This window comes from Phascolarctos cinereus, unplaced genomic scaffold (genome assembly GCF_003287225.1).
Source record: "Phascolarctos cinereus isolate Bilbo 61053 unplaced genomic scaffold, phaCin_HiC Scaffold_4;HRSCAF=312, whole genome shotgun sequence".
NCBI lineage: Eukaryota > Metazoa > Chordata > Mammalia > Diprotodontia > Phascolarctidae > Phascolarctos > Phascolarctos cinereus.
Window position 1 is genome coordinate 268,036,088 of NW_027555847.1, and position 60,669 is coordinate 268,096,756.

The 60,669-nt window shown below is 39.2% G+C and overlaps 1 protein-coding gene across 1 annotated transcript; it reads left to right on the forward strand.

Annotated features, from left to right (window-relative positions):
* Positions 1–296: 296 nt before the first annotated feature.
* On the forward strand, positions 297–41,768 carry ANP32B (acidic nuclear phosphoprotein 32 family member B). Its single transcript, XM_021004470.2, has 7 exons — positions 297–637; positions 15,471–15,620; positions 18,347–18,469; positions 25,305–25,482; positions 34,150–34,253; positions 35,955–36,027; positions 41,315–41,768. Exons 1-7 carry the CDS (start codon positions 590–592, stop codon positions 41,383–41,385), a joined length of 747 nt encoding a protein of 248 aa, XP_020860129.1. The 5' UTR covers positions 297–589; the 3' UTR covers positions 41,386–41,768.
* The last annotated feature ends 18,901 nt before the right edge of the window (positions 41,769–60,669 follow it).

Sequence of the window (60,669 nt, forward strand, 5' to 3'; positions counted from 1 at the left end):
TGCTTTACGACTTTTAGGACAGGCTGCGTGTCTGTCTCTCTGTCCATCTATCCATCCGTCGCCCATCCCCCCGCCCCCCGGGATGCCCGAGCATCACCCCCGCCAGGGGCGGTCGGGCAGTGCCGGGAAGGAAGCGGAGCCGGCTGGCCGGCCGCCTTCGGCCGAGCCGCTAACGCTCCTCCTCCTCCTCCTCCCCGACCCCCCTCGCGTCTCGGGCGGCCTCGTCCTTGGGTGCCCCGGGCGCCTAGCTGCGCCTCCCGGCCGCCCGCCCGCCGCCCGCCCCGTGCTGCCGCGTCGCCTGTTTAAGCGCCGTGCCGCGCTCGGCCGGGGGCGGCGGTAGCGAGGCCACCCCAGCCGCTCTCCGTCCCCTTTCCCTCCATGGTTTCGCTTCGCTGCCGTGAGTAACTCGGCCTTCGGGGCTCCGCTCGCGCCTTCCTTCGGGGGGGAAGAGAAGCCGGCAGGGCCCTCCCTTCCCTCCGTCCAGGACTCGCCTTTGGACAGTTCTCTCTCCCGAGGACCGAGCCCCTCCTCTCCCCCCTCCTGCCCCCGGAAAGTTAGTTTGAAGAGGGGGGGGCCGAGAAACGTAGACATGAAGAGGAGGATCCACCTGGAGCTGAGGAACCGGACCCCGTCGGATGTAAGCGGATCCCCCGCCCCCGCCGCGCCCACCCCCGGACCTGCATGTAACGGGGACCACATGGGGGGCGGCTGGGCGGGGGCAGGCGCCCAGGACCCCGCCAGAGCCGGAGCCGGAGCGGGGCGCCGCGGGCGCTTCGCCCTCCTCCTCCTCCTCCTCCTCCTCCTCCGGGCGCCGGGTGCAGGCTCGCCCGGCCGTCCGCTCGGGCTGGGGACCCGACGAGTGATTAACTCTTTCGGCGCCGCTCGGGCCCCGCTGTCCGCCCGGCGTCGGAGCGAGAGGAGGAGGATGGGAAACAAACTTTTCCCAGCCCGCGTCGCCGGCCTCTTCCCGGCCGGCGGGGGTGCGAGTGCCCGGCCCGCGCCGCGCGGGGCTGGGCTGGGGGGATTGTGTAACGCTGGGAGCCATGTTGGTCGCCTCTCTCCAGGATGCGGGCAGCGGAAAGCTCCACTCGCCCCTGGGGCTCCTTGGGGAGGGGGGTCGGAGGAGCCCTGGATGGGGCGAGCCACGTTGGGGGGGATCGGGGGCAGGTTTTGGGGCAGGGCTGGGGAGCGAGGGTAACTGCCCCCACCCCATACACACACCCAATTAACCCGCTGCCTGGGAGCGATGGGGACCGAACCACAAGTGCCGAGGGAGGCGGGGACGGGGGAGGGGAAATCCCTCCTTCACCCCGGTGGGGGGGGCACCGGGAGGAGGGCGCGGCCCCGGGGCCAAGTTTTTAATAAGGGGTCTCGGTTCCCGCCATTTTTCAAGGCTAAAAATAAAACTTTTTTTTTCTTCCCCTTTCCCCTTCTCCCCTTTTTTTCTCCCTTTCTCCTCAGTTGGGCCAAAGGGGAGGGGTGAAGCTGGGGGACGTGGGGGGCGGGGAGGGAACACTCCTCACCCGCGGCGAAGCCCTGTTTCCTCCCCTGGGGGCTCGACCCCTCCGCGCGGGCGGCGGCCGGGGCTTTCTCGGTCTTAGGAGCGCCATAGCGCGAGTCGCCATGTTGTTCGCTTCCCGTCTCCCTCCGCGGAGGCGACTCCGCCGCGGAGCCGGCCGCCGCCCGCGCATCCTCGCGGCTCCGCGCGCCTCCCCACCCTACGCAGGGCCCGATCTCTCCCGGACGGGCCGCGGCTGGTGCAGCCCAGCCGGGTTAGAGGCATCCGTCGGCGGAGGCAGCGTTGGGTTCTCTGCCCTCCGCCGCCGGGCTCTGCCTCTGCTGCCGGCGGGTCCCAGCGCCGCCGCGGCCGGACTCTGCCTCCCCGCCCACCCCAACCGCCTCTTTTTTTAAAAGGGCGATGTCAGCTCCACGAGTTTTCCTGTGTGGAGCGCCTGGAGAGTCCGAGGGGCTTGGGGTTCCAGGGGGAGGGGAGGTGCCATTCTACTCTCGGAAAGAGAGAGGGCCACGTGGCTGTCACCTCACCGGGCCACCAAAATGGACTGAGGCCGATCCTAGCCTCGAGGGGCCCTGGTGTCGCCCTCCTTGGAGAGGGATGGGTGTGTTTCCCTGCTTTAATTGTGGACGGCGAAGCGGGATCTTCCTAGCTGTCCCCCGCCCCCATAATAAAAGGACCGTCCCCTCCGAGGCCCCGCCCTCGGTGCTCCTCCCCCGCCCCCTCCGCCCCTTCCTCCCCTCCCTCCCTTTCAGGGTCTCTCCTCCCGGACCCCCTTGCCTGGCTCCGGCCAAGGGGGGACCACGAGGTGTGAGCCCCTGCCTTTGGCTGAATCGACTTCTTGTTGGGGTGACTCTACACGAGACCCTTCAGAACTTGGGGGGGGAGTGGAGGAGCGAGAGATCTCGAAGCCAGTGAAGTTGGAAAATAATAATATATTCTGCCTGGGCTTTGGAGGCAGGCGACTCCCGGGATACACGAAGTGTGACCTCGAGTTAAAGGCCCTTAACTGGGGCTTAATCGAGTTTAAAAAAACAAAAACAAACAACTTTTTTTTAAAATTACATTTGGCCACCCTTCCCCTGTGGAAGTAATTAGCCTTTTTTGTCATGGACTTGATAGCCCGGTGTCGCTAATGATAATAACACCAGTTAAATAATGCTTCAAAGTTTGCTTTATGTATGTCACATATCGCTGACCTCCAACAACACGCTCCATGCTGGCATTGCAAGGGCTCCAGCCGTGCCGGGAACTGCCCCACCTCCGCCTCCTGGCATCCTTCCGAACCCAGCCGAGATCCCACCTTCTACAGGCCTTGCTCGGCCCCTAGTTCTAGTGCCTTGCCTCTACACCGTGCCTAGTACCCTGGTCTATAGTAAGGGCTTAATTAATCCTTTTATTGACTGACGTAAATTGTGTGTGTGTGTGTGCTCGCACCCATATATATGTATATATGTGTATGTATACATCTCTCATTACATGTCTTTATCTCCTTTGTCACAACCTGGGATGTGGTGTGTATGACTATTATGTATATATTCCCGGCCCCTCAGAATAATGATTTAAATGCATAAAATGAAGTACTTAGGATTACAAAGGAAACCAATGAAGAACCCATATAGACTATTAAAGAACTTCATTGCCATTTCAGACACCGCCATCTCCACAATTAAGTCACTTACTTAGGGGCCTTCTTTATTTTGCCTGCCAAGTTAGGTTCTTACCCTTTTTGTTTCCTGGATTCCTTTGGCACTCTGGGAGGTCTGTGGGCCACTTCTCAAAACAGTGATTTAAATGTATGAAATAAAATACACAGAATTACCTAGGAAACCAATGATATTAAATTAGTTACAAATTTCTTAAAATATACAATGTTTTAATAGATGTGCAGGGATCCTAAGTTAAGAACTCCTGACCTGGATCCTTAAAGACCTGCAGCTCCGTTTTCATACACCACTACCTGCACAGTTGAAAAAACAGTTTGGTTAGGTATATCTTTTCTCTCCATCTCTCATTGAGAGGTGGAAACTGAAGGGACCTCCAGATCTCACAAGACTTTTAAATCGTTTAAAATTACCTTTAACAATTTAGCAAATAATTAATAAATCCTTAAATGAGGGAGACTAGGTCTTAGCCTTATTGAAGATCAAAGTCTTCTGTAGGGAGGTAAGACCAACATACAAATAAGAATGATATGGACTTGAATGTGTGGTTGAGTGCTTTGGAAAGGTATAGATGTATTCAGTGCTCTCTAAAAGATCTCAGGGTTGACTTGAGAATTTCTTATTCCAGGAGTGTTGTCTAAGCAGTTATAGGCTGAGCACCTTCTGGTAAGCAGCAGGAGAGGTAGGTAGGTGGTGTAGTGAATAAAGTAAGTGGACTTTGAGTCAGAAAGACCTTAGTTCAAATCCTGCCTCAGACAGTGCTAGTTTCATGACCCCATGGGCAAGTCACTTAATGTCTCTTTGCCTCAATTTCCTCATCTGAGGGCTGGAGGTTAGAAATAAGAGAGAAGGGTTATAGAAAGGGGAATTTGTCTTGGTGGAGTGACTTGGCTTCTCTGAGTTTCAAATCACTGGCAAGAAGGTATAAAATAGAAATTATGCTAATTAGTTTAAACAAATTCTGCTCAAACAACATTCACCCTCATTTAAGAATCTTAGGTGTTGTGAAAATAGGGCTACTTCAGTGGGCAGATGTGGGAGGGATAGGCAAGAATTAATTAATTGCCGACTCCAGCTCATTTTCTTTTCCTGATGAAAAGCTCACTGACTGTTGTCAAATACTCCTTTAAAGTGGTGACTCAGGATCAATCATTAGCTTTTGGTCTGGACAGTAAATAAATATTAAATTACTCATAGTTATTTGAGTATAGTGTTACATCTACATAACTTGAAAAATATTCAGAGGATTTTGGCAATATTTATAAATGATGTAGGAGGAACATTTATGAATTAAGGAGAAACATCAGAACTTATGTTCAGATGAGTATTTTCATTCAAAAGCAGCTGTCTTAGAAAACTATAGACTTTAACCATGATGCAGATATTAAAAACTTTTTTTTTTGGCTAGGCAGTGGAGTTAAGTGACTTGCCCAGGGTCACAGAGCTAGTGTTACGTGTCTGAGGTCAAATTTGAACTCAGGTCCTTCTGAATCCAGGGCTGGTGCTGTATCCACTGTGCCACCTAGCTACCCCTAAAAACATTTTCTTAAGAATTCTTTTGGAATTTACCTTTGAACCTAGTTCAAGAGATACTGGAGAAAATCAGCCCCATTAGTTTATCGTCATGCCTTTTGTTTAAAAGATAGTAATTAATATAGCTTCACCCAATATATTCACCAGGCCTGACTGAATATCACTAGTACCGAAAATCAGATACTCTTACACTCCCCACCACCCCACCCTGCTGCTTCAAAGCCTCCTTTAAGGAGAAACCTGGTGCTGCAGTTAACTTAGAATGTTGCACCTGGAGTCAGACCTAAATTTGAGCTCCTGCTCTGCCATAACTGGGCAGCTAGGTGGCTCAGAAGATGGAGCTCCAGGCCTGGGCAAGTCATTTAACCCTGTTTGCCTCACTTTCCTCATCTGTAAAATGAGCTGGAGAAGGAAATGGCAAACCACTGCAGTATCTTTGTCAAGAAAGGCCCAAATCAGGTCCCAAAGAATCAGGCATGACTGAAAAACGACTGAACAACAATTGATCTTGATCGGGCAAGTCTGCCCTAATCTTTAGGCCTTAGTTTTTTTGTCTGAAAAAGGAGGGGGTTGGACTTGGTGACCTCTGAGGTCACTTTCATCTCCAAATCTGATCCTATGTGCTTCAGCCTTTGGAGGAAAGCCTGTAGATTGTATAAAGTGTTTACATTTTGACTGGAATATAATAGAAAAATCATGACAATTATCTGGTTAACTCAGATTTCAAAAGCAGCTTTTGTCTCAGTTTTTACAATGCTGACCTTCTTTTATATGAGGCCTTTCCTGATGCCTCATTTCCTTCTATTAATTATTTTCTGTTACTCTTTATACACTTTTTATTTCCTTTTATTGGTGTTTTAAACCACAGTAGAATGGAACCTCCTTGAAGGCAACACCTGTTGGTTCTCTCTTTGATTTCACAGGGCATTCCCATTGACATACCCATAGCACATACCTCAGAAATCTTTGTTGAATTAAATTTATTGAATTCATGCAGATACCCAGTGTCCACCTGAGCAAAATGCTATTCTAGTAGACTAGGCCTTAACTTAGGAGCTAAAGATTCTCTATCCAAAGAAACACGGGGAGGGCATTACCACCTAGGATAACCTTAGGATATTGCAGGAAGCCCTTTGGCTTATAATTAAATGCATATTTTGCATAATAGATGCCTGTACAATTAAATTCATATTAGTTATTTATGTGAAGTCTTGTCTTTACCTTTCTAAGGAACTGATAAGTAGGTGAGGCAATAGAATAATTAACTTATTAGGAAGGTTTTGTTAAAGAAGTATGATTTTTAGCGAGTTTAGGAGAGTCTTGCTAAAGCAGTTTAGGTATATTTTTTCATTTAAATTTTATTTTATTTTTAATTCATAAGAATTTTTTCTCACTCCTCCCTTACCACTGAATGAAAAAGAAAAACAGAACAGTCTCAACAAATATTCATAGATAAGTAAATCAAATCCTCCCATTGCCTCTGTCCAAAAATCTATTTCTCATTCTGCATTTTGAGTCCATCATCTCTCTGTCAGGAGACTAGAATTGTGCTTCATCTTGGGTCCTTTGGAATCATGATTGTCATTGTGGTGATCAAACTAACAAATACCCAGGTTCCAGTTTGGCCTCCGACACTGACACGTAATAGCTGTGTGACTCTGGGCAAGGTACTTAACTTCTGTTAGCTTCCGTTTTCTCAACTGTAAAATTGGGAATAACCTTGCAAGATTGTTATGATGATCAAATGGGATAACATATATATGTTTTTAATTGCTTACTTAGTACTGTGTCTAGTGATTAGTAGGCATTATAGAAATGCTTATTCTCTTTCCTTCACCATTCCAATGTCACGTGCCTCACGAGTGGCAGGAGCAAGATGCTAACCTCTCATTCATCGACTCCAAATCCAGCAGTTCTTTCCACTATGCCATATGCTATTCTAATAAAATGATAAAATCATAAATAAAATGGAATTTTAGAGTGAAAAGGCAATGAACTGAAACAAGCCTGCTGAATACCATCTGTTCTTCATAGTAGAAAGTGCACTGGATTTGGAGTGAGAAGACCTGCCTGCCCCTTACTAAGACCTTGGGCAACTCAATTAACCTTTGTAGCATTCCCTTTCTTTATCTATAAAAGGAGAGGGTAGTATTAGATGACTCTAAGATTCCTTCCAACTCTAAATCTCTAATCCTATAAATAAAAAACTGAAAATTGTTACGAGGTATCTTTAAATTTTAATTATTGTTCCAAGTTATGAAATGCTTTTTGATAGCAAAAACAGCAAACGAAAAGGCCTTGCTTCTCACCAAGTAAGTGGTTTATGATATTGGGAATAAAATTTATCTGAATATTTAAGGTTGATTTTCTTTCCAAATCACCCTTATGTTATTTGGTACTTACTAGTTTGTGAACCGCCTGTTTTCATATAACATTTCACATAAATATTTCAGTTACTGGCAGAGCCCATGTATCTGTCATTTTTAATGGCCTTGTGGTATGTCATAGGTTCATAAATCTCAAGTTAGAAGGGACCTTCTCAGATCAACAACCCTCTCATTTTACAGATGAGGAAACTGAGACCCAGGGAAGTTAAGTGATTTACAGAAGGTTACGAAGGTAGCCAGCATTAAAGGTAGAATTTGAACCCAGGTCCTCTGGCTCCCAAGCTAGTATTCTTTTGCTGTGTTATGTGGTAGTTAGATTAACTATTCATTCTCCTTTCTGGGGGCACCTAGGTTGTTTCCAGTTTCACTTTTGTAAACAATGTTACTAGAAACATCACTGTATAAATTGCTTTGCCTGCCCTTGGGTGTTATTTCCTTAGGATACGTTATGTCCAAAATGGCATTATTTAGAATCAAAAGATTTTTAGAGTTGCAAAAGACTTCAGCAGCCATCTAATTCAACTCCTGTGTAAAAGGACAGCAATATATTCCACCAGTGACTCTGGCTTGAAGGCCTTCCACTAGGGGGGACCCATCATCTCCCAGGGCATCCCATTTTGCTTCTGGACAGGTTTCGTTGTTAGAAACTTTCATGGCATCAAGCCTAAATGTATTCCTTCCACTCATTACTCTTGCTTTTGGCCTTTGAAGCCAAGTGAAACAAAATCCCTTTTTCCACAAGAGCCCTTGAAATACCTGAAGAGCAGATATTATTAGTTTTCTTTTCTCTAGGGTAAGCATATCTAGTTCTGCCTGTTATTTACTAGCGTATGACCCTGGACAATTTAACTTTATCAACCTGTTTCCTCATCTGTAAAATGGTAGCAAGTAAGGATTAAGTGACATAATGTATGTAAAGGGCTTTGCAAACTATAAATTAATAAATAAATGTACACACACACATGTAGACATATTATATACGTGTGTATATCTAAATAGCTATATCTGTATTTCTGTGTATAAGATGGCAGCTATTGTTATGTGACATGGACTCAGGAACCCTTAGCATTCTTGTTTGCCTTTCTTATATGCTATCCAGATGATCAGTGTCCTCCTTAAACTTGGAGAGTGCCCAGTCCTGAATATTCCAGTTTTGGTTCTACCAGGGCAGGCTACAAAAGGACCATCATCCCCTTTGTCCTGGAAGTGATGCAGCCCAAGGTCACATTAGCTTTTTTTGTAGCCACATCACACTGCCGACGTACATTGGGCTTGTATTGCAGTCCCCCAAAACCCTAGATTTTTTCGGACAAACTGCTTTGTAACCACACCTCCCCCAACTTGAATGGGTATAAAAACCTTTACTGCATATTATCAAATTACTCTCCAGAAAGGTTAAACAATTGAAGTGCTATCTGTACTATCTGCCTGTTTCTCCATAGGACTTGACATTGTGTTTTATCAGTTAGTTTAGTTGGTGTGATAGGAATCTGTCTATATGTGTGTGTGTGTGTGTGTGTGTGTGTGTAAATATAACTGTAAAGTTATTTTAATTAGCACTTCTAAAATTGATAATGAGACTGTACATTTTCATGTGATACTATAGTGTCACTTTCTTGGTATATAAACCATCTGTGACATATTTTTATCTCTGTTGTTTGCTTGTGCCTTTTCTTTTTTGTCTCTAATATGTAGTTACCAATGAATCTTTGTTCTTAGTTTGATGCTTTAATGAGTCCTTCATTTTGTTGGATTTCATCAATATCAATGCAGATGAAAATAGTTAGCATTTGTAGAGAATTTTAAGGTTTGTAGAGCACTTGACAAATATTAATATCTCATTTTATCTTCACAACAACCCTGGGAAGTAGATGCTATTGTTATCCTCATTTTATAGACAAGAAAACAAGGCAGACAAATTAAGTAGTTTACTTGCCCGGGGCCATACAGCTACTAAATGTCTGGGGCCTTATTTGAACTCAATTCTTTCTGCCTCCAACTCTATCCACTGGGCTACCTAGCTTCCTCTAAATTCTTCTGTGCTTTCTCATCCTGTCCAACTCTTGTTCAAATTCTTTAATGCTACATAGAGGCCTCCCTTTTTGTTTGTTTGTTTGTTTGTTTGTTTGTTTGTTTGTTTAACAAGGACTATATTGTTGCTTTTCATCCTTTGTTTTTCAAAGAGGACTTGCATGTGGATTGGATTTAAGTGAGTCAGAGTTGAGCAATGTCATCAGCCTCTCTCTCCCTGAGTCATCAAAGTCCTATGGCAGAACACAAGTCAAGACCATTGACAGTAGCCTGGGATGCAGTAGCTGACCTTGGCATCTTCAATATCTGACCAGGCTTTAAGCACTCCGAAGCACCTGCTTCAGCCGTCATCATGGCTGTTGGAACAAATTGCTCTCATCTGCTCATTTCAGGGGTGGAAGTCTTCACCCTCCCAACAGGTTTGAGGCCTGCCAGTTCCTCTCAACCTGGTTTAGCACCCCATACACCCCAACAGCTATAGTAATCTAGAGAGGTCGTGGGATGGGACATCTTGGCTTGTTCAATTTCTTAAGAGAAATGACTCTAGCATATACTTCACTAAATTTGGCTGGAGCATAAACTGTGTGGAGGGAATAGGTGAAATTAGTCTGGAAAAGCATACTGGAGCAAAATTTCAGAGGGCTTTGAATGCCAGACTCAGGAGTTTAAACCTTGTATAATATGTATTGAGAAACCATTAAAGGTATTAGAACAAGGAAATGATTTGATCAGATCCCTGCATCAGGAAATTATTTCTAATAGCAGTGTAGAGATCATTTAAGAGACTATGATGAGAACCTGAAAAGATGCAAAGGAACTATTACAGATTTTGGAGGAGCTATATTTGTTTGTACACAAATGTATATATGTATATACACACAAAGCAAGGAACTTTCATGTTTGTCTTTTTGTCACTAAATATGTTTCTATGTGTCTATGTCGCTATATGGGTGAGGATGTGTCAGCTGTAATTATGTCTTTGTGACTGAGTGTGGATATCTGCTTGCATCTGTATTTATGTGACCATTCTCTCTTTGTGTTGATCTATGGCCTTGTAACTCCGTACTCATTTGTGCCCCAGTGCACTAACAAAACTTCTCGGAAACAGGAAGTCTTTTGTAATCTCTTTAAGCAAAAAAAGGAAACAGCCATGGGGCCCTTCGCTGATTTTAGTACCTTCTTCTGAGTCTGTTCCTCCACTTTCCCTTAGTAGCTACAAAATCCTGAATAACTATAGTAATATTAATATGTGTTAAATAGGCATGGGACCACTTTGATCTTCCTGGTTATAAAAAGTTGAATACATCAGGGACTTTATAGCCCCCAAAGGAGCGAATTCTTATTTTTTTTTTTCGGTATCTTCCGCTTGGCCCTTCCCCCCAACTACACACACACACCTGCCTTGAGGTGAAAAGTGGTCTTTTCTGTTATGGTGTGTGAAACTTCTGGTTAGATTTCCCCCCACCCCCACCCCCAGCATAGATAACTGAAAATTTTAAAATGAATACTTAACACTTAAGGAGATTTTTTTCTACACCAAAAGATTATTTAAAGTAAAATTTAATTAAATAAAATCATTAATAATATCTAATGTCTACCTTTGCTTAACAATTTTAAGAAAAACAATAGAATGAAATTTAAAGAAATACAAGCAGATCCAAATGGAAACCTTGCTAAAAACCTTCAGCTATTGCCAGTCACTATGTAATTTAAATCTGGCCTAAGTAGATTGACTGTTGTTTGTTTTAGGGTCCTAGACTTTCTACCCTTCTCTTAATCTATATTTCTAACTTTATACTATAGTTGGTGTAGCACTCAGTGTGAAAACTTGTCACTTTGACCTGAACTTTGCTTGTTGTACCTGGCTGTTCAGCCTTTGGGCATTGGTCATTTTCAAAAGCTTTTCTAACAGTCTTCTGACTCTAATTATCTATCCAGTATCTGTAATGGGGAATGTGTACCATTTTGGGCTACATGGCTTTGCTACATGGCTTCAGCTTTTAACTCCCCCTGACAAAAAAAAAAGTCATTTTCTTTCATTCCCTTTCCCCAAACATATATTCTGTGGATTCAGGAGAGAGTTCAGGTACAGTTATCTAGCTAACTATCAAATAAATGATTTGTTGGCTTAGGAATGAAAGCAATTTTGCCATTTATAAAGGAGGGGGGAATAAGACAAAAACAAATGACTAATTGTGTTAGTGTTTTGTAGTAAATACCTTCAAATTCACTTAGGAAGACTGGAGCAAGTAGAGATGACTGTGAGTTGGAAATTAAGAAACCTAGACCAATAAAAGATGCCAATGAGTTGGGCAGATGTTGTCATGAAGACAGATCAGCTCTTAGTAAGAAGCCATGTTGCTTGATTGTTCTTTGATCATAGTTGGGGTACACAGGCAATACCTGCTCTTGTATCTGTAACCAGATAGCAGGGTCGTTTAACATGTGAAGGCAAGCCAACCTAGTGGTATAAGTGGTGAGGCAGTGTGGGGTGCTGGATAAAGAACTGACCTAGCAGTCAGGAAGACGTAGAGTCAGTTCTCTCAGAAAGTTGTGGGCCTGGGGGGATGAGGGGAGAGTGAGAGAAAGAGAAAACTAGTCTATATAAATGTATATTTATATGGATGTATATAAATCTATATATAAAATGTGTTACGTGGAAGGTATATAGTACACATATAAACATACACATGCAAGAGTATCATAAGCTTTACTGAAGTCTAGATACATATTTTCTGCAATAGTCACCTGAGATCAGTTGACTGTTATGGAAAGTATGTATCTAGACTTCAGTAAAGCTTTTGATACTCTCTCATAGCATCTTTATGAATTAGATGGTAAAATGCATGCTGAATGCCAGAATAGTTAGGTGGAGAGGAAGTACCCCCAAAGCATTCTTGACTTTGTGATCTTGTTGTGACGTTTTTAGTGGTGTACCCCCAAAGATCTGTCCTGGGACCTTATTGTTGAACATTTCTATCAATAACAGTTGAAATATAGATGTTATACTTATTAAAATTTAGATTACAGAATACTCTTAGGAATAATGATGAATATATTGTGTAAGAGAATCAGAATCCCAAATGCTTTTAACAGGCTGGAATAATGGGGCAAATCTAAACAAGATATTAAATTCAGTAGGGATAAGTAAACAGTCTAACAGAATAATAGACCTAGAAGAGACTTCATAGGCCAGCTAGTGTAACCTCCTTATTTTAAGGAAACTGAGACCCAGAGTGGGGGGGTTAAGTGACTTCCCCAGAGGCAGGGCCTCTGACTCCAGAGCTCTTTCCGCCACGCTTGTGTTGCCTCTTAAAAAAAAAAAATCAACTGCACATGTACAAGATTGGATGAGATGGCTAAACAGTTCTTATCAGTTCTGTGGGTGGAAAAAATCCAAGGCTTTTCAATTGAAGATTGAGTAAGAGTCAGTGATATAATGTACCTGAGCCACAGGCTGCACTGTTAGAAATGTAGGCGAACGAGTTGTCTTTGTATCAAGGTCTCCTGAAACAGAGGGGAAGAGGGTAGGATTCCAGCTGTGGGTAATATGGGATACAGATTCATTCATCACTTCCAAAAATTTTTTGGTGCCATATGTGTTTCAAACCTCAGTCAACATAACTGCATGTCCCAGCACCCATGCCACCCCTGGGAGAGCACATGTAGCACAGAGAGAGCAGAGACACACAGGGAAAGGCAACCTTGACCACACTGAACCTCTCAGCAGCATTTATTTGTTACAGCAAGGCTCCATCTGTCCCTTTGTTCTTCATTTACCACCATGAGATTTTGCATAAGCAGTATTGTGAAGGCTGGTCTCAAAACACAGGAGTGAACCTCTCCTTCCCCCAATTTTATGTGCCGGTTGCTAGCAGTACTAATGTGAGAGACAGGCTGTGCATCTTATTGGCCACAGCTATAGCCTTGCAGCCTGGCTTAGTGGCTGTGCCAACTCTTTTTAATGTTTGTAAGATTGACATCTGGAAGAGAGATAGTTGTTCCCCAAAAAATTTTTTGTGGCCTTAGAGAGGAGAATAAGGACCAGGAGGTATGTTAAACAGGACAACAGATCTCAGCTCAATAGAAAGGAGAATTTTTTCATAGTTAGAGCTGTCTGAAAATGAAATAGATTGACTAGAGTGAAATTCTTTGACTAGTGTAGCATATGTCAAAGTCTCTGAATTTATTGAAATATATAGTCATGACCCAAGTTATTACAGGCTATGAGTTGGATTTTGATAATTTGCCTATTTAGTTTACATTATTCATTAGATCTTGAAAATCCTTTATTTCGAGGAGCCATTCATGTAGGACCTAAACTATTCATTATAACAAGAGTAACTTGTATAGTGATCTGTAGCCTAAAAAGTATTTTCACATGTTTAATCTTAATAAATCCTTGAGGTAGACAGAATAGGTATTATCCCTGTTTGGGAGATGAGGAGGTGGAGGCTGAGATGATAGGGTCACACAGCTAATAACTTGGAATTGGGATTTGATTTTTCAGAGATTATGGTAGTCCATGATTCACAGCCTCATATCATCACTTGGAGAATATTGGTATTAGATGGATTTTTGTATCAGGGAGCCACTTGGGATTGTTGAAACCTCTGTACAATTTCCTAAATGCAGTCTTCCCTCTGCTCCTTTATTGTGGGCATATCTCATTATCCATGTGCAGTATCTGGCTACCTCTCTCTCACAGTCTAATCTATGAGTATTCTCAATTGACAGCCTATCATAACCCATGCAAAACACGTTCTTTATCTGTTTGGTTTTCCTTCACAGATTGCTAGATTTCTTTTTGAGTGGCTGTAAGTCTCATTGAGGAGCCTCTAATGTGTTCTGGTGTCTGCTACATTTAGCACAACGACATCACATCTATCAAGAAATCTTATATGACTGTAATACATGTGTGCAAGAGAAATACATTGTTGGAAGAGAATCCTTAAGATTCTCTTTTGTTTTACCAAGTTAAGCACTCCTTGTAATCAGCAAGTAATAAGTGTAGTGAAATCTTGTGATCTCTGCACCTTTTAGTCAGCCATGTAACTGAGAAGCTATGCCTTGCAGTAGAAAATCTACAAAAGCCGGACTCATCTGTTCTTCCTTTTTCATTGAGTGTAGAGCCAATTAATGTGTGGATCATTCTGGTGAAGAGTTCATAGAAATGAGAAGTAGACAGATAGGTCACTTTTGTTGAAGTCATCGAAGTCGTTCCTCTGATTTTAATAACATCACTTTTTCTATTTGGTTGATGTATTTCCCTCTTTGAGATATTCTGAAAATGGGTCACTCAGTGCTTTGAAAATTGTCTCTGTTTCTTCTATATGTATTGGGGCAGATCTTCAGCAATTCTTAACCGATTTTATCTTTTCTACATTTTTACTTTCTCATATGATACCTGGAATACTGAGATATTAGTGGTCCTATTATTGTCTTTGATGATGAGAATAAATCCCCATGGAAATGTCAGCTCATCTGTTCCTTTTTGCATCTATTTGTTGTCCTCCTTCCAGCTTATTCTTTGTTTTAAATGCTATTGAGATAATCTGGCATAATTGGATTTTATTCCTCTACTTTTTGCTGTTCTGTGAGGTGATGCTCATAATCTTTCAGTAATGTTTTATAAATGAATTTTGAACTAGTGTTGGGTTTGGCTGCCATATCTCTTTACTTGACAAGATCATATATTTGGCTAAAAGTTTCTAAGCTTTTGTGGCCTTATTTTTGTGATGAGTACTTTATATTACTTAAATGAAGGTAGAAATTAAGGCATATATTCTTCTTTTTTCAGTGATGAAAGAATTAAGAAACTGAAAATAGGGTTTATGTAATTACAAAACCCCCCTTTGGCCACAAACTTTAAAATTCTAAGCTTAGGCTTCATGATCTTGCTATTGAAGGGGAGGAAAAAAAAAAACAACACAACTTTTCTTTGTGTGGCCAGTCCCTCTGAAGTAATAACTTCCCTGTCAAGATGGATATTGGCATTTTTCCCTCTTCAGTATTGTCACTTCTAGGAGTGATTTTGGGAAAAAAATTTGAAAGGTTTGAGGAGATAACACTTTCCTTATTATTTTTACTGACTAAAAACTAAATTTTCTTCTTTGGAAAGTATAAAATGCATCGCTTTAGTTGTAGCTGAAACATTTTTTATAGAGTAACACCCCCATCTTGTGGTTTATTAGGATATTGTCACTAAAGACATTAAGTCCTGTTGCATTTACACAACAATTTACTTTGTGAAAAGATTTCTGGCAAGGCATTTTGGGGGAAAGTGGGATCTGGAACTGATTGTGTTTATTTTAAAATCACTTTTTTTCTTCTGTTCCATAGGTAAAAGAACTTGTCCTGGACAATTGTAGAACAGATGATGGGAAAATTGAGGGTTTAACTGCTGAATTTGTGAATTTAGAGTTCCTCAGCTTAATAAATGTTGGATTGTCTACAATTTCAAATCTCCCTGAACTACCTAAGCTGAAAAAGGTAAGCATTTATCCTTTTGTTCTAACAATAAAATAGAGATTTCCCGATGAGGATTTAGATGATCCTATGCATATGCAACAGATTATGTTCCAGTTATAGCATGACAGAATGTTAGAGTCAAAAATCTGAAGATTAATCTGCCCTCTCATTTTATAGATGAGGAAATAGAACCAGACAAAGTGAACAACTTGCCCAGTGGTTGAACTTTTAATACTTTCATACTGAGCTCATTTTTCTATGATTGCCAATATTTTGCTTTTTAGGTCATTTAATTTGATGTGGAATTTTTTTCCCCATTTCATTTTCTGCCAAGTTGATAATTGAAATTTTCTCTTTAAGAACACAGTTGGATAATCATGCTTTGAATCCTATATTTTACCCCAAATTTCCATCTAGGCTTAATTTAATTTAAAAATATATAAAATAGGTTCTTGTGTGGAAAGCAAATAATACCTGGGAAGAAAATATGGGAGGAGAATGTGCTATCAATTATGGCATTGGAAGGGCATACTACTTTAAGGTAAAGTACAGGGTTAAATAACGTGTCTTTAATTTCTCACAACTTCATCATAAAGTTACAGAGCATTGCTATTTAATGGAAACAGATAATTGCCTAGGATTACTTTATTTTTTTTTTTTGTGAATAGATAAGCAGTAAGTAAAATATTTTGGAATCTTCAGGATTTCTGGTGCAGTTGTTCTAATTCCTATAAGTTGATTTAAGTAAAAAGGTAAATTTTTATTGCAAAGGAAACAATATGAAAAATCTGTAAATTTTGTGTTTCAGCAGATGGCCCATAGTTAAAGGGTTTTGTTCATCTGGTTACGATAAATTCTCTATAATGAAAAATAATCTATATTACAACAAATGCTTTCCTGGGTTCTTGGAAAGGACTGTGGACCATATGTAGCTCTTTTCTGTTTGGGTACATCGTGTTTGGTTTCTTCCATCTCTGTCTTTCTCTAGCTAGGCAGCTAAGTGGCACAGTAGATAAGAGTGTTGGGTTTTGAGTCAGGAACACTCATCTTCCTGAGTTCAAATCTGGCTTCAAGATACTTACTAGCTGTGTAATCCTGGGCAAGTCACTTCACCCTGTTTGCCTCAGTTCCCTCTTCTATAAAATGAACTAGAGAAGGAAATGGCAAACCACTTCAGTATCTCTACCAAGAAAACCTCAACTCACATTGAGTTGGAGTGACTGAGCAAGTAGGGCAGCTAGGCAGTGTAGTGGATACAGCACCAGCCCTGGATTTAGGAGGACCCAAGTTCAAATATGGCCTCAGACACATAATGATTACTAGCTGTGTGACCCTGGGCAAGTCACTTAAACTCATTGCCAAACCAAAAAATAGATAAAAATCTAAAAAAAAAAAGAGACTTCTCTTGGGGCAGCTAGGTGGGGCAGCAGATGGAGCACCGGCCCTGAAGTCAGGAGGACCTGAGTTCAAATGCAGCCTCAGACCAAACACTTGACACTTACTAGCTATGTGACTCTGGGCAAGTCACTTAACCCCAATTGCATTAAAAAAAAAAGAAGAAGAAGAAGACCTGAGTTCACGTCCAGCCTCAGACAGTAATAGCTATATGACCTTGGGCAAGTCACTTAATTCTGTTTGTCTCAGTTTCCTCATCCATAAAATAAGCTGGAGAAGGAAATGGCAAACCACTCCAGTATCTTTGCCAAGAAAAACCCCTAAATGGGGTCACAAAGAGTTGGACACAATTGAAAATGACTGAATGAAAATCAATATGAAAATAATTTTATACCTTGTGCACCCCTTGAAAATGTCTCAGGGATCCACAGGTTTCCTTGAGCCATACTTTGAGAAACACTGGCATAGTGGATAGTTGGCCAAGGGTCTGGTCTTGGAGTTTGGAAATATCTGGGTTCCAGTCCTGCTTCTGATACATGCTGTGGGCAATTTGCCTAAACTCTCAGAACCCATGCAAATAACACAGGATCCTGTTCTACTTGGGTTCCATGAACTTTTAAAAATATATATATATTTTGATGACTATATTTCAATAGAATTGATTTCTTTTTAAACTCACATATTTATTTCATGTTTAAAAATATTATTCTGTAAGGGGGTCCATAGGCTTCACTAGACTATAGAAGTAGTCCATGACACAAAAAAAGGTTAAGAGGCCCAGTTAAGGGCCTGACTATAAGTTAATGGAGAAAGGACTGAGCTACATTGTTGTCCACCACCACCCACTCCAGCCCTCAAACAAACAAAACCAAAAAACTCAGTGACAGTAGAATTTTTGAAGGTCTGGATGTATTAGCAGAAATTGTTCACATGTTGAAATAATTTCATCACTGTTTTTAAAGAGATTGTTGCAAGTTGTGGTAAGGTTCAGAGTAAGGAGTTCTAGGAGCACTGACTATTCTCATGTGAAGTAGAAAAATATTAGAATGTACATTATAAATAATATAAAATAATTGCATGTAATTATAAATATTATAAATATTCTGAAGTATGTCATAATTAACATAATAACAAAAAAGAACTCATTTTTCTTCCTCCTTAAACTAAAAATGTGTATGCTGTCATCATGTTAGCCTTTATAGAGCAAAGCTTAGGGCATAGCTTTAGCTACATGTGTTGTGACTGTAGAAAAGCTTCATTTGTCTTTAACATATATTTAGGAACTATGACACATACATAAAGTGGCCATATTTCATTAGCGCTAATACCCAGCTACCTTCTTTCTTTTCCAGCTTGAACTCAGTGACAATAGAATTTTTGGAGGTTTGGATGTATTAGCAGAAAAACTTCCAAATCTCACACATCTAAATCTAAGTGGAAACAACCTGAAAGATATCAGCACCTTGGAACCTTTGGTAAGTAATGAACAATTTGGAAAGAAGGACTTGTTGACTGTTTAAATTCAGTTTTTATGACCTAACATTTTACTACCAGAGAAGCTTTTAGTAATCTTATTTTATTATCAAGAAATATACTACCACAATTTTTATTTATAAAATGTAAACATTTCATGTATTTAGACTATTTTTCAAGCTCAGAACTCTTTAATTTCTTTTAAGTCTGTTAATTACTGGTTTCAGACTTTGCTCTTCCTAAGCTTGAGACTATGCTGAGAAGTATCTGGTTTCCTATTTTGAAAGGAGTGGGTTTTGGGTGATTAACCTACATGGAACAATCCAAAGGTATAGGCAGAATTTATTTCAGTCTACTAAATCACAGTTTTATGCTGTTTGTATTACTGTATTTACCATGTTGAATAATAAACTGTTCTGTAATTTTACACTTTACTAATAGATGTTGCCATCTAACAGGAAAATCCCAAGTTTTATGTTACAAGGAACAATTTCTGACACTTCAAGAAAGATGGGGTTTTGAACACTTACACAAACTGATAAAAAGTGAAGTAAATAGAAGCAGAACAATTTATAAAATAACAACAACATTGTAAAAAGAGACAAGTTTGAAGATCTTAAGAACTCTGATAAACACAATGACCAATCACAATTCCAGAGGACCAGTGATGAAGGACCTCTTGACCAAGAGGTGATGGACCCAAGATGTAGAATGAGACATACAGTTTTGGATATGGCCAATGTGGGAATTCATTTTGCTTGACTACACTTATTTTTTACAAGGGTTTTTGTTTTTCTTTTTTTTCAGTGGAGGGAGGGGATAGAGGAGAAGTGAGTGGGAAAAAGAGAAAATAAATGCTTGTTGAAAAATACTTTCAAATTTGGAGCTAAAAATAAAAATTTAATTAAAAAAAGAATTTGGAACAAAATAAAGATAAAATTTTTTTAAATGCTTTAATTAAATATTTTAATTGACAAAAGAAAAACTCTCTTCACTTTCCTCAAGATGGCACAGTGAGAGGGCAGGCAGGTGGTACAGTGGATAGAGCACCGGCCCTGAAGTCAGGAGGACCTGAGTTCAAATCCGGCCTCAGACCAAACATTTGACACTTACTAGCTGTGTGACCCTGGGCAAGTCACTTAACCCCATTGCCTAAAAAAAAAAAAAGATGGCACAGTGAGTGATAGCAGAGCAGCCTGACTTTCACAACTACTTCAACAAAAATAAAAGGCCCCAGATCAGGAAATTATGAAGAAATATAAGGAGAAATTGCAGTAAGTATATTTTGCCAGCACAGGGATGCACAGAGACAACCAGAAGCCTGTGGTCATGAGGGAGGAGGTCAAAACAGAAAAGCACACCCTAGGAATGCAGCTCACAGAAGACTTCCAGCTTGGGGACTAGGGACAACCTAGGGAAGCCTATGACCTGAAGCTATGTGACTGTGACACTGAGTTGTATCTCTCAAGTCTGCAAGACTTGCAGTAGGAGGCCAATGATCAGCCTGCCTGTCAGGCTGCCTCAGTGCATAATGCCTTATAGACCATCCTGGCACAAGCCATTCCTCCTAGACTGACCTGGTGCAAATTTCCACATATACACCAGCTTGACATGAGGCTTGCGCCTAGCATGTACCTCTGAGCCAGGCCACCCTGTGTACACTGCACCTGATGACAAACTATTCTTGAAGAACTTTTAAAACATAGTGCTTGTTACTCAGACCTCAAATAATACAAATCAGTACTAAAGAAGGTTTGTCATTCTTCCCAGAATGGAGTCAGGGACACTCAAGACACAAACTTAGAAGACAGTAACCCTTCGTCATCTACAAAGAAAGGTTCAAAGAAATTCACAGACTTGCCATTAAGCTATACTGAAATTCCTGAAAGAAGTGAAGCAAGCTTTAAAATGATCCTACAAATGAAATGAGAGGAAAGAATGAGAAAGGAAATGAGACTCTATAAGACAAAATTAGGAGAATAAACAACATAGTACAAAAAGTACAAAACCTTACAGATATAACAGACTCCTTGAAAATTAAATAGGACTACACAGGGATCACTGACTCCATGAGGCAATAACAAATACTAGAAAAAACCCAAAAGACTGAAAAATACCAGAAAATGTAAGGCATTTCCTTCATCAGTTGGGGGAATGACTGAACAAGGTGTATTATTGTGCTATTAGAAATGATGAGGAGGATGGTTCCGGGAAAACCTAAGAAGACTTAAATAGGAATTGATGCAAAATGACATAAGCAGAACTAGGAGAACATTGTGCACAATAACAGCAATATCGTAAAGACGATCAACTGTGAAAGACTTAGCCACTCTGATCAAGACAGTGATCCAAGACAGTTCCAAAGGACTCATGATGAAAAGCGCCATCCACCTCCAGAAAGAAAACTGAACTCTGAGTACAGATTGAAGCATACACTTTTTACTTTCTTTATTTTTCTTGCTTTGAAGAACCTTGTATTTCAGCTTATCTTAGTTCTCTTCTACTCCCCTTTTTATTGAGTTTATTAAGAGTCTCTAGGGCAGCTAAGTGGCATAGTAGATGGAGAGCTGGGCCTGGAGTCAGGAAGACTTCTTCCTAAGTTCAAATCTGGCCTCAGACACTTACTAGCTGTGTGACCCTGGGCAAATCACTTAACCCTGATTGCCTCACCAAAAAAAAGAAAAAAAGAAAGTGTAGGCCAAGCCCATCATGGGGCAGCTAGGTGGTGTAGTGGATAGAGTACCAGCTCTGGAGTCAGGAGGACCTGAGTTCAAATCTGGCCTCAGACACATAACACTTATTAGCTATGTGACTCTGGGCAAGTCACTTAACCCCAATTGCCTCACACAAAAAAAAGAAAGAAAGGAAGGGAGGGAGGAAAGAAAGAAAGAAAGAAAGAGGGGAAAACAAATTACTAGTATCAGAAATGAAAAAAAAAGACAAATCAAACAGACAAAACAAAAGAAATTATTAGAAATTATTTTGCCATGTTGTTGCCAAAATCCTGACAATTGAAATGAAACTCCCAAATTAAAAGAAAAATCTCTAGGACCAAGTTGATTTACAAATGAATTATATCACACATTCAAAAGACAATTATTTCTAATACTACATAAACTCTTTGCAAAAATAGGAAGAGATCCTACCAAACTCTTATGATACAAATATGTCCTTTAGACCTAAATCAAGAAGAGATAAACCAGAGGAAAGACAACTATATAATACCACAGCAGCATATCATAAAAAATTCTACATTATGACCAGGTTAAATTTATACAGGAATGCAAGGTTGGTTCAGTATTAGGAAAACTATATAGTAGACTGTGCTAGTAACAAAATAATCAAATTATATAATTTAATCAATAGATGCAGAAAAGCTTTTTATACAACACCCATTTCTATTTTTAAAAAAATGAAAAAGTATAGGAATAGTGTACCTTTCTTTGACATGGCAGAGTATCTATCTCTAATGCTGAGCCAGAATTATGCCTAATGGAAATAAATTAGAGGCTTTTCCAATAGGCCAGGGGTAAAACAAGGATGTACATTATTACCACTGTTGTTTACATAGTGTTAGAAATGATATCTATAACAACAAAACAAGAAAAAGAAATCGAGGGCATGAGTATAGGCAAAGGAGAAATAAATTAACAATTAGATAATACAGTGGTCTGCCTGGAATAACCGTAGTGAATCAACGAAGCAATTTAAACACTCAGCAAAGTTGCAGGATATAAAATTAAATTCATATAAATTCATTAACTTTTCTATATACTACTAACAGAACCCAGCAGGAATAGAAAGAAAGACAAATTCCATTTACAATGACTATAGAATATATAAAATATTTAGGAGTACAGCTAGGAAGACATTCAGGAACTATATGACTACAATTACAAAATATTCTTTATAGAAATAGATATAAATAATAATTGCTCATTGTTGGGCCACACTAATAAAATAAAAATATACACAAAATTAATGACTTATTTAGTTCCATACCAGTTAGACCTCCAAACAGTTACTCCATGTGTATGTGTGTGTGTGTGTGTGTGTGTGTGTGTGTGTGTGTGTGTGTGTAATTAATCTGGGGGAAAATAAGGTTATGATTCTCAAGGGAAATAATGAAGAAAGTAAAGGTATTAGCCATACCAGATCTCAACTGTTTGGTACTGGCTAAAAAAAATAGAAAACTTGATCAATGGAACAGATTAAATATATATAACACATTAAAGCAAACAAACATAGTATTATATTTTTCAATAAACCCAAAGACTAAAAGTACCATAGTAAGGACTCACTAGTTGACAAAAACTGTTAGGAAAACTTGAAAGCAGTCTAGCAAAAATTAGGTATAATCCAATATCTCAAACCATATACCATGGTAAGTTCCAAATTGATATGTGACTTAAATAAAAAAAGTCACATCCAAAAAAATGCAGTAGCAAGAAAGAAAATACCTTTCATAACCATGGGTAGAAATGAGTTTGTGTATAAAGAATATAATAGAAGATAAAATAACCAATTTTGATTGCATAAAATTGAAAAGGTTTTGCACAAAGCTAGTCCAACTAAAATTAGAAAGGAAATAGTTAACTTGGGGGGGGGGTCTTTGCAACAAATTTCTCTTTTAAAAGTCTAATATCTAAGATATATAAAGAGCTCATTCACATATATAAGAATGACAGCCATTCCCCAGAAATGGTCAAAGAATCCAGCAGCAGTTCTCAAAGGAAGAAATCCAAGCCATTAGCAGTCTCCTTTTTTTTTTTTAATGCCCAGAATCACTTAATTAGAGAAATAATTAAAACAACTCTGAAAATGACAGTTGTTGGAAGGGACAGGAAGACAAGTATACAGGTACACTGGTAGTGAAGCTGTGGGCTGGTACAGACATTTTGGAAAGCAATTTGGAATCATTCTCCCAAATCATTAAATTGTCCATATCCATTTGGCACAGTAGTACCGCTACAAGACCTATACCTCAAAAAGATCAAAGAAAAAGGAAAAAAGTCCCATTTGTTCAAAACTTTACAGTAGTTCTTTTTGTTGTAGCAAAGGACTGGGAACAAAAGGTGTGCCGATCTTTTAGAAAGTGGCAATGAATTACTGTATATGAATGGAATGGAATGCCATTGTACCATAAGAAATGATGAAAAGGGTGCTTTTAGAAAACATAGGTAAGACATGTATGAATTGATACAGAGAGAAGTTAGCAGAACCTGGAGAACAATTTATATAACAATAGTGGCACTGGAAAGAAAAACAACTTTTAAAATACATAAAACAGAAAGAAGTTCAGAAGGAAACACAAACAGGGAAGCTTTGAAAGTAACGTTGAGGGGCAGCTAGGTGGCGCAGTGGATAGAGCACCAGCCCTGGAGTCAGGAGGTCCTGAGTTCACATCCAAGCCCAGACACATAACACTCACTAGCTATGTGACCCTGGGCAAGTCACTTAACCCCAATTGCCTCACCAAAAGAAAAAAAGAAAAAAGACAAAAAAAAAAAGAAAAGAACTTTGAATTTATTATGTACTCTTTTTAAAAAATGAGCTATATGTAATGAGGATTAGCAATTTCATATATAATTTTCTTTGTTCTACATTATAAATGGAAAATTTCTGTGAAGTATTAGTTAAATGTATATTTAAAAAAAGATTCATACTTGTTTTGTCAGTGTGAATATCCCTTTCACTTACATAGATTTAAAAATTTTTAACTTTCCCAAGTCTTCTCATTGTTCATGATTTTTTTCCCCTGTTTTCCCATAAATAGTTCTTAGGAGATACAATCCACCCAGGCTACTTGAAACCTATTCTTTTCATTTCTTTGGAAATAACAATATGCTACCTGTGTTTATCATCTGCTGTCTCATTCTTTTACATGAGGGACTGATTTCCTTTCTGGCCTCACATATCCTTGATAACGAATGCCTTTTACAATTTTTGCATGCCAGTTGTCATTGGTAAAATGTTGCTGCCTTAGTTCTCTATAAATATTGTAATTTAATTTAAATTATAGATCGAATCCATTTTAACGTGCTTAATATTCCTCATTCCCATCCCCACAATGTCCCACTGCAGGCTGCCCATTCTAACGTGTGCTGAACTCCTGCTCCATAATGAACAAACTTCTCATATTAAATTTCATCCTTTCTTGCTCGTTCCATCTTCTGCTAATCACTGAGGCCTGGCTTCTTCAGGATGATTCTGCTTCCTTAGCTATACTTTCCAGTACTGGCTTCATGTTTATGTCCTCTTCCCGCAGTGCATTGGTAGCAGTGAAGGAGTTGGGATACTCTATGTTCCCTCTTGCATAGACTCTTAAATATTGTATTTTCTTTATTTCTGTCATCACTTCAACTAGACCATAAGTCTCTTGAATATAGAGGCCGTTTCATATATTTCTTGAATGTCCTTGACAGAATAGGGCTGAGATTATTGTAAGCAGCCAGTAAAAACAATTGTTGGTTGATTATTTGATACATCATAACACACACCATAAATTGGATGTTTAAGCCTAAAACCTGAAAGAAGTAGGCTTACTGTAAGAGAAACCATGTTATGAACAAATCTGAACTTTAATGAAAAGTAATATTACTATTTCTTTATTTCTTTGGACTTCTAAAGTCATATGTCCCTATGATGGTACATATCAGAAAGAAAAGCTAATAAAAAAAATTGATGGACCAGTTATAAATTTCATAGAGGTATTTTTTCTTTATTCTAACTACAAAATAAAATTAGCAGCACCTAACTAAATTAGTAGGAAGTAAAATTCAATTGTTTAAGCTTCCCTTTTCAATTTCTCTGATTGTTTTTGGTCCCTTACCTCAGAAAAAGCTGGAATATCTAAAAAGCTTGGACCTGTTTAACTGTGAGGTGACAAACCTGAATGATTACCGAGAAAGTGTTTTCAGGCTCCTTCCACAATTAACCTACCTTGATGGATATGACCAAGAAGACAAAGAAGCCTCTGACTCCGATGCCGAAGTAGACTGGGTAGACGATGACGGTGAGTTTGAAAGTGTGATTTGTGTTTCTCAGGTTATCATGGTAGGATACTGAATTTTGTTTCTTTAAAAAATAATAATTTAAATTCTGACCTGAAAAATTTCATGATTGTATTTGGAGCATAGACAGCTTTATCTTTTGATGTTCAAGATCAGGCATCAGAGTCAACTAAGTGTTTCTAAAATAGGTGGTCTAGAGCTTTCTTTATGGAGTCAGAGTTTTAAGAATTTGGAGTCCCAAGATCCTGGACTCTGTTTTCTAGAGCATACCAGAACTCTTACACTGCCAATATTTAGCTGTAATTTAGAAAGTTAATAGATTTGAAGAAGTCGGATTCGGTTACTAAAATAAAGAACAATACATTAATTTGTAGCATCTACAGAAGGAGTAGGAAATCTCTTACCTCTGAGATTGCTTTATTTATGTAAACAGTGTATTTCCCTATAATACCCTACTTCAGTTAAACCTTTTCATATATATTATAAATAGCTGGACATGTTCATTTTGCAGTTACAGCCAAGTGGCCTTTTAGATCATAAATCCAGGACCGGTAGGGAACCACATCAACCATCAGCAAACTGAGCACCCTCATTTTACCCCTGAGAAAACTGTGGCCCCTGGAGGTTAGATGAGGGCTCTCAATTCATACACTGTGACTTGGGGACAGGGGACACCAGCATTTAACTTTATGCTATAAACCGAACACTTATAATTTGGGGTTCTATAAGATTTATTGTAGGCACTAGCCCTTTTCCCTCCTAATAATTATCAGAGATGATTATGTATGTTGATCATTATGTATGTCTGTATGCTGAATATATGAGAACGTAGCTTGAGGAGCACCATACTAAGGCACCCTCGGGTGAGCCTCTGTAAAAAAGGTTTCCATGACAATATTCAGTTCCCATGAGCTGAGTACTCCTGTTTGATTAAAACCCAGGAAATGTGAAGAACTAGAAAAGATAAGTTGATAAGATAAGAACTAAAAGATAAGAAAAAGGGGGGAAAAGATAAGAACTAGAAAGAAGCCAAACTTGGAGGAGGAGTGGGGAGAACAGAGAGAGAGGGCATTGAATGTCAAGGTGAAGAATTTGGATTTTATTCAATATTTACTAGGGAGCCACTGAAGATGCTTAAGCAGGGAAAGTGACATTATTAAAGCATTAGGAAGAATAATCAAGTAACTGTCTAAGATGGGTTGGAGGAAGGAGATACTGGCCCCAGGGAGATGATATAGAAGATGATCACAATGTATGTCTGTGTTAGCATGACTTGTTAGAACCAGAAGTCTCTTCCTTCCTGTTTCCTCAACTACACATTGTTTACATGCGCTTCATTAGAGCAGATGATCTTCGGACCCAGGCCCTCGTGTCACGCCTTGTGATCTTCCTTGGCCACCGACTGGCTCCTTCGGGTAATTCGGCTCTCAGCTGTCCACAGCCTACTGCCATCTGTCTCCTAGGGAAGACAATCCCTGCTCCTTCCTTATGCTATGTACTTCTCAGACCTTCTGCTTTAGCCTAAGCCATTGGATTGGAGCCCAGGGAGGTTCCATAGTCATTCTAATTTAGTAGCTTTAGTTCTGAACCTCTCCCTGATCCAATAGGCAGAAGCTTCCTATACTGCATTTCCCGGCTCTCTCCTTAGACCGTGTGGGTCATATGGCCAAAGAAGCCCTTTACTGTCTCTGCCATACTGTGCTATTGATATTCAAGTGCCATTCCACAAACATGCTATGGAACAAGACTTAATCAAAGAGTTTTCATTCTGAATGGGTTCTGAACTTGGCCACCACAGATGTAGTTGGCGTATTGACTGTAAGTACTTCAAGGTCTTCTATAGTTAGTTGAACTACTTAATAACTGAGTGACCCCTTGAAAAGCAAATGGAAGGCCTACCAAGGACATTTCTAGCAACCTAAAACCATCATAAGTAGAGATATCCTGGAGGCACTGCTCAAAGACAGGGAAGTGGCACCATCAGGCCTTGTGCCACAAACTTATACTGCAGCTAGCCATTGCTTGTGTTCGCCCCAGGGGAATTCCCAACCCTGACTCTGAGGTGATGGGGTGGATTTCTGGAAGCTTCCATCTTTTTTGCATCTATCCATCCTTTCTTGCCCTCAGTGTGAAATAGTGGGAAAGGTAGTGCCTACACAGGCAGCAGTTCATTTCAGGGCTTTTGCAGCTCTGGGTTGAAAATAGAAACTGTCCTTTTTGTCTTTGTATCCCAGTGTCTAGCACAGTGCCTGGTACATAGGAAGCCCCTGTTGGCTTGATTGATGTGAGATGCATTTCCATAAGAGCCAAGGATATTCCTGTTGAGTTATGAGGCCAGTGTGTATTGTGTGGTCTCTGGACCTCCTGTCCATTAAACAAATCCTATTTTCACTACAGCCTTCTCTGGTCACAAAGAATTGTTTCATTGAGAGACTATCTTGACCCCATACTTCCCCTGAAATATTTGGCCCTCTCTGGTTTTACCTCCATGACTCCACTATCCTCTGGAGTGGGGACATGATCTGTTTTTTTTGCCAATTCTATGTGTAAGGATTTGTTTGTTCGTCTATCTTAGGAACGGCCCGGATGAATCATGACAGTCCCATTTGGAGTTCTTAACCACAGTGAATTAATCCAGAAAATCTCTGATCTGCCTGCCCAATAAGAGTTTTTAAAGATGTTATTTAGGCAAAGTCATTCCGCTTTAATCACTTGCACTCCGGTCCCATACATTCACAATCTGGAGCACACATTTCATTCAGACAAATATTCTTTGTTTCTCAAGTCATATTTGAAAGTCGTATGTCCTTGTTACAAGAAAACTTCTTTATGAAAAAGAAAGGTTTGCGCTTCTGAATCAATTCTTTTTGCTACCTGCAACCCTTGTTGGAGTTCTATGAAAGCTAGCTAGGGGTCCAGTTGGTCATAAAGCTAAATCTTAATCAACAAGCATTTATTTTTTTAAATGAGTTTTTATTGATACCTGCTATTTCTTAAATCATCATAGTTATCCCAAGAATCCTTTCCTTTCCCTTTCCCAGAGAGCCATCACATATGACAAATAATATTTTTGAGAGGAAAAAAAAATCAGCACAACTAATCAAATATATTGAAAAAAATCTGAAAACATGTAATGTGTGTCACCTGTGGACCTTCCAAGTCCATGAAGGGGTTGGTTGGGAGCATCTTCTCATATCTTCATTCAAATCCTGCTTGATCTTTATAATTTTGTTACTTTTCCTTCTGATTTTTTGGTGTGCAGTTGTTCTTTCCATTTGTTTGCGTTGTTGTAGTTATTGCATATATTGTTTCCTTGACTCTGCTTACGTCACTCTGCATCAGTTCAGATCTTTCCATGCTTCCCTGTATTGATCACACACATCATTTCCTACAACACAGCAGAATTCCATTACATTCATGTACCACAGTTGTTTTAACCATTTCCCAGTTGGCGGGTTTCTACTGTTTCTAATTCTTTGCTCTCACAAAAAGTGCTGCTATAAATATTTTAGTTTGTATGGGGATTTTGTTCTTATTGGTGGCTTCCTTGGAGTATAAGTCTAGTAATAGAATCTCTGGTTCAAAGGGTATAGATATTTTAGTCACATTATTTGCATAATTCTAAATTACTATCCAAAATGGTTGTACCATTTCATAGCTCCACCAACAATGTGTTAGTATGCCTATCTTTCTACAACATTTTCCAACATTGACTATTGACATTTTTTGGTCATTTTTTTCTAATTTGCATGTATGAGGTAAAAATGATGTGCATTTCTCTGATTATTAGTGATTTGGAGCATTCTTTGTGAATATTTTGCAATTCTTCTTTTGAGAACTATCTTTCGACTACTTATCTATTGGGGATTGGTAGATTGATAGATAGATAGAGGTATTATATAAACACATACATCTGTATGTGTTGTTTAGACATAAAACCCTATAAGGGAAATTTGATACAAAGATTTTTTTTCCTCATTCAGCCTAAGTGAGTTAATTTTATCTAGGCAGAAGCTTTTCAGTTTCAAGTAATCAAAATTACCTATTTTATCTTTTTAATTACCTCTATTTCTTGCTTAGTTGAGAATATATCTCCTGGGGGCAGCTAGGTGGTACAGTGGATAGAGCACCGGCCCTAGAGTCAGGAGGACCTGAGTTCAAATCTGGCCTCAGACACATAATACTTCCTAGCTGTGTGACTCTGGGCAAGTCACTTAACCCCAATTGCCTCACTAAAAAAAAAAAAATCTCCTACCCATAGCTGCAAGAGGTATATGGTCTGTTTCTCTTCTAAATTTTTTTATAGTTTGAATCCATTTAGAATGTATTGTGGAAAATGGTGTACAATATTGATCTAAGCCTAATTTCTGCCAGAATGCCTTCCAGTTCTCCCAGTAGTTGTTTTTTTTTTTTAAATCAGATAAGGAATTTTTTCCTTGGTACTTTATGCTTTCCATTTTATCAATACTAGGTTATTTAGTTCTATTATTTCTGATTCTCCCTTTTTAAAATCTGTTCCACTGAGATCAGCTCTGATTGTTTAACCAATACCAGCTGGTTTTTATGATTGCTGCTTTGTAATATAGTTTGATGTCCAGAAGTACTGTTGCCCCATCATCGCTACTATTTTTTTTCATTTCCCTTGACAACCTAGATCTTTTGTTTTTCCAAATTAATTTTGTTATTGTTTTGTCAAGTTCTATAAAGTCTCCCCTTGGTAATTTGATTGGAATAGCATTAAAAGTGTAAATTAATTTTGTTAGCATTATCATTTTTATTATATTGGCAGCACTAAATATCCCTCCAGCTATTTAAGTCATTCTTTATTTCCTTAAGGAGACCTTTGTAATTGAGGTCTTTTGTGTGCTTTGATAAGTACATCCCCAGATATTTTATGTGTTTTGTAGTTATTTGGAATGAGATTTCTCTGTCATTTCTTGTGTTTTGTTGTTATTGCATATAAATGCTATTGATTTTTGAGAATTCATTTTGTAGTCTGTAACTTAGCTGAAGTTATTAATTTTTTCAAATAGTATTTCTACGGATTGCCTAGGATTTTCCTGCTAAATCATCATAGCATCAGCAAGTAGGTATACATATATCTTTTATTTACCTGTCTTTATGCCTTTACTTTCTTTCTCTTGTCTTGCTGTTGCTAGCATTTCCAGAACCATATCAAATAATAGTGGGGAGAATAGAATGATTGTTTCATGCTCACATTTATTTTAAAATGTTGTAGTGTATCCCCATTGCGTATGATGCTTCCTTCTGGTTTTAGATATGCTCTTTTAACGATTTTTTTAAAAAGTTCCCTTTATGAAGGAGTGATATACTTTGTCAATGGCTTATTCTACATCTGTTGAGATAATCGCATAGCTATCCAAAACCATATAGTTTTGATTTTTAACATGATTATGTTGATAATTGTCCTATTTTTGCCCTTTTACATACATTTGCCATATCTCTGAGCCTAGTGCATTATCAAGTTTTGTAAAAGTTCTATGTGATGCTGAAAATATGTATATTCTTTTGCAGTCCCATTTACTTTTTGGGGGGTGAGGGGAGAAGGCAATCGAGATTAGGTGACTTGGCCAGGGTCACACGGTTAGTAAGTATCTGAGGCTGGATTTGAACTCAGGTCCTCCTGACACTGAGGCCAGTGCTCTATCCCCTGTACCACCCAACTGCCGAATGCAGTCCAATTTAGAAGATGCCATGAGTCTTTTAGCTCTAGTTTCTCCAGTACTTTGTTCATTTCTATATTTCCCTTTTGTTTGCCTTTCTGTTAGACTCATCCAAAACTAAGAGAAGGATATTGAAGTCTCCTGTCACTACCATGTTACTCACTGTCTCTTGTAGCTCAGATAATGCTTCCCTTATGAACTTGGATGCTAATAATCTGGAGCATCTACATTTATTACTAATGTTGGTTTGTGGACTAGCTCCACCAGTAGTGCGTTAGTCCACTAATTTTTCCATGGCACCTCCAGCATTTGTCATTTTCCCTTCCTGTCACATAGAAAGAAGTTTCTTGCTCTGCTGTCTCTTGGTTGCTGTCCTGGCTGATGCATTTATGTACTCTTCCTTCATTTCTGTTTTTTGGGTTGTTCAAGAAACAAATAATCTTGTCAGTTCTGTTTTTCTTTCTAAAACTGTTTCAAACACCTCTTTGTTATTAAAAAGGCATCTATTTTCATTTATGGTTAGGCTCAGATTTGCAAGCTAGATTACCCTGAGCTGTATCCCAAGCTCCATTGCTCCTTGGAACACAGTATTCCATTCCCACCTACATTTTCTGGTGGGTGTAGAATAGTCTTGCATTATTTGGCTTTCCTTTCCTTTGTACCTGAAGGTCTTTCTCCTGATTGCTTGCAGAACTTTTTGTCTAGTCCTCTATCCTGCTGTTTTCATGACTTGGAAATCCATCCATCAAGCATTTCTTAAGCACTTACTGTGCACTTTGCCAGGCTCTGTACTAGATGGTGGGAGTACAAAGATAAAAATTAAATAGTCCCTGCCCTCAAGGACATTATATTCTAGTATGAGAAACAACACGTACACATAAAAGTATTTCCATAAGGTAAATACAAGATAAATTTGGGAGGATACTGTCACATGAGGGGGAAGAATCAGGAGAGACCTCATTTAAGAGATTGTGCTTGGGCTCGGTTTTCGGATAGCTGCTGTTGCCTCCAGATTGTCATATGCAAATCAACATCGATTAGAGCAAATGGGGTATTTCTCAGTTCTGTATTCTCCTCAAGGACTATTAGATGTTAAATTATACGTTGCAGGAGCTGGAGTGACTGATTTCACAGGTACAAATCTCTGAAATGGTGAAAGAAAACAGGGCATGCTTCATTTACACTTGATGCCACACCTTCTCTCTTTTCAAACTGCCGTTTTAAAAAGGTTTTATTGTCTTTTTTACATTACCATAGTTTTCCTAATATGTCTCCCCCCAACCCTGTGGAGAATCCATATGACTATATAACAGCCCCTTATTATGCTTTTATATATTTTAATTTTTATCATGTTGTTATAATATAGATATGATAATATATTATATAATTATATTATGTTATACAATATGATATTATATTTATGTTTTAATTTTTATTTTGTTTATATATTTTTAAAAGAAGAGAAAAAATTGGTATAACTGATCAGTACATTGACAAAGTGTGAAATTATGTCTAATGTACCACACTTGTGAATCTTCCACCTCTGCAAAGGGGTGGCGTGGATGTGTCTTCTCCTCTCCCTTATTCTGAGACATGCTTGTTCTTCATAATCCTGCGATGTTCCACTTTGACCTTTTTTTGTATGTGTGGTTGTTCTTTCTATTTCCATTGTTGTAGTATTGTGTATATTATTTAAAAAAAATTTTTTTAGGCATTTGGGGTTAAATGATTTGCCCAGGGTCACACAGCTAATAAGTGTCATGTGTTTGGTCCGAGGCCGGATTTGAACGCAGGTCCTCCTGACTTCAGGGCCGGTGCTCTGTCCACTGCACCACCTTGCTGCCCCTGTATATTATTTTCTTGGCTCTGATGACTATGCACTGCATCAGACTCACTTTTAATGTCCTCATATCCTAGTCCTGGTATTCTTTTTTTTTTTCATTCTGCAGTCCTATGTACTTAGCACTGTGCCTCACACACAGTAGATACTGAATAAATGCTTCCTGACTGTTAAATTATGATACCATGGGAGAAAGGGGCCATACTTTAGTTTTTCTTCTCTTTTGATCCTCTTTCATATAATACATTACATTTTCCTAAACCATATTATGCTACTCATGCCCTTCCACTGAGGTAACTCATCTTTTGGCAGGTTGACAAAGTGTGCCATATGTGTCAAAGTTGATGATGCTAGGGACTTCATAACAAACACAGTAATGCTGTTCGTGTTTTGCTATATCCCAGAAGCCTCAAAGCATTTTGTTGGGATACCTTCAATGATTTGACTTGAGTCATTCATTTAGGTGACAGTTTAATCACCTACCTACTTTGATTGCCATCTTAGAACAGTGTAAATTTACACCAAATTTGGACTGTGTACCTTCAAATAGAATTACTTCTTACTCAGACTATTATCTCATCTGAGGCTCTTCACATGGATTTTTGCAAATTATATGCAGTCAGCTACATTTATTAAGCACCTACCATATGCCAGGTACTGAATCAAAAACAAAACAGCAACTACCCTCAAGGGACTTAGAGTCTACCAGGAAAAATATGTAATGAGTAGGTAATATACGTATGTGTGTGTACATATATACATGCATATATAGATAGATAGATAAATGCAGATATAGATATAGATACACAAAAAAAATTTATTTCAGGGGAGGGCCATGTGTAGTGGGGGGATCAGGAAAAGACCTTGTGTGATAGGTGATACTTGAGCTTTGCTTTGAAGGAAATCAGGGATTCTAAGAAGGAGAGGTGAACTTGTACAAAGGCATGTACATGTAAGTGGGAATGTCACGGAAGAACAACAAGCAAGCTAGTTTTTACTAGACCACAGAATGCTTGAAGGTGGTGAGTGATATAAAATAAGTCTGGAGAGGTCTGCTGGTGCCAGATTCTGCAAGGCTTTAAATTTTATAGTTGAGGCAGACTTAAAATATTAAACTAAGCAAATTTAACTCTCTGTATTTCCAGAAGAAGAAGATGAGTTTGATGAATTTGATGAATTTGATGAAGAAGATGATGATGAAGAGGATGATGCAGAAGGAGATGATTATGAATATGATGTCAGTGGAGAGGTCTGTGCTGTATAAATGTTTCAAAGCCAGTTTTCATGTTCATATTTTTGTTCCCTGCTATATTAGTGGCAGCTGCAAGAATGAAAAATATGTAAAGGATTTCTGATCATATATTAATATAACATTGAACTATTTAGTTCAGATTTATTTTTAAATCCAACAAATGTTTATTTAGTGCAAAGTCCTCTCTGCAAGACAGTGATTTTCCTTTATAGTGAGTGGGAAGAAGGACACAAAATCAAATAGTAATGAGGGCAATGGCAGTCTGGAAAACTTGAGGATCATTGACCTAGACTGATTGGCAGGCTCAGAAAGCTTATACTTGTTCTACTGAAGGGCTCATCAAATTGTCTCAAGTCTGGAGATATGCTATTTTACATTTAGCTGACTTAGGTAAAAACAAATCTGCTTTGTCTATACTTTATACCTATTCAGAAATAGTCTTTATAAAACCTAGACTTCTTTCTTATATACTGGTAATGTTTGTGAGAAGGAAAAGGGGGAAAAAACAATTTTTCATTGAAAAATTCCATGGTTTTCTCTCCTGTAATACAGTATACCCCAATACTCAAATGGCCCTTTGATCTCATTAATGTGGGCATTCTTCCCAATGATACAGATTGCAACCCATCCAGATCTGCCACTCTGTGCAACTCTATCCATGTTCTTCTATAAACTTGCCTCATCTTCCCCTCTATGTGCAGTGCCCTTAAATGCCCTTGAGTTGACTTTGCTAGTTGGGTCTCTCCCTAAACTTCCTTTAAATTGATCTTACCTTTCAACATCTTCTTTCTTTCATGTGAGTTCATATGATTCATAAAATAAATATCATATTACGTATCATATGTAAATTACATACATATAGTTATACATTACATAGAGACAGCATAAACTTTCATTTACATTACATCTCCATAAAATTTTGCAAATAAGTTCATGTTCTAGTGTTGCCTTTGGCTGTCATATATCCCCGCTTGGAAAATAAGTCAAATGTTTTCTGACTAAAGCAAGTTTTAGGCCCTTTTAATCTCTTTGATAGGGCAACTGTTTTACATCTGCTGAACTTTCATGTGAAATTATTATAAGCCATGTTTGTGTCCTTCCATTCATATCCCATTTTTCCATCATCAATAACTTGTTTAAATATGTCAGAATCAAGACATTCCGAACACATACTTATTTTTTCCTTATTTTTATTCCTCTAGCTTTTCACAAATTTTGTTCTTTACTCTAACAAATAAATGGACACAGCTAATTTGGGAATGACTCCCATATTAGCAACAAGTCATTTCCTTTCTATTAAAATGTAATTAGCGCAATATAGTACAAAATTAATAGGGCTATTCCTGCTTCATGGTACTATTCTACATATGTAAAATTTGTAGTAAAACTCCCTAATGAAGTCTCATGTAAATGGGATTTTAAAAGTAACTGACTATTTGCTTAAATGTAATCAGATCTTAGGATTATAAAATTTTTATTCTCTGGAACAACATAGTATAACTGTTAACTAACTTAAACATATTTTTCAAATAGCTTATTGAAAAGTAAATTTGTAAAATAGTATGATTTTATGTCATTCAAAGATAGACTAGGGTTATATAATATGCATTTCAATGTCTTGCTTTTTTCCTTTTAAAAAAAGGAAAACAGCTTCAAGATATTTCCATAATATTGTAGGATTTATGTCTTGTTCTATAGGAAGAAGAATTTGGACATGATGGAGAAGTTGATGATGATGATGAAGATGAAGATGAGGATGATGAAGACGAAGGTATGCCTAAGTTGTACATTGTATTTTCAGGGATACTTCCCTTTATAGGATCATAGATTTAGGGCTAGAAGGGACTTTGGAGGTCAGCTAGGCCAAACCCCCTCATTTTATTTTACTTATTTATCTTTGCAGTTTTAAGCTATTTATTTTTAATTTATTTTTATTTTCAGTTCCAAATTCTCTCCCACCCTCCACCTGCTCCCCAATCCATTGAGAAGGCAAGAAAAACAATGCCTATTATACATATGAAGTCATGCAAAACGTATTTCTCTATTAACCATATTCTGGAAAAAAAAACAACAAGGAAAATAAACAAATAAAAATATAAATATAAAATATAAATAAAACAAGTAAAAATAAAAAAATATGCTTCAATCTGCACTCTTGAGTCCATCAGTTCTCTAGTTGAAGGTGCACAGCATTTTACAAAATGAATCCTTTGGAGTTTTTGGTGGGTCACTGTATTGATCAGAATTACTAAGTCTTTCACAATTTATTATAACCTTGCTGTTCTGTGTAGAACGTTCTTCTGATTCTGCTCACTTCCCTTTGCATCATTTCATATAAGTCTTCCCAAGTTTTTCTGAAACCATCCCCTTCATTGTTTCCTATAGCACAGTAGTTTTCCATCACAATCATGTGCCACAACTTGTTCAGCCATTCCCCAATTGATGGATATTCCCTCAGTTTCCAATTCTTTGCCACTACAAAAAGAGCTGTGATAAATATTTTTGTATGTATAGTTCCTTTTCCTTTTTCTCTGACCTCTTTGGCCCTCATTTAACAGATGAGGAAACTGACATCCAGAGAAGTCACACAGGTAATAAGTAGCAGACCAGGATTTAAACCCACATCTTCTAATTCCAAATCCATCATCCTTTCTATTACACCACACTGTTGATTAGTAGAATAAGGCAGGTAGCCTTATTGAATGTGTGCTGTATGCCCAGCCCTGTGCTAAGTGCTGGATATGCAAATAGAAAAGTACGACATCTGTTCTCAAGAAGCTCATATTCTAATTGGGAGAAATGACATTTATGGAAGTGTTCAACTGTAGGGCTAATAGAAAGGCCTGGTGGTCCTTGGGATAACTATAGGGCAGTGGTCTGCAGGATCCAGCATCCAAGTATCTATAATAAGGTCAAGTGGTGCATAGAGATCAGCAGCAGGACAGATAGTAAGGCCTGGGGGTCCACCATCTTACTGGGAGAATTGTAGCTTGCAATTCCTTGCTCATTAAACAATGTGAGTGGCTTTGTCCAAACTGTAGCCAAGGGGCAGGAAAGTTATGGAGCCATGACCATTGAGAAGGGGATTGTGGGCCTAACGATGCAGGTAGCTGGATGGAAGGGGAAGCTTGCTTCTAGGAATGAGAAAACGTTGCTGACAGGAAGGTTGGAGGGAAGAGGAGATCCATAACAGTGGATTCTGAGGAGAAAGTAGGCTAAGGTTGGGGAGAAGATATTATTCGGTATATTATTCAGTATATTAAAACCATAATTGTGACTGAGAGGAAAACAAAATATTTTTGTCCCTCAGTCTCCCAGAGCATCTTAACATAGTGAAAAAAAATATGCCAGGATGTCAGAGGCAGCTGGTTGGAACAGTAGAGAGAGCTAGACCTGGAGTGAGGAAGACCTGAGTTCAAACGAGCCTCAGACACTTACTAACTGTCTGACTCTGGACCAGTCACCTAACCTCTGATTGCCTCAGTTTCCTCAACTGTAAAATGGAGGTAATAATATCACCTCCCTCTCAGAGTTGTTGTGAAGATCAAATGAGATCAAATGAGAAGATATTTGCAAAGTGCCTGGCACATAGTAGGCACTTAATAAGTATTTATTTTCTTCCTTGCTATGAAATCAAACCCATTTCTGCCCTGGAAGTAGTAGCAGCATTAGCAGCAGCAGTAGTAGCCCACATTCCTATGACGCTTGAAGGTTCACAGAGCACTTTGTTCACAACAATCCTATGCAGTGGGTAGTGCACAGTACCGTTCTCTCAAAGTTCAACAGTCAATATTGCAACCAGGCTTTGAACCCAGATGTCTCTTGATTCCAATTTCAGTTTTTTCTCTCCTGTACCTAGAGGTCCTTTTTCCAATCTTAGTTCTTTAGTTACTGCCTGTTGTCTGAGCTTTTGGATTGTCAATCTGTGCCCCAGAGGCAGTGGGCTTCAGTTAAAGCTGGAAGGTTTTAAATCTAGAGAGAGAAAGCTTTCTTTTATTATTCATTTACAGCTGGCTTATTGTAAAGGTACAAAAAGATTTAATTATATAAATTCCAGATGAAGGTTTACAAATTAGGGTAAAGTTTTTTTACAGGATCATCATAATGTATTATTTTCCTTTAACATGGCAACTTTTCTATGGCGCTTTATCAGGCCTTACAGAAATCCTAAATATCCTTCTGAGATGGGTGGAACAGGTATTAAAAACAACAACCAGAAAATATTGAGGCAGCTAAGTAGCAGAGTGGATGGTACTGGACTTGTCAGGAAACCTGAGTTCAAATCCTACCTCAGATACTCAATATGTGTGTGACCCTGGCAAAGCACTCACCCTCCAGGCTGTTTCCTCATCTATAAAATATAGATAACAATAGCACCTACCTTAGCAACCTACCTGTTGTTGTGAGAATCAAATGAGATAGTATTCATAACGTGCTTTGCAAACCATAAAGCACTATATAAATGTTAGTTATTATTTGTCTTGCTGAGCTTATGCCCTCTCTTTCCCCCCTTTCCTCCATCCAACAAATCCACTATTTCCATCAGGGTGGAAGCTGGCGCTCGCTGATTAAGAGTTAAAATCATAGTTGGAAAGGTCTTTATGTGTCATATTGTCCAACTTGCCATTCATTCAAGGAATTGCTTCCCTGTTTTCCTTGACAGATGGTATGATAGAATAACACTCTTCTCCTTTCAGTTGCCCCAGAGATGGGCTAAGATAGAGGGGAAAGGGGCTTGTCCACATCTAAGCCTAGAGAGCCAAATAAAACTTAGGAACTGGAACCACTAGAGGAACAGTTCAGGGCAAGAGAACCAGAGCTCAGCCACAATGTGCTCGATCTCTTCCTGCCTGGCACATTGTCTCACTGATGGTTAATCATCCAGTTTCGACTTAAATATTTCCAATATTAGGAAGCTTGGGACAAAACTCAATTCATTTCATTGTTGGGCAGTTCCAATTTTTAACATATAATAAAGGTTCACTTTATATGGTGCTTTGCAAACTGCAAAGCACCTTAAATACATATTTGTATTGAGCCAGCATCTGATTCCTTTAATAATGATCACTGACACTCATAGTACTTTAAGGTTTGCAAACCTTTTATGTACAATATTTCTTTCGATCATTCCAGCAATCCTGGGAGGCAGATACTGCATGTTTCCCCCTATGAAACTTCTACCTGTTGGTCCTAACTCTGTCCTGTGACACAGAATAACAAACCTGTGAGTCCTACAGAACAGTCCTTAACATATTTGAAAAATAGTATCATGTGTCTCTTAGTCTTTTCTTCTCCATGTTCAACATTCCCATTTCTTCCAACTTTTTTTCATCTAACATAAGGATTTTCACCACTTTGCTCATCTAGAAGGATACCGCTCTGTTAAAATGTGGTGCCCAAAATTGAGCCCGCATGGTACGGTCTGACCTACTTCAGGTCATCCTGGAAATGTTGCTGCTCTTGATCAGGAGGGGCCCCTGGGATGACCTCACAGGAAGGCTGTGTCCCCTTCTGGGCCAGAGGCACAATTACTCACCAGATACAGAAACCATGGTATCCCAGCTCCCTGACCAGACATTCTTAGCCTCGTTCTTTTCCACATGCCCTTTCACATCTTCAACAACTTCAGTTTCTGGAATCTGATACCTCTAGTCTTTTTCTAAGGACCATAGGACCTGTAGCTGAAAAGGACCTTAGAGATTGCTCAGTCTAAATCCCCTCCCAGCTGGTTTAAGTGATAATAAGTGACAGAGTCTCAGATTCCATACCCCAATGTTCTTTACCCAGACTTTCTCTACTTGTCCTCTGTAGCTTTCACGGAATCATGGCAGGGCCCTTCCCTTACCAACCAGCTCTCTGCTTCCCCTACATCCGGTGTACACTTTATCACAATGGTTCTGGTCATGATGTGCCTTGGTGTTGGTCAGTGGTTCAGCTTGCCTCTCCACCTACAGTCTTGGGCATGATTGATGGCCCTCTGACACCCTATTCATTGAGGTTTAATGGATATTAATTACACTCATGGCTTTTTGGAGACAAAAAAATTTAACCACATGACCTGTGGGAAAGGGTAGTCCCTTTTTACCTCCATCACTCTGAATAGACCGTTGATCAGCTCTGGGGATGAGACACCTTATCTTTAGAGGGTTCCTGTCTGCCCCATGTGTGGTTGGTAGTATCTGTGACCAGCCTGTGGTGAGCTGAGGTCATTTCTCAGGTAGGTGAGTATTACATCCATACCCATGAGTCTCAACGGCCTTGTTAATTTCCTACTACTTCTCAAGACAGGAGTTTCTCAGCAATCTGCTATGTATCCAACACATAGAGCTGCTAACCCAAGGTTAACCACCTTGTGCCTTTTGGAGAATTCCTCCAGAGTTTTTGGCATAGAATTGAGAGACTGGCATAATTTATTTTTCCTACCCTTACACCTTCCTGACCTACTCAATAAAAAGGAATGGATTAGAAATTTCTCCTCTGCACAACTCCCCAAAATACCTATCAACTTTGTGGGGAATAATCCTGTTTCATCAAGAGCAACCTTGTAGCAGAGGGCCTCATAATTAATAAGGCTTCTACCAATAAGTCTGAAAATCCTCTCATTCCACATTCGAAGATTTTTTGTCAAATACATTACTGAAGCTAAAATATACCATGTGGACAGGATTTCCCCATAACTAGTAAGATCATTAGAATTGCAGAAAGAGAAAAGAACAAAGTCATCAAAGAAAAGAACCTTGTATTAATCTTTTAATTATTAAAAAAGTTCTGAAGGGCTTAAAAATTTCCTTCTGTTGTCATCACCTTATATTAAAAAGTTTAAGGGCAGCTAAGTGGCACAGTGGATAGAGCACCGGCCCTAAAGTCAGGAGTACCTGAGTTCAAATCTGGCTTCAGACCAAACACTTGACACTTACTAGCTGTGTGACTCTGGGCAAGTCACTTAACTCCAATTGCCTTAAAAAAAAAAAGTTTAGCTAGTAATAACTTTGTGTGTTCTCTTTAAAGTGAAAATTTCCTACTCAGGGGTCTCAAAATGTGTCTTCTTTATTGTATAGAGGATGAAGAGACTGGGAAAGGTGAAAAAAGGAAGAGAGAAACAGATGACGAAGGAGAAGAAGATGATTAAGACCCCAAATGATCTGAAAAAAGAACTGTTCAGTATTGTGTGGACTGCTCCTGTTGATTTGATAGCTGTAAAAAGAAGGGGTAGCTATAATCCAAGCCCCCAGGACACCTGAAGAGCCAAAGAGTAGTTCCTGTGACATTCTACATTCCTCTGATCAATCCCCATTGGATATCCAAGTTACCAACAAATTTGGGGAATTAACCCCAGCAAAACAGAGTTGTTAGGTTTTCTTATAAGACTATTACTATAGCAGGAAGAGCAGCTGTGATCGGTGAGTCATGATTGTTGATGGCTACCAGTTACACCAAGGTTGTAATACCATTTTTACTTTCTGTACAACAAAAGAAGCTTTGTAAATAAAATCTTAACATTTTGGGTCTGTTTTTCATGCTTTGCTTTTCTTTTTTTTTTTTTAAACCATTAATTTTTTTACATTAGTATGTTTTATGTGACAACTGCAGATAAATATTTTTAAGAATTTCAGTGAAATAAACATGTTACTATTTGGTAAAGTCTAGTTGTACGTTTACATTTTTAAAATTAGATTTTAGATATGCTCATTTGAAACATACTAAAGAGAATTATTTGGATTTTTAAAGTGATGGTGATTGAAAAAATGTACTTGTGTATATGTTTACACATTGTACACTTAAATCAATTAAACATTGATAATGAGAGGCATGAATATTTCATTACTGTCAGTGTGGAGGATTTTATATGGTTCTGAATTCAAAAGTGCTAAATTTCCTAGGGAACATTAAGCTATGATTTTTAGACATTAGTAGCTAAGTTAAGAAAGCAAAGTCTGACATAACAGTTCTTGGTACCAAGGTTAAAATATTTATAGTTTGTCCAGTTGATAGTCTATTTTAGGGAAGTGGGTGACAACAATGTATAAGACTTTAAAAAAGCATTTTTCTAAAACTGCAAAGGACCTCTAGAGGTCCTTTTTTTCTAAGTGTAGCATTTAGTCATTATTATACTAGTGGGCAATTTCTTCTGTTGTATCTGAAGTTTGGAAACTTTTGTGATTGTAAATGGGGTAAGTTGAAATGAAAATGGTGAAAGGGTAGATGGGAATCTTATCCTCTGAATATAAGATGAGGCACACTTACAAGATCATATAATGGCAATATCAAAAATAGCACAGTTTTTAAAAACAATAAAAATTAAATGCAGTTCTTTTCCTTGGCACTAAGGTAGAGTTGATTTTTTTTCCTCTTTTTGTAAACAGAAATCCATATTAAAGTTGAATTTTTATTTCAGACTTAATAGGCATTAATTTCCCCTTTCCTTCTCTTTGTGTGACCAGTCTCTCATATGAAATTGGCCGTATTTATGTTATATCCTTTAGCCTTACATCCTTAATGTGACATGATTTTTTTATATCACTTTATGTCAGGAGACATTCCTTTTGAATAGTTTTCTCCTGCTTCTTAGAGAGTTCAAGGAATACCTCTGTATCCTTTACTAACACAACTATACTTACCAAATGTAGTAAGTAATGTACTCTGCTTGCAAACTCATATTTCCATGTTTGTCAGCTGACAGTCACATGCTTGTATAACTCCCTGGCATACATGAGATTTATTCCTTCTGCATTTATCCTAAGTGGTCCTTAAAGATTCACTTGGTACTAAGGGCTTTCATTGTGAAATTTGGCTCAATTGGAAACCTATTTTTAAGTATGTTTACCACTGGGAGTTCTTCTGTAAATCAATCTCTTCAATCTCTTTGGACTTTTCTTCCTTGTCCTATAACCTACAAATTCATATTCCCTCTTAAACAGTTTGAGGTTGAAATATCCATCTCAGACTTAATCATCAAGACAGGCTTTCAGTTCTTACTTGGTTGATTTCAAATCTCATTTCCTATAAAAAAAAAGTTGTCATGATTCTCTTTATCAATTTTTACGGTCAATCATCCTTGCCAAAAGACTTCTATAATAATTTTTGAATACTACTTTTCTACTGATTGTGTCACTGGGCAGAGACAATTTCTTTCTACTAAATATTCCTTTTCTCAGCAGGAAAATTGATTTGACCAGGTTCCATTCATTGCTTATAAACATTAAGATTCCCATTTGATATCAATAAGAACTTTTATTAGACTTGTGGAAATCAAATCCGTGAAGGATTAACTGCAAAATGCTGTTTTGGGGTTTCTGCTAACGATGAGAATTGACTGATTTGGAAAAAGCCACAAAATCTGTGATTCCAAACATAGCCATATAACGGGCTGCCCACTCAGCCAGTCTCTTCCACCTACTCCTTTCATCAAGGTCTCGTGTCCTGCTTTCTGATAGAACAATGTATTTATTTTTTCCTTCTCTCAGGCACTGTGCTCTGCCTATCTTGCCAATCTTGGCCTTGGGAAAGAGCCTGTTTATCCCTAAGATTAGTGGTGGATGGAGGTACACCATGTATGATAGCTATGTCCAACTCAGCTTGGCCCTTCTTGCAGCCTTACTGTTTTCGGCACCAGCTTTCCCTTAAGCAACATCTATTGTTGTCGCAGACTTCTCTGTATCTCTTACCAAAACCGTATGACCCAGAGACCACAGAAATGACTTCTGATTCCCATGGGGTGGAGGTAAATGAGACTAAAAAGAAGTGGGAATGAGTGTTACCCTGGACCAGATGTTTCCCTTCTGTCGCAGGCCTATTCTGGCTCTTCATTGGGAGAAATGATGGGTTCATACCCCCATTGCCTTGTTCCTCTGGCATCATAACTCAGAAGTCATTCCAGCCTCCATCAGGAGATGAAGAATTTAGATTAGGTTTGGGGCCATTTTAATAAAGATCAGTCAGCCCCTAAAAATTTAAAAATAGGAGGATGTAGTTGAAAGAGCCTTGGATTTAGAGTTAGAAGATAAAGATTGAACCCAAGCTTTGGCGCTTATTATCCATGACCTTTATATGACAACTTCTCTGGGCTTCAGTTTCCTCATCTATAAGGTGAGGGGATTGGACTAGATGACCTTTAAAGTCTTTTAGCTCTACATACTATGACTTATATAGCCAGCACACAATCCCAAGAAATCTACCCCACTGAGGTCCCATAGCAAATGGATGAATAAAGTGGAGAGAGAAAAAAGCAATTGTGCTTGACATATGTTGCATAGTTCCATAGTGTGGGAAATGCAGATTTATTCCTCTACCCCTAAGTTGCAGGAAGACTTCCAGAAGCACTGGTAGTCTCATGCCCTAATCTGTATGTGGGGGCCAGGGAAAGCTGTGGCCTCTAACACAGAACCCTGGACTGAGGGCTTTCCCTAATGCTATAATTTCTCCCAGTGATAGAGTGGTTACATTCCTCCATCACCCTTAGCTAGTTAAAGCCCCCCCACAGAGCTAGTTTTCTTGGACACCTTGGTGAACAGAAGCTGTATGACTTTGCACAGCCCTCCCTCACTTAAATCCAATTCACTTGCATGCCGTGGCATCACCTCCCTGACGTCACAGTCCTCTTCTAGAACGAAAGACAAACAACAATAATAATTAAGACTCCAGTGCAGAAGGCAATGGCTTCTCATGATATTCACTCAGATTTCTGAAACTTTTATTTAAGGTTTACAAAATACTTTCCTAACAATGACCTCTTAAGGATATGATAGATAATATTTGTAAAGGACTAGATAAACCTTAACATTTAAATCTATTAGTTTGCTAACTGTTGTGAATAAAAGCAGTCTAAATGGTATCTCCATTTCAGCAGATGAGATGACAGGTTCAGATTAAGTAGCTTGTTCAAGGTCACACTAAATTTTAGAGCCCAGATTACCCAAAGCCTTAGTCCAGTATTCTGCTGTACTAACTGCAGCTGTGGCTTGAGTCCATAATGTCTCTATCAACTGTTGGAATGAAGTGAAACTGGTCACCTCTCGTCTGACATGTGCAGGTTCTGGGGCAAGGGTATTTTATCAGTTCCCGGTTATTCCACGTGTCTTCAGGGCTCTTCCTACCCCAAAAGCAGCGATGGCACACGGATAGAGCATTGTGCCTGAAGTCAGGAAGACTGAAATTCAAATCTGGCCTCAGATACTTACTAGCATTCTGACTGGGCAAGTCATTTAACCTCAGTTTCCTCAATTGCAAAATGGGAATAATAGTACCTATTTCAGTCTTGTTTTGAGAATCAAATGAAATATTTCTTTAAAAAAAAAGCATTTAACATTTGGCACATAGAAGGCACTATATAAATGCTTATTCCTTCTTCAACAATGATTAATAAGAGCACTTACTGAGAAAAAGAAGTAAGCAGGGATGGTTGTATTAGTATATCTTCCTCCAGGATTTTCAATACCCCTTGTCAGCACAGAAGTTCTTGCCTTCCCAGTGTTACCAGCTGCCTGAGGATTTACTCTCCACTTTCTAGAAGAGTAGGAAAATAGTTAAGATGGAAGAAACAAAGACAGCTCAGTAGCCCAACTCAATCCCAACATCTCAGGAATCATGCAGTCCAACTAATACCTGAACAGGAATGCTGTCCATAACATCACCCTTGATAAATGCCAAGCCATCTTCTACTTGTATACCTCCAGTGAAACTTGCCTATGGTAGCCAATTCCATCTGGGAGCAGTTCTAATTGTTAGGAAGTGGTTTTTTTTGTTTGTTTTTCTTTATTTAGAGCCTAAATCTGCCTCTGCAACTTTTAGGTCTTCCCCTCGGGGCCAACCACAACAAATTTCTTCCATATAATAGACCTTTGGATATTTAGACATTCCCCCCCCACTCCAGCCAAATAAGTCTTCAAGCTAAGCATACCTGTTTCTTTCAGCCAATCATGTAATGGCATGTACTTAAATCCCCTGGCCATCCCCGTCTACTGGGCTTGAGCTGTCGACATCCCTGGGTTGTCAATGTCCCCAAACTATGGTAACCAGAGCTGAACACAGTACTCTCTAATCCAGTGGTGTCGAACTTAACTAGAAATGGACCCTTATAGCTACTAGAAATAGACCCTTCTAGCTACGTGTTGACTCAGAAAGCCACAAATTAACATTATCTGTGTTGCATCTTTATCTTGTTAAACATTCCCAATTATATTTTAACCTGGTTTGGGCCCATAGCAGGCGAGTTTGGCACCACTGTTATAGATGAAGTCTGACCAAGATAGAATACAGTGAGACTGTTATGTTACTTGCCATATTCCAGAAACAGCATTTTAGCTGTGATATCCCTCTGCTGACCTAGCTCTTAGCCCACAAAAACAAAAATCCAAATCCAGATCTTTTTCATAGGAATGGCTGTCTAGCCCCAGCTCCTTCATGGCATACTTGTGCAAATCTTTAAACCCAAATATAGGACTTCACATTTTCTCTGTTAAATTTCTTGTCATTAGTCTAGTCCTCTTATTCTAACTACTTGAGATCTGTCTGGAAATGACAAAGGAAGCAATCAGTGGTGCCTGGTTAGTATGAATTCACGCAGAATGAAGTGAGTAGAATCAAGAGAACAATTTGTACATCATCCAACATGTTAATCATCACACACACACACATACACACACACACACACACACAATTCTGTGTTCTCCATAAATTTGACAAATGTGCTATGCATGCCTTAAAGTCATTGACTGAAATGGGGACAATTATACCCAACAGATTCTGATTAAGTGCCCAGTAAATGGCTGGCACCTAATGCTAGGTCCTAAGGATGCAAAGAAAAAAATGATACAATTCTTGTCCCCAAAGGAGCTTTTCTTCTGAGGGGTGGATATAACATGGGGGGAGAGAAAACATTCACAAATTGGGAGGAATCCAAGAAGGCTTCTGGGAGCAAGTGGCATTTGAGCTGGATTTTAAAGTATGAATAGGGTTAAAGCAGGCAGAGATCTGGGAAAGAGCATATCAGACACAGGGGAAAGCCTAAAGAAGTATATGGATCTGAAAAGGCATAAGACACATTTGTAGAACATTGGGTAATCTACTTTGGCAAGAGCATAGAGTACCTTAAGGGAAATAATGTTAGGTATATTTGGAAAAGTAGGTTAGAGCCAAGGTAGACCAAGCCTTGATTGACAGATTAAGGAGTTTAGACTTTGTATGTCAGCCACAGGGAACTCTTTAATGAGTCTTGAAAAATGGAGTGACATTAGGGAAATTATTCTTATATCAGAGTAATGTGTCTGATGGATTAGGGAAGAGAGAGAGACGGGAGGCAGGAAGACAAGTTAGGAGGATGCTGTGATGCTTACCACATGCAAGGCATTGTACGAAGTCCTAGGGACACCAAGGAAAAAGTCAAATAGCCAGTGCCTTGAGGGAGTTTATATTTTACTGGGTAGACACCCTATGTACGTAGCAAAAATAATTTCAAGAGAGAGAATAACTATTAACTGTGTGAGTGGGGTAGGCAGGAGGGGATCAGGAGAGGCCTTGTGTAGGAGGGGATGTCTGAGCTATGCTTTAAAAGTAGGGATATTATAGGGCTGCTAGGTGGTGAAGTGGATAGAGCACTGGGTCTTAGATCAGGAAGTCCTGTCTTCCCAAGTTCAAATATGGTCTCAGACACTAGCTGGTGACCCTGGGTAAGTCACTTAACCCTGTGTGCCTCAGTATCCTCATCTGTAAAATGAGCTAGAGAAGGGAATGGAAAACCACTCTAGTACCTCTGCCAAGAAAACCCCAAATGGGGTCACAGAGAATTGGACAAAACTGAGTAAGAAGGGGAGCTGTGAGACAAAAGTGAGGAGCAAGTACCTTCCAGATATGGTGATCCACTATGCTTCAATAAATCATAAATCAGAACTACTCCAATGTCTCAGATATCTTAGAATCCGAAGGAAAAGAAGGAACCTACTGGTCACCACCTGAAAGAAAAACACGCTACAATGTCCCAGGAATGTCATAGTCAAAGTCCAGAGCTTACATGTTAAAGAAAAAAAAATAGTACAAGCATCCAGAAAGAAGCAGTTCAAGAACCAAGGAACTACTCAGTATCACACAGCTTCTATTCTGAATGAGAGGAAATCTTGGAGTATATCATAACCAACAATAGCTTAGACTAAATGGATCTTTAATAGAATAGAAGACTTTCAAACATTTCTGTTAAAAAAAAAACAAAACTAGTGTTGAGTAGAAGCTTTGCAATCAAAACAAAAAAGTCCAGAAAAACCAAGAAAGATCAACTGATTTGGACAGTTGGAAAGAACTGTATAATGATGTAATATTAATATTATAATTGGGGTAAGAGTGGAAGAAACAAGCGTCTCTTCAGAACCTTAATGTTTTTAAAGGGAATTAAATGAGAAAAACAGAGCTCCTGGGGATGGATTGGTTCTGTTCTAAGGGTTGAAAGGGAAGATGAGGAGTATAAAAATAATACTTTAGAGTAGAAAAGAGGAAGAAGAGTGTGGAACTTGCTATTTCTTATAACTGGGGTACATAAGAAGACTATGCAACTGGAGGGAAAGAGCTGGGGGAGTAGTCATCAAATGAACTTCATTTTCATTTGAAACAGGCAAAGGAGAATTGCACATACACAGGCACAAACAGTTTGATGTACAAATGCATCAAAGTTAACAGGGATATAAGCATAGTTTGAGAGGGATGTTAGTAAGATCAATGCCCAAAAAAAAGAAGTCAGTGTAACATTTTTTTAAATGCACAGAAGAGAATGTTCAATGTTAAATGCACAGAAAGGTGTTGAGTAGACAAGCAGGACAATTTTGAAAGGAAGCGGTTAAGAAGGATAGTAACACGGACGGAATGATTACAAACAAAACAAACATCCTGATAGTGAAGAAGGAATTAAGAGGCATTAGGTGGAAACAGAGAAAAGCAAGGAACTAGAATCTAAGGGGATACCTTGAATTGCCTCTTAGACAGCTGGAGAATGATTGAAGAATTGTGGCATATGGATGTAAGGAAATTATTTCACTGTAAGAAATATAGAAGAGATGATTTCAGAGAATCCTGGGCAGTATGAATTGATGCAGAGTGGAGTGAGTAAAACAAAGAGAACAATTTATGCAAGAACAGCAATATTATTTTAAAAAAAACCAACTAATTTTGAAAGCCTTAAGAATTCTGATCAATATGCTGATCGTGTATCTCCAGAGAATGAATCTATGATGAAGCGTGTTGCCCACATCCTGACAAAGAGGTAATGGACACAAGTTCAGGAACACATTTTTGGCCATAGCCACTGGATAGATTTGTTTTGCTTGATTTTGCTTATTTGATACAAGGGTTTTCTCCCCCTTTCTTTCTTACTCTCCATTTTTAATTGGGGGGCAAGAGAGGGACATAAGTAATATCGATGCCAAAAAAGGTTGGTGTAACATTTTTTTTAATGCACAGAAAAGAATAGAAAGAATTTATTATATATTTTATTTTATTTATTATCATATTAATACCTTTAATTATTATAAATTAAATTATATTATTAATATATTAACAAATTATATTACTGTATACTTTATATAATTTATTCTATACTTTTTTAAAAAAGCAAGCAGTATGAAATAGAAGTTCACAGTTTCATATAGAATCGTTTTTGAGTTTTGTGTGTGGTAATGATCTTTTTTGGGTGTTTAAGTTCAGAATTTTTAAAAGCATTTCTTTTTAAAGAGGTAACAATAGTGATTCTACCCAACCATGTGAAGGAAAAGGAGAGCCTTTCTGAGCCCAAATGAAGCTAGGGGTGGTGGAAAACACAGACCTGGCTAGAAGGGAAAGCTTTCATCCCCAAGGAAAAGGCTGAAAATCCAACCAGGGCAAGTCCTCTTCTTCTGGAGTTTTCTCTGGATTGAACCTAGGCCAGGCTTCACAATTCCAGAACCTGGAATATGCCCAGGCTTAGGAAAACCTTCCCATCAATAGAAGGTAGGTAGAGAAACTAAACAGAGGATAGAAACGTAAGACAAATATCTAAGAATATGAGAGAGGCTGAAATTCTAAAATCCCAAGGTAAAAATCTCAGTATTACCCGAGCTCACAAGCAAATACACCAACAGAGAGGCTCAAAGACAGAAGGAAGGAAGGACGGGTAAAACTCTAAAGAGGCCAGAATACAATAAAGTATATTATGAAGGAAAATAAACCCCCCCAAAAATCACTGATTAAAAAGAGAATCCCACAAAATCCTCAGATACATAGAGCAACAGCAAGAAACTCCAGAATAGTTTAAGAGAAGATGATGAGAATGAAATTAGGTTGGAAATCAGAGCTCTCAATCAAAATTAAAGACCAATAAGGAGGTACAAAACTTATAAGTCACAATGGAGACTCTCCCCATAAAAATGGAGGCTCTGAAAGAGAGGACAACGGATTTGGAACATAAAAATGGAAAAGTGGAAGAAAATGTGGCAGCAGAGAAGCAGAAGGCAGTGTTGGAAGAACATGTGAGTTCTACACAAGCCAAAGTGACTGGCCTTGAAGACAGACTGTGCAGAGACAATTTAAGAATAAGAAGTATAAAACAATAACAAATAATGCATCAAAAAGCTTAAATGCCAAACTACAGGAAATAACGCAATGTAACTGCTCAGGACTTTTTACTATAGACAATAAGATACTGATCAGTGTAATCTACAGAAGGCCACCAGAGGAAAAGCCTACGAGTTTGTGCTAGAAACATCAAGGCATGTAGTAATTACATTTCAGTATTTCAATACCAAAAAAATTTTGCAGATAGAAGAAAAATGTTCAGCCATAGAGGAATGCTAATTTTAATAATTTGGGATTACTTTGCAGTTACAAGAAATTGGAAAAAAGAATAAAATAACACTCCAAAAAACAAAGGAACTTGAGCTGCAATAATAACAAAAAATAACATCCTACACAGATAAGCCTAATCGTTAATGAAAAAGATGGCTCTTCAACAAAATACAGCTATATGAAGCATTACTATGCAAAAAAAAAAGGCTTTCCTTTTTTCCCCTTGTATCAGTCCTTCCTCTCCATAGCTTTTATCTTAGTTTACTCATTGAGACTCTAAGAAATTCCTATCCCCTGTACTCTTCAAGTATTCGAAAGCCTTTCATGTGAAGGAAGAATTAGACTTCAGAGACTGAAGGATTTCTGGCAAGGATCTCAACGTGTAAGGGGCCAGCTAATCCCTGCTCTCCTGAGGACCCCTTCTAGAACAGCGAAGAAGAGTGCCAGATGAAACAAAAATTCAACAAAACCAAATAGAAACACAAGGAAGCTGCTCTATCCAGTTCAGGATGGCACCAGGAGACAAGACCCAAGGCCTGTGGACTTCAAGGTCAGAGGACCACGCCAGCAAATAGGACCTGAGGCCCGTAGGACCTCTGGGCTACGGCTCCACCAAGGCAACCTCCTGGTAGGAACTGTGACTCTCTCTGACCCTTGACTATGTTATAATTCCAAAGAAAAACTTTTATCCTATGAGAATACAAATATAATATAAAGTACATGAATATAAAAAATTGAGAAGCAGCTAGGTGGTACAGTGGATAGAGTTCAAATCCAGCCTCAGACACTTACTAGCTGTGTGACTCTGGGCAAGTCACTTAACCCTGTTTGCCTCAGTTTCTTCATCTGTAAAATGGGCTGGAGAAAGAAATGACAGACCACTCCAGGATCTTTGCCAAGAAAACCCCAAATGGGGACACGAAGAGCCAGATACAGTTAAATCTATAAAAAACCAACAATAAACACAGCCTGAGCAGAGTCCATCCTCAGATAACTATCACCTCCCAATGTTACAGACTGTATATCATCTTTAGGTTAATTATGCAAACCAGCTCATTGTCTTCCAGATAACAGGTGTGGAAGGGAAGGTTGTCAATATGTGCTAAGCCCAAGTTGCCTCAATGACCAATCATGAGTGTGGAAAAGGCTGTCTGCAGTTGGGATCCTGTGCCTCGGCCAGTTAGAACCCAGAAAGACTGTCTGTGACCTCAGAAACCTGCTGCCTGACCAAATAGAAGGGGGTGAGGATTCACTGATAAGGAATAATAGGAGAAACTTTTTTTTGCTATTTTAAGCAGGAGTAACGCAGGCTCAAATCTCTAGCCAATCTGGCTAGAGATTCATCCTATGATCCTTACAGAGATACTCATACTTTCTTTCTTTCTTTTTTGGTGAGACAGTTGGAGTTAAGTGACTTGCCCAGGGTCACACAGGCAATGTTGAGGCAGGATTTCGACTCAGGTCCTCCTGACTCCAGGGCCAGTGCATCTATCCACTGCACCACCTAGCTACCCTTACAAGTATTAACACTGAGAAAGTTAGTGCTGAAGAAGTGTGCCCTTGATCTAAAAGTACACAAGGGAACTGGGGGCAGCTTTCATACACCCAACCCTTCCTTAGATCGGATCCAAGATCTCGGTGGTGATAATTCATCTCTACAATGACGTGTGCCTTTCAATAAAATATCACTGACATATAGAAGAGCTGGGTGTTGTTTTGTTCTCATCTTTTAGTGGTTCAAGTGTAATGTTTACTACATCGACATTCATTTAAAGAACTTTGTTGCTGTTCAGTAGTCATGTCTGACTCTTCATCTTGACCCCATTTGGGGTTTTCTTGGCAGAGATACTGGAGTGGTTTGTCATTTCCTCCTCCAGTTCATTTTATAGATGAGGACACTGAGGCAAACAGGGTTAAATGACTTGTCCAGGGTCACACAGCTAGTGTCTAAGGCCAGATTTGAACTCAGGTCTTCCTAACTCCAGACCCAGTATTCTATCCACTTCGCCATGTAGCTGCCCTCCATTTAGAGAGGATTAGCTGTTTAAACCTTAGGAGATAGGAATAAGACCCTGTTATCTCTCAAAGCCATAGAATTAGTCCCATGAACATAGAATACCAGCTCTGTCTAAGTGGTGCAGTAGACAGGGCCTGGAGTCACAAAGACCTGAGTTGAAATCTGGCCTAAGACACTTACTAACCGTGTGACTCTGGGTAAGTCCCTTAACCTCTCTCTGCCTCATTTTCCTCAGCTGTAAAATGGGAATAATAAGATCAAATAACAACCAGGATCAAATGAGATATTTGTAAAGTACTTTGTAAACCTTAAAGCACTATACTAATGTCAGCTAATATTATATTCATCTTTTTAAAAAAACTGGCCTAGTAGGAATAGAAGAAGGCTCTATTTAAAACCATTATCCCCTTCTCTAAATGAGAAGAATCAGCAAGCTCTGCTTTAGGCTACCACTATCTAGGCAAGCCAACATCACTTGCTAGTGTTCTAGCCTGGTTTATAAATGGTCACCACCTCTGGCCTGGGCTCACTGTGATCATTTGTTGAATTTGTCCTTGAGAAAGAACATTTGCCCTTTCCTTTTCTCTTGTTCTTCTTCCTTTGGCAGTTATAGATTACAAAGGAAGGTCTTCATGATTTCTCTTCTGCAGTTAGTTGACCTTGAGCAAGTTCATTTGCCCTCTCTGGACCTCAGTTTCCCCATTTGTAAAATAAAGGCCTTGGACTGGACAATTTTTAAGGTCTTTTCCAGCTTTATGAATTTTCTGAAAAGGATTAAAAGTCCACAAGTAGTTGCTAACAGCCTTAGTTTCCTCAAACACATTTTTTTTTCTCCTGCTCAAAACTGTCCCACCCTGGGGAACTTTCCACCAAGTTCCTCTTTCCGAGACTCCACTGAATCACTGCTCATTTGTAGGGTTGACATAACAGACTTGTTGTAGGACCAATGAATAAATGACACCTCTCCCTGGCTTAGTTCACCCCAGTTCTGGTACAGAAGCTAATGTCATGCATGACTCAAATCCTCTCTCTGTTAAATGTTATTTTATTTTTAAAATTCAATTTTATTTTAGTTTTAATTCCAAATTCTCTCCCTCCCCTCCCCCACTTATTGAGAAGGCAAGAAAAACAAAACCCATTACCAATATGAAGTCATGCAAAACAAATTTCCACATTAGTCATGTTCTGGATGGAAAAAAAAAAGCAAGAAAAAGAAAGAAAGAAATATGGTTCAATTTTTACTCTGAGTTACTAAGTCTTTCACAGCTGATTATCTTTACAATATTGCTATTACTATGTAGATTGCTTTCCAGGTTCTGCTCACTTCACTTTGCATCAATTCATGTAAGTCTTCTCAGGTTTTTCTAAAACCATCCCCTTCATCATTTCTTATGCCCAAGTGTTATATCACATTCGTATACCATAATTTGCATTTAAAGAACTTTGTCGTCCTTCAGCAGTCATGGCCAACTCTTCGTCTTGACCCCATTTGGGGCTTTCTTGGCAAAGATACTGGAGTGGTTTACCATTTCCTTCTCCAACTCATTTTACAGAGGAAGAACTGAGGCGAACAGGGTTAAGTGACTTGCCCAAGGTCACACAGCTAGACAGTGTCTGAGGCCAGATTTAAACTCACAAAAGAGTCTTTCTGACTTCAGGCTTGGCACTCTTATCCACTGGGTCACCTAGCTGCATGTGTGTGTGTGTGTGTGTGTGTGTGTGTGTGTATACACACACATACATACATATGTGTATGTATATACACATACACATACACACACATGCATATATACACACATGTGTGTATAAATTATGTGTGCATGCATGCATGTATGTATGTATGTATGAAGGTTGTTCTGTCCTTTGCCCTGGTCAGGTCACACCTGGAGTATTGCGTTCGATTCCAGGTAGCACAATTTTAAAAGGACATTGGACATTCAGGCAAGCTGAAGAGTGTCCAGAGGAGGGTAACGCGGATGGGAGAACTGGTGGGGGGATCTGAAGGTGTTTATTCAAAAGAGAAGTGGAGGGGTGGCATATGGAGTCAGGGTAGCTGTCTTCAAGTATTTGAAGGGCTGTTATATAAAAGAGGCTAGAACTAGAAACAAGTTATAAAGAGGAACATTTAGGTTCAATGTCAGGAAATACTTCCTAACAATTTTGTTGTTGTTCGGTTGTTTCCAATACCTTGTGACCCTACTTGGGTTTTCTTAGTAAAGATACTGGAGTGGTTTGTCATTTCCTTCTTTAGCTCATTTGACAGATGAGGCAAACAGGGTTAAGTGACTTGCCCAGGGTCACATGGCTAGTAAGTGTGTGATGCTGGATTTGAACCTGGGAAGATGAATCTTCCTGACTCCAGGCCCAGTGCTCTATTCACTCTACCACCTAGCTGCCCAACAGTTAGAGGTATCCTAAAGCAGAATGGGCTGCTTAGGAGGTGGTGAGTACCCATTCACTTTAGGTCTTCAAGTAAAGTGTCTGTGACTACTTTGGGGACATGTTGTCAGAAGAATTCTTGTTCAGGTATGGACCAGACTAGATGGTTGCTGAGGCCCCTTCCTAAGAGATTTTGTGATTGCAAGGGAGGGTGTGTGTGTGTGTGTGTGTGTGTGTGTGTGTGTGTGTGTGTGTATGTGTGTCTATATGTTAAGCCCATGGGGATATAAATAACTAAGACAAATCACTTTAACATCCTACTTTTCAGAATGGAACAAAGGGTGTTGCAGTGAATAGTTGAAGGCCCCAAATTCACAGAATCTGGGGATAAGACCAGACAATTGAAGCTAACAAAAACAAAACATAAAATACCTGAAATTAAATGTTCTTAGAGAAAAGAACCAACCTAGCAGGATCTGTAAGTTAGAGCCAGAGGCGTCAACAAGGTAGCAGGCAGCACAGTGCCAGTGTTAATATTGCTTTTTATAAATGCATGCATTTTTAATGCCAAACAGTTATTCTGTCCAGGCCAGCGGGCATTTATTTTGTTCTAAGTCAAAATTGCATTTTTTATGATGAAGGGTCGACGCCTTGGGTTGACAATGATAACACTGCAATTTTCAAGTCTCTGTTGTTGTTCAGTCATTTTTCGGTCATATCCAACTCTTCATGAGCCCATTTGAGGTTTTCTTGGCAGAGATGTTGGAGTGGTTTGCCTTTTCCTTCTCCAGCTCACTGGCAAAGGACAGTCCCTGGCCTCAGGAGTTTACAATGTAATGGGAGAGACAACATGCAAATAAATGTATACAAAGCAATTTATTGTTGTTCAGTCATATCTGACTCCTCGTGACTTCTTCTGGGGTTTTCTTGGCAAAGATACTAGAGAGGTTTCTCCAGCTCATTTTATAGATGAGGAAATTGAGGCAAACAGGGTTAAGTGGCTTGCCCAGGGTCACACAGCTAGCAATGTCCTAGGCTGGATTTGAACTCATGAAGAGGAGTCTTACTGACGGCAGGCTTGGCACTCTATCCCCTGTGCCACCTAGCTGCCCCATCAATTCTTGTTTAGGACACCCAAATGTAAGGCTATTACACATAAACTCTAGGGCATTCTCTGAATTTCAGCAAGGGGCCTAGTGTGCCTCTAATAGAGGAAGGCATCAATTTAAAAGATAGCTGATCTAAAACAGGTGATCCCTTAGCAATTGTAACATGAATGTCATCACAAGCTGTGTACAGCGAGAAGACTGGGTGGTACAGTGGAAAGTACTGTCAACCTTAGGTTAGGGTGCACACTTTATATACCCTTCCAACAGGGCCTGCAGTCTCCGCATCATCATTTCACCCCTGAACACTCTATACCAGACAACTCCCAGCCTTCAGCTATATAGACAAGAGAACCTGTCTCTACCCAAGCTTGCATAGAACACAATGGACTTCCCTACTGTCGATTAAATTACTTGCAAGATTGGGTAGGGGCTGAGCAGGATAAGGAAAGTCAATATAATCTCATTATCAATAATGTCCTTCTGAAGAAAGACTGAACTTAAAGTCAGGACTTCGAAAGAAGCAGAGGGGGGAAGGGCGAGAAGTTCTGAATCTGTAAGATATTGATAATTAATAATCATTTTTCACAGTGTGCACTGGGTTCCAATTTTACCTCTTCTACTTACTGCTTGTGTAATATAAGGCAAGTCATTTCTTGCTTGTAAAATGAGGTTGGAGTAGATAACTTTCTAGGCCTAAATTTAAGAACTTATATTCTGACATTTAACTGTGAGCCTTGGTGAGTCTCTGAGTCAATCTCTTCATCTGTAAAGTGGGAATAAATACTTGCTCTATCAAAGTCACAAGGTTTTGTACAGCTAAGTCCCAATTAGTTTGAATAATGAATTGAAGTGGTTGCATGTATTTGAATTTGCACTGTTTGGGAGTTATAATTATGTAAGATTCGGTACTGGGTTCCATCCCAATGGATGGACATCCCAGTGCCCCACAAATTTGAAAAATGTGATGTCTTCAGGGGGTTCATTGTTCACACTAATCAGGACCTAGCTTTCTTATTTTACCTGTATAAGTGCCCCCTCTCCTTTGACCAGACTGGAAACTCTGTCATGGCAGGGATTAAATTTTCTCCAAAGTTTAAATCTCTTCCCTCTGTCCACCCAACAAGTTATTTACACACAGTGGGACATTAATGAATGTTAAACAGATGAATGAATGAAGTCCTTATGAGGGAAAGTTGTAATGACAGCTATTTGGATTGACTGGAGGGCAATATTGAAAATGGAGAATTATATAAGAACATATGCCACTAGCACCATCTAGGAGAAGGGGTGCCCCAAAGGCTGGCAGGCACATTCCCATCTGTACATATCTCTGTAGCAAAGATGATGCGTCAAGTTTAATGACATTAATCCCCAAAGTTACCTATCTCCACTTATCCTGATGTTATCATTTCTGTTGCAATAGCCTAAACTGGGCTCCCTCTACCCAGGCTCTCCTGGTCTCAATTCATTGGGGTAATGATTTTGTTTCCCAAATAGACTTTCCTGATTGGAAGAACAACCTGCATGAATACTTGGGGCCACTTTAAAGTTAGTTTAACTTAATCATAATAAATAATACTTATATAGCACTTGAGGTGTTTCCATATATTAGCTATTTTAAGTTATTAAAGCTTAAAATGGCACAAGGACTTTTGGGATACCTTATAGAATAATAATAATAATAATAATGATAATAATAATAATAATAATAATACCATTATTTCACTTGCTCCTCACAACAAGTGCATTTTTTAGGTCATTACTTTTAATTTCCCAATTTCACAGATAAAGAAATTGAAATCTGAGAGAGCTGAAGTAACTTGGCCAGGATATTTTGCTGTTGTTGAGACGTTTCAGTCACGTCTGACCCTTTGTGAGCCCATTTGGGGTTTTCTTGGCAAAAATACTGGAGTGTTTTGCCACTTCCTTCTCCAACTCACTTTACAGATGAGGAAACTGAGGCAAACAGGGTTCAGTGACTTGCCCAGGGTCACACATAGAATCTGGGACCACTTTTGAACTCAGGCCCTCCTGACTCCAGGACTGGTGCTCTACCCACTGTGCCACCTAGCTGCAGTTCTTAAAGATCTGAGGCAGGTTTTGAACCCAAGTCTCCCTGACTTCAAATTCAGCAAGCATTTATTAAACACTTACCACATAAAATGCACTGGGGGAAATGCAAATTTTTTTTTTAAAGTTTGATGCCCATTGGAGAGCTTACCAATATTTGTAGGGATTGTGTAACCTAAGTCCCAAAGCCCATTGGTGTGGGACTCTCTCTGGTTTTTATCAATTCCCTCTTGCCCACTTGCCCCATTCCTAATGCAAACTTGGGGCATCGATTGCCGCTAATGAGAGAGTATCATACCAATGGGCTTTTGGGACATAAGACATACAGCTTCCCAAGTTGCAGAGCATTAGCTAAGCTGCATTGGTGAAAGACGTTTCCTTAGCAAGGCTTTCTTACACCACTGAACCATCTCCAGGCATCCTGATCTATGTCTCACCACTGGACCTAGATGGCTCTGGAGGAGAAAGTGAGGCTGGTGACTTTGCACAGCCCTCCCTCACTTAAATCTGATTCACTTGCATGTCAGGGCATCACCTCCCTGACGTCGTGGTCCTATTTGAGAACAAAGGACAAAGCCACACCACACATACACCAATGCTATCGTAGGTGGCACCCAAAACTAAGGCACACCCAGATAAATAGAATTTAATATAATAAGAAGAGTATACCCTCTTCTTAGCATATGAAGTAAAAGCTTCCTTTGGGAGGTGGAAGTGACCCAAATTCTCAAAAGCTATACCAGTAGAATTCAAGAAAGTTTCACTAGAACAATGACAATAGACTGTCATCTGGAGGACCAACTTCAATTAAGTCTGCAGAGTCTTATGGCCAAGAAAGTTGTGCTTAGAGGTGGGGAACCTGGGGCCTTGAGGCCACATGTAGTTTCTTCTGTAAAATTTGGATTCAGTCAAAAAGCCACACTTAAGGATCTAGAAGGCCACATGCAGCCTTAAAGCCTAAGGTTCCCCACCCCTGCATGACGAGGCAGAAAGGACAGGTATGATGAAAAGAACAGTGCTTCTGAATTCAGAAGAACTGGATTTAAATCCTGGTTCTCTCATTTATTTCCTGCATGACCTTGGGCAAGTCTCTTTACTTCCCTGGGTCTCCATGTAAAATGAAAGAGTTGGACTAGAGATCAGGGGTTTTTAACCTGAGTTGCATAAAGTTATTTTTAAAAATGTACTCTGACTGATTCCAGCTTAAAGTCCTTAGTCTGCACGGTCTTATGTGTCTCTCAAGAATAAAACAAGGTCTTCATCACTGCCTTTCCACTGGAACTGTGCTTCTGGGGAGCAGTCTTCATTTTTTCCACCACACGCTGGCTGTATTCTAAACTGTAGTATGTGCTGCATTACTCAGACTTACCTACCTATGAGCAAAGAAAACTTTAAAATAAAAAAAAAATCAACCCTATAGACCATAAACTATATAAAGTTACATTATGTCCAAAAGCTCTGAAATCAGGTCCCTGTGGCCGTCTCAGAGACATTAATTAAAGCCCTGCCCATTTTTTATATAAGAAAAGTGCCTTAGTAATATGTTGCAGCCACTGCCAGGGTCTCAATAAAAAGCAGACAGTCTATACATATATATGTATAGGTATAGGTATAGAATGTGTGTGTGTATATATATAGATGTACGTATACATATACACACACATATATACACACATACTATTTCAATATAATTGGTTTCCTTTGTAATCTTATGTTTTACCTTACGCCTTTAAAAAACACATAGTTTTCACGAGATGGCCAAAGGGTCCATGACATAAAAAAGATGAAAAGTCCCTGGACTAGATGTATATGGTTTGTGAAATAAACAGTTGACACGCATTTATTAAGCTCTTACTATATGCCAGGCATCTTGCTAAGCACTGATGATAGAAAGGACGAGAAAAATGACTCTGTCCTGGAGGAACTCACTTTCTAATGGGACGGACAACATGTAAAGAATCATTTACCCTGCCCTCAAGGGGCTGACTCTCTAACTGGGCAGACAAGATGTAAATAACTAATACAAGATAAATAAAGAGGA

Excerpts from the sequence above, each read along its gene's own strand:
- ANP32B (XM_021004470.2), top strand. The coding sequence starts at position 590 with ATGAAGAGGAGGATCCACCTGGAGCTGAGGAACCGGACCCCGTCGGAT. Across the intron at positions 15,621-18,346 it reads AACTACCTAAGCTGAAAAAG|CTTGAACTCAGTGACAATAG; the intron begins GTAAGCATTTAT and ends TTTCTTTTCCAG. Across the intron at positions 25,483-34,149 it reads AGACTGGGTAGACGATGACG|AAGAAGAAGATGAGTTTGAT; the intron begins GTGAGTTTGAAA and ends CTGTATTTCCAG.